This window comes from Trachurus trachurus (assembly GCF_905171665.1).
Source record: "Trachurus trachurus genome assembly, chromosome: 20".
Lineage (NCBI taxonomy): Eukaryota > Metazoa > Chordata > Actinopteri > Carangiformes > Carangidae > Trachurus > Trachurus trachurus.
This window is the reverse complement of record NC_139911.1, coordinates 20,360,454-20,432,542: the sequence shown is the minus strand read 5'-3', so window position 1 is coordinate 20,432,542 and position 72,089 is coordinate 20,360,454. Positions and strand designations below refer to the sequence as shown.

The following is a 72,089-nucleotide window of genomic DNA, read 5'->3' as shown; positions in this document are numbered from 1 at the left end:
GGGGGCTGCTAACTCCATCGGCTGACAAGAAGTTAGCCAAAACGACCGGATTGCTTACTTCTGCTTTAACAGTATACAACTGTGAATAGTCCCACTATCTTTGCTATTTTTTCTTCAGTCCTGATTAATCTGAGTGGAAAATAAGAAAAACATTAGATATTTTGTGATTAGCATATATTTATTTTTTTAAATCAGTTAAAATGAGTCGTTATTGAGGAGCTATATATATTTGTAGGGATTAAAACATGCATATTGGTTGTTTGTTTGAAATTGACAGCACTTGTAACACTTGTGATTATTAAATAGATCAACTTAAAAACTTTTTTTTTCTATCACTAATAACGAGAAGAGATTTATCTAATAAAGTTAAGAGATATAGAAAAGTTCAGCAAATATGTTTCAATTAAGAAAAAGATACATGTTGCATTTACAACTGTTACACAAGTTAGTTCCAGTACTATTGTTACAGCAGTAGCCTATTTCTGCTTTTATCGTTAAGCAGATACCGAACACAATCAGTGAGAGGTCAGAGCTGCTTTTCTCAGTCAAATTAGGAAAAATATCCTGAAGGTTTCCTCATCGCTGGCAGCTAAACACAGCTCTGCGGCCCGGGGACAAGTTTGGACCGTATCAACACATGCGAGACAGTGAGTAAATATTTCCTGTGGATGGCCATTACAAAGTCACTGTACAGTGGTAAAGGCTGTCTAATCCCTGCTGGTGTGTGTTTCAAATTCAGCAGACAGAAGGAAGCTGATCCAATTCCCCGCATCCTGCAGGACACAGATCTGCATTTCCTCTGCACTTTGATGAAACAGCAGCCAAGCTGTCCGCCTCCATTAACAGCCCCTCTGATTTTACACCGAGCTCTGACAACTCTGTGCGTGTGTGTGTGTGTGTACTTGTATGTGTGTGTGTGTGTATGTGTGTGTGTGTGGGTGCATAAAATAAATATGTGTGAGTGCATATGTCTGTGATGTATGTCTTGGGAGGTGTATGTTTATTCTACAAGGAGCTGGAGGTGAAGCTTCATGACTGGTCGGTGTTTATTTTTAGAAAATATGGACAACTTTAAATCTGTTTATGATGATAGAAGACAAAATATATATATACACATAAAACTCCATTTAGAGCTATAATAACTTCAACATGTAAAATGTGTACATACTGCAGTTTTCGAACCTGTCTTACCTCTTAAATCAGAGGCTGCTTTTACTTTCTCACATATTTTACTGGGTAAACTGTGTAGATAGTCGTATAGTCATAAAATGTATCACCTTCAAATATATTATACAACAGTGTATAATAATAGTAGTATTGTTGTTTTCAGATTAGGTGACACATCAATGCATCAGTAGTTCATACAGACAGGTGCCATTTTAAGGGGAAAAAAATAGCAATAAATGTGTGGAGAAGCATAACGAATCCAGATGCTGCCTCACAGCTGCACTTCACTGTTGGAACTAAGCATTAAACCTCCCATCATGCTCTGTGGCAGGTGTTAAAATGCCGAGCAGATCCTGTTGAATTCTGATTCTGGATCAAGACTGTAAGAAGGGAGGATCTGAGTGACTTTGAAAGAGGGTTCATTGTTGGAGACTCGGTCACAAAGGACTGGACAGTGTTTCAACAGGAGCAGCCACTAAAGTGACATCTGCATTTAGATCTATGTTTATCAGTAAAAAGAGAAACTGTGGTCGACGGTGCACATTTGATGCTGGTGAATCACACGCTTTGGCCTACACAGTCATCAGATCTCAACCCAACTGGACATCTAAGGGGAGATTTTGGACCAAAGTGTGAGACAACATCGTCAAAACATCAAATGAGAGAACATCTTTTGGATGGAGGAACGTTGCTCGTCCCACCAGGAGAATCCAGAGAGGTAGTGAGTCGATGCTGAGGAGCACAGCAACTGTCCTGGCAGCACGTGGCAACGCAACACCTTACTGAGACATGTTATGCTGCCGATTGATTGCTGAAGGTTGATAACTCACAATGTTGGAGACCGTTTACTTTGGAACTGAAATCTTTTGCTCATTAAACTCATTGAGTCCTTTTAAATTTAGTTTTACCCCTAATTGTTGCCTCTATCACCAGAGCATTTTGCAAAATGTTTGTTTTGTTAACCCTAGAACACTAACGTTACAAAAAGTAACATCATCACTAACGCCGGGTATTTTTTACCCGATATAATATACCCATAAAAAAATATTTCTCACCAAAGTATATTAAAATACAACAATACATGGCAAATTGAAGCACACTTCCTTAATTTTCCACTATACAATGTTTCACAAAATGAAAAAAAGGTATCATGGTGACCCTATAAAAAAAATGTCCAAAATTTGTGATTTTTTTTGTTTTTTTAACAAAAACTTCCTTAAAAAAAAACTAATGGAGCTGGGACTTTGTCCTTCAGACCACCCATTTGTGGGACATCTGAGCCTTATTTGGTGGAGTAAAAAGAAAAAAGAAACATTTTCAGCATCACCAGAAATGGTCGCCAGATTTAGATACATAAACACTAACGTCGGGTGAAATCCACCCGAACATGTGCCTGCTGAAAAAACTAGGGATGGCAGCAGGGTAACATGCCTACCTTCAATGACGTCACTGAGCAGTATGAAGCTACCCAGGGACCCATGAAACTCAGACAACAGCAACATAATGAAAATTATGAAACAATATTTTCATGGGTGAAAATCACCCGACGTTAGTGTTCTAGGGTTTTAATCATTTCTTTGGTTTTCTCTTTTATCTGCTTTTCCTTTTCTCTGAAGCACTCTAACTTTACTAAGAAAGGTGCTTTGTTTCTTATAAAATATTGCTTTTGGCTTTTATAGGTATATTTAGATAGAGGGCAAGATGGACAAGAAAGTCTGGGAGAGAGAGATGGGATGACTTTAAGCTAAGGATTGTGGGTCAGATTCAAATGGCTGCTGCATTAGGCTAGACCAGGTCCATGTAGTTCACACTTGCCACTGAGGCTCCCCTAGAAAAGTGCTTTATGAATAAAGTAATCATTATTATTATTGTTAGTCCTAATATGTCCTCTGTCTGTATGTCCCAGGATGGCTTTTATATTTTTTTTTTTTGAAAATGTAATTTGTATTCAGACGGCTCCAGGGGTTACATATCATTACCATTCTATTATACCTACCATTTACTGCCTTCAAATGAATTTTATTACACTGTAATTAGTCGATTTTCATGCTTTTATAATTCCTACAGCACATCAGTTTTGATTACTTCCACTTGTTTGACAGAGTTTTTGTTGGTTAATTTTGGGGAAAATCTGTCATTAAACAAGAGCAAACTCACAGCAAGACGACAGCGTTTCAACCTGGGATCCCCGCAGTAGTTAAAGAAAGAAGCTTGACTACCTGCAGCACTGTGACAGCAGGATGCCAGGTGTATTAAAGCAAACACATGCATGCCGGATTTTTTTTTTTTTTTATTGTTTTGTGGCGTCGTCTCCTGATACACGCGTTATTAGACAAAGACAAGGAGGCTGTGGTGTAAAAGCAGAGCTGGTTTTTCTCTGTAGTATTTTCTAGGTCACGTCCTCGTAACACTATCAGACCAAACATGGCTTGAATGCTCTGACTTAAGGCTTCTGCTAAATGCCATGCAGGCTTGTCACAGTTATGCAGAACAGGGATTCACACAGCTTGAAGGGCAGGACAAAAGAAGAAGAAAAAAAAAGAAGAAGAAAAAGAATAAAAAAACATGGCAAATTTTTTTTGTTCCACCTCCATGATGACGCGTATACACAGGATGGTTAACTGCGATAAATTGGCCCGAAATTGGCCAATGACTTCAGACGCGCTTGTAATGTGGCTTAAATTGCATGCCCTTTCAGGCAGGGGAACAAACCTCCTCAATGTCAGCGCTCTCTCCCACATGTTGAGTGCTTAGTTTGCCATGCAGTACAAGATCTCCAGGCCTGTTTAGTATTCACCCACTTGAGTTTCCTAAAGGTTACCAAACCTAATTAGACATTTATGCAGGATCTTCAAAGGTCCCTCCGTTATTAATGATGTGCTACTTCTGAGGACTGCATCGATGGCTTTTTTTCTGTCTCCAAGAGCACACTCCTCACAATATGTGCATACACAATGGAGACACGCAGACATCCAAAATGCAGGGAGAGCCTGATGCCTGATGCCTGGCCAGTAGTGATTACCAAAATTGCTTGTGCTGCTCTAAAATGCAAACACACAAGTGCATACACACAAACGCTTGTACACATTATTTTCCTGTCCTGTGGTTTAATTCAGGGTCAAATGCCCCAAAGAAATATCATCCTGCATGAGCCATATTATAACACAAGCTCTAACAAAACTGAGCTCATGTCAGAATAATGCAATGGAGTCCCATATCAGTGGCAGAAAGAGAAATGCAGCCAATGAAGTGCAATAATTGTGTGAAATGTAGGGTTGCAATTAACATTTGTTTTCATTATAGATTCAGCTGCAGATTAATTATTCAATGAAGCATTTAGCGCCTTGTCAGAAATGTCAGGAAACAGTTCTTCCATTGCTTCCAAATCATGCTTTCTAGTCAAGTCAAAGCCTAAACATATTTACATTGAACGCTTGGCACCATCACCACTTTCAGATCTTTCACTTAACCCTCCTGTTGTCCACCTGGGCCAAGGAAGGAAGGAAGGACGAAGGGAAAGAAGGAAGGAAGGAAGGAAGGAAGGAAGGAAGGAAGGAAGGAAGGAAGGAAGGACAAAGGGAAAGATGGGAGGAAAGAAAGAAGGAAAGATAGATGGAGGGAGGGAACAGATTGGGTCAAAAGGGAAGGAAGAAATAAGGACGAAGGGAACGAAGGAAGGAAGGGAAAAAGGATTGTGGAAAGAAGGAAGGGAAAAGGAAGGAATGAAAGATGTAGGGAGGGAAAAGATCAGGTCAATTGGGTCAAAAAGGAAGGAAGGAAGGAAGGAAGGAAGGAAGGAAGGAAGGAAGGAAGGAAGGAAGGAAGGAAGGAAGGAAGGAAGGAAGGAAGGAAGGAAGGAAGGAAGGAAGGAAGGAAGGAAGGAAGGACAAAGGGAAAGATGGGAGGAAAGAAGGAAGGACAAAGGGAAAGATGGGAGGAAAGAAGGAAGGAAAGATAGATGGAGGGAGGGAACAGACTGGGTCAATTGGGTCAAAAAGGAAAGAAGAAGGAAGGAAGGAAGGAAGGAAGGAAGGAAGGAAGGAAGGAAGGAAGGAAGGAAGGAAGGAAGGAAGGAAGGAAGGAAGGAAGGAAGGAAGGAAGGGAAGAAAGATGGAGGGAGGGAACGGATTAGGTCAAAGAAGGAAGGAAGGGGAAAAGGATTGTGGAAAGAAGGAAGAGAGAAAGGAGGGAAAGAGGGAAGGATGGAGGAAGGGAACAGATTGGGTCAATTTGACCCAGAAGGACAACAGGAGGGTTAAAGTAGAATTATAGTCTAAAAGTCTCCTGCATTCAAATTACTTTTTCATCACAGATTTAGTCAGATTTATCACATGACATGATCAAACTTTACCAGTATATATAGTTCATTAATTCTCAGTCACTTTGATGCTTTTCACACTTCGTAAATGTCATTTTCACAACTATTAATGCAGCTCTCAGGAGAGATTCATGCATTTCTCACAACACTGTTATCACATGTGCTCTGAAACTGTTGAAACCTTGTTCACATGTGTCCAAACAGTCAGCCGACCTCTGCAGTGTCATTCGTGACGTAATCCTTTTCACCAGATACACCAAATGTTGTGATACTTCAATAAAAAAGTTGACTGACTCAAGAAAAACTAAACATCAGAAACGTCCAGACACAACATTTTTCCAACATAACACGTTGAACAAATGTAGTCTGTTTCAACATTGTGTTTGTGTTACACACTTCTATGAACATTTGAAATCCTCTCAGCAGACATCTCTGACACTGTGGAAACATAGAGCTTCTTATCTCAAACAATGTTTACCTACATATTTACTATAATAGAAAAAAGTGCTTGGCATATGATGCAAATACCTGATTGTGGGACATCTTCACAGTTTGATATTTTCAATGCAGTGTTACTACATTCTGCAGCAAGTGTTGCTTGCTGAAGGCACTTTGCATTTTGGGTATGCAATTTTTGGATTTGTGTTAAGGGTTTTAAATTTAGAAAATGTGTTGAAAAAACTGTAACTGCAAATTCACAGTATCTTCTGAGGAAAACATAGAGGAAATCATTCAGTTATAAATATGAGACCATGCATTGATAGTAGACAAAGGAAAAATATGCGATCAAACTTTGAACTCTGCCTCAGCTTTAATACATCAGTTAGGTCTTAGCATGTACCTTGCTACATTGCTCTGTATGTCTTTCATTCAAATGTGAAAAAGCTTAAAGTGATCTGATGGGAAACATGAGGTGAGTGAGAGGTCTCTTATTATTGTAACCTCCACTGTCTCGTCTCTCTCTGCCAACAGACCTCACACTCCACGGAGGGCGGCTGTAGCACGACACGGTGTTTCGCGAGATCTGAAGACCGGCCGACTGACCGATCCTCTGATTGGCTCAAATGTGTTTTGTGAAATGTTATTGTGTTTTCTGATTTTCCCTTCAGGGCCACCGTAGTGAAGTGCCTGAAACCAATTGAGAAAAAAACTAAAAGAAGAACCAAGTGGGGCACCGTAGCTCGATGAGGCTACAGTCCTCGCGGCCCTGGTTCGAATCCTGCATCAGGTGGCCTTTGCTGCGTGTAATTCCCTCTCTCTCTCTATCCTGTCAATTGAAGGCAAAAAGCCCAAAAATGATGTGCATCCAAGCATATGAAGTTGTTCAAGACTTCAACCTGAGCAGGTCAGGTCAGCCACTAATGTAAATCATTGCTCTGAGGATGAAAGAACTTTAATCTATAATAACACATCAAAGTCTATCATTTTAATATTAGATCTATATCAAGCTAATCAAAGCAAAAAAGTAAGTGCAGATGTTAAATAAATGCATTTGAGTTAAAATAAAAAGTAAAAGTGAATTTCCCTATAGAATCTTGTGGAGAATTATAAAGTATAAGATGGAAATACTTGATGGAGTACAAGTTAAAGCAGAAGTAAGCGATCCGGTCGTTTTGGCTAACTTCTTGTCAGCCGATGGAGTTAGCAGCCCCCGCCCTCGTCATGGATCTATTGGTCCTCGTCCCTACGTCACCACATTCACGCGCATCCCTTGGCTGCACACACAGCCCTTCATGCCGTTCTCTTTCCTCATTGGATAAAGCTTGTAGGATACAAGGAATACAAGAAGTTTTCTCCTCGGCTTACAGCAGAGCAGAGTGACTGACAGACCCGTGTTTCAGACCAAACACTCTATGTAAGTGATTGCCGTCGGAAGATAGAACTATTTAAGACTTATATTAAAGGTTTACAGAAAAGAAAATTGAATTTAAGCCCACTCTGGGTCATAAAATTAGTGTAATAACTCATCTATCAGACGATGTAGGCCAAACTTTGTGCAAAATTCTATTTTTGAGTTGATCCAGGATGAAAGTGTGTATTTTTTTTCCCGCATTGGATAATGCAGGCGCACGGATTATACGTCAGCCTGTACACGATTCACCAGCCACTGATATTGGATCCGTAATCCGTCATTCAAACGTCTGAGACACGCACACACACACGGAGTTCGGACTCGCCCCAACCTTGAATATCCCGCCCGCTCGATAACGACCAATCAAATTTGTTTTCTTTACTCGAGTAAACTCGTGTTGCAGTTCGTGACAACTCGGCGCGACAAACGGCCATTTCTGTACACCTTTAACACAAATATTCCGCTTATTTCTGCTTTAATAGTAAATGCACTTCAAAAAAAAAAAGGAAACATACACACACACACTTTGGATTCTGTTTCATAATGCATAAAGCTGAAAGTGAGAGAAAATGAAAAATACCTAAGGTATAATGACTATTTTTGCAGTCTCCTCAGAAAGTAGCAAAAGTTCCTCCAAAAAAGTCAAGTCGAGATCGGCTCAGTGTCAGATTTTAAGTGCTGCCTTCAGCGCAAAACCAAGACCCCGGTCCATCATTTTCTCATGACAAGAATTGGAAGTGCGTCATGAAAAAGTGTAAAGGCTAAAAAAAAAAAAAAGTGACACCTCCAGCATCTCTTTGTCCTTTAACAGGATTAATAACATCTGATTGGTAAATTATTTCACAATAAGGCAGTCATGTTTACATCCAGCCTCAGCCATGCCCTAGGTAAATGTAGTTGACAGGACACTCCAAATAAAATTCGATTTCCATTTATTATTTACATTTGGACTTTAATCAATTATGAATGACAGCTAATTAGTGGTGTGCAGGGGCCATCGCTCTTCGCAGTGTCAGAGTCAACTAAATGTACTGTATGTCATGGAGTGTGGACATTGACAAAAAACCTCTCACCACTTTACAGATTTGGGTGTCTTTTCACTGAGGAGACTTCACTAATCATCTGTGAAAGAGCGTGCAAGTGTGTGTGCATGCATGCGCGCGTCCGTGGGTGTATGTGAGTGTGGGCGTGCACGTGTTTGATAATAATAAGGCAAGTGAAAATGAAGAGGAGCTAAACTGTGTAAGTCATTTCTCATTTCCGTGCTTCAGTGCCTGTCAGAAGAAAGCCCTGCATTTTGAATGATGGCTCAGACAACATAAAGTGAACAACAAACCCTGTGGCTCTGAGGAGAGAAATGGGGAAAGAGAAGACAGAAGGGAGGAAAGACAAAGAGAGAGAGAGGGGGAGAGAGAAAGAGAGAAAGAAAGAAAGAAAGAAAGAAAGAAAGAAAGAAAGAAAGAAAGAAAGAAAGAAAGAAAGAAAGAAAGAAAGAAAGAAAGAAAGAAAGAAAAGAAGATAAGAAAAATACTTGTTTAAAAAATGACCAAACCAACAAACAAAGAAAGCAAAACCCCAATATCAATGCCTTGATAATACCACTGAACATGCCCTGAAAGTGAAACATAATAGAGAAAAAAATACCAATACAGTTGGCACTGGTACAGTTTTGGAAGGACCTTTCAAGGGGCTGATTTAATGTGAGAGCATCAATCCTTTAGCAGCACAGGGCCTTGACAGCAAGTGAAAGTAATCTCTTCTTTATTAATGGGACTTTTCACTTTGGACCCGCGGCCTTTGGTATTCCATAATAGTAGTTTCATACTACAGACCTGAGGAAAGAACAATATGAAATCAGATCAAGTGGATGTGTTATGAATGGTAAGTGAGAAAGTATTTCAGCTGCGCCCTTTGTGAAGAGGAAAGAAAAAAAAAAGAAATGTAAGCAAACTCTGAAAATACATAATAGTGCAATGTGTGTATTGATTTAATGAAAAAGTCTCATGGTGTGTGTGGATAAGGAAAAGCTTGTATTGTGATGAGCTGGAAAAAAGGAAACAGACGATTTAGTGGTTTTAGTTTAAAATCGGCAATTCGTTTAATCTGCTTAATGTCGATTCAACTAATTAATATTGGCTAGAGTGTTGCGTGATATAAATCTATACTGCTCTAAGGTGTGATGTAAAACTATAACAATTTTTAATTCCTGACTTCATGTGACACAGACTGCAGATATAGTTCAGCTGTGCATCCAGCCTGTGGGAAGCTCAGGCAAAACTTTTTTTGACTCATGACTTGTTGCTCCTTTTTCATGTCAGTTGAGCTGCTCGAGTCCATGAGATGTAACACCATATTTTCAGGAGTGGTGGTGAAAGTTCTCATCCTAAATACACTGGTGCAGGAACTATAGATTGACCTTCTACCCAGAAACACTGCAAGAAATTCAATATCATTGTCAACAGTTATATGTCTGCACGCTAGAGATATGAAAATAAAACTGCTAAAGATTTAAAGATTTAAATGTTAAGGTTGCATATTAGAAATTGATTGTGATGAACACCACACTCTACTGTTTGCCTCACTTTCATGTTGTTGTTTTTTTTTGCACATTTTTGTTTTCCAGGCCACAGTTCTACTGCTTTGATTCACTGCTTAATTAGAGTAACCGTGTGCACATCCATTAACCTTGCGTGGGTAGATGCTGGATGCAGGAAAAAAAAAATCTATAAATCTGCCAAAGGAAGTCCACCAACACAATCATGACTTATTAGCACCATTCTCCCCTGCTACAAGCTGTGATTCAGGAGTACCACTAGGTTTTTGTATTGTCACTCTCACAACGTTGGTTTTGGCCTCAACAGGCAGCTGTTCTCAGCTAAAGAGGCTCCAAGGACCCCTGAACCCCACCTGACCAGCAGAGACACACAGTTACAACTGTAAACACAGTGGAGCATTGAGAAGCTTACAGTGAATACCAGATATGTTCCTCAGGAATCAAAGGAAAATAAAACAGAACTAAAATTAGAATAAATATTCTATATCAATGTGGCCATTTAAAACCAGTTGAAAAATCATAGTAAAAACATACTATAGTTGATTATGAGGGGTGCCAGCCAGAGCAGCACACACTGGCAGAGTTAGAGACAGGTCAATCCCCCACAAGGATACACAATTCAGCAACTTCAAACAAACCAGTATGAGTGGAGACAGATGAGACACAGTTGACAATGTGGCACAGTTATCCCCATGTGTATTAAAGTTCAAGCACAAATCTCAAACAAAAAATTTCCTTTTCAGGCCTAACCACTAACCACAATGTTCACAATTTCAAAAAGAATTGTCCTTTTCAGGCATAACCACTAACCAAAATGTTCAAAATTTCAAACAGAAATATCCTTTTATGCTGCTACCACAAAGCAGAAAGTTCAAAATGTGTCACACCAGTCATAACACAGTTCACTTCAACTTAGTCTAAAAGACCTCCACATGACCCCTCTCCCTCAATAAAAAGTCTTCCGGTCTACCCAAGTAACTCCTCTTCCCAAAAGAAACGCATAGAGGATCTCTCTGTTAACAACATCCAGCAGTTGCCATAGTGACCTTGAAGTTGGTCGGCTACATAGACTGTAAAAAGAATGGACGTAGCGTCCGTGACGTCACCCATTGGTTTGGGGGAGTCTGTTTTGTGCCGCTACTACGGGGGTTAGAACCGCGCCATGTTGGATTCTACTTGCCATATTTGGAGCGGTGCGGCCGTTGGCCGGCCGAGAGCCCGCCCACTGGCCTCGTAGCAGCGGTCGCCGGACCTGTCACTCAACGGTTCTGCGCCCTGATTGGCCAGAACTTTAACCCTAATAATAGTAAAACGGTAGAGTTTAAAAAAAATTCACCCCCCTCAGAGTGTGTGCGGGGGTAGAAACTATCGATTGAGACCAAAAAAATAAAATGTACCAGGCTGTAAATATGTTTTTTTAAGCTGTAAAATCGGCTATTTTAACATGGGGCTCGATTGGAGTTGCTCCCTTCTGGAGCCAGCCCCCAGCGACAGCCGAGGGGATTGCAGCTTTTTGAATGCGGAAGTGAGCTTCACTTCTCAGACCGACAACTGCCCCCTTGGTCGGCTAGCTTTCGATTCAAGATTCAAGATTCAAGACAACTTTATTAATCCTTTAAAGGGCAACAATGAGAAAATGAGCTGTGGCAACAACATGAATGCCTGTTCAACGTTTCCTCCTACGTTTCCTCCGTTATAAAATGGACAACCTGTACTGTCCACGTCTGTTGAGCCATCTCCGAGTCCAGAAGTTTCAGCACAAAGTACCGCGGCAATCAACAAAGCAGCCTTCTTCTGCTTGGTTAGCATGTTGCCGGCGTCGGAGCTTTCAAATAAATCTTTATCAACAGCTTTCAATAGACAGGACAGTCAGCAGGGGGCCAACGGGCCGTTTTCACCCACACAGTATGAGCTCTCTGGTCGTGTTTGATGATCAGACCGTACAGTGTGAGTATATATATATCACCAACAAGATTTTCAAAAATCGTACAGCGTATGCCCGGCTTAAAGCCTTAATGAAAACCTCAGGCAGCCATAGTGCAGCTCCAACATCTTTGATGAATTCACTTCACTTTGTAGCCTGTAGGATGGCTAATGTCTTTGTTCATTTAATCAGAGTACAAGGTTAATGATGACTTCCCAAATAAAAGACATCAGCATATTGTCCCAGGTCGTGTGTTCATTAGTTTTCATATTTCCCACTATTACCTGTCTTATTTTTGTTATCCCCTCTCTTCTCATCTCAAATCCCCACTTCCTGCCCGGGGCAATTGTTTCATGCCATGATGGTTGTCTGCCCCACCTTGATTGGTTTCACCTGTGCCTCATTGTCTCCCTTATTTCATCTCTCTTTGTGCCAGTTTGACTCCATCCTAGCCTTTTCTAATATTGGTGTTCCTGGCTCTGTGTTTTGGGTTTTTTTCTCACTACCTTTCTGACTCCTCTGACTTTTTTATACCTGAATCTGCTGCCTTGTCTTGTCTGCATACTGAACCCCGACAGTAAGAACCTTGATTTCTGAAATCTGAAACTGTATGTTTAAGTCTCGCTTTTGAGTCTGCCTTCCTGTGGTTTACCAGTTTCGATGGAAATTATGAAGCACGGCAAGCGGCAAGCACACTTTGCCACTGATAATGACGGCTGCGATGATGCTTGAAGCTGAGTAGTTGAAGGGTGACCTCTCTACGATTCAAAACACGTCTCAATTGCCTCTTGTGCAGCTCGCTGTTCAGTTCTCATGAGCCCGTGTGAATTTCAGTCTGATTTGTCATAGGCAATGGCAGGGCACGTTTTTTATGTTCGTTTTTATGTCTGAGTCAAAATGATGATTGGTGATTAGCAACAGGCTCACTAACTCTCCAATCACATGGCGGTCGGTTCTGCTTTCCTGTAGCTAATTTGAGTAAGGAGTCAGTAATGTGTCGAGTGCTTAGAGATCCCTACTTCCTAAATTTACATCATCATGAAGCTGGGAATGCCTAACATTCAGTGTATGTTGTATTGGTATGTTCAATGAGAGCTATAACAGTAAATCACCAGATTTTCTAAACTTTTTCTATCACATTTAATTTTAATTTCATGTGTTTCTTAGTGATAAATACTTTATAGAATGAATCAACCCTAAATCAGTGGGAAAGTGGGAAATTAGTTCATATATCATTGGTTCACTTGCCGCTTACTGTTTTTCTCACAGGAGGTGTTCAGGTAATCAGGTTACCGTGAGTTGCAGATTTTTCCACCTGAAATTCTTATTTTTACAAAGAATGGTTCATTGATTTTAGACAAAAGCAGACTCTACTGTTATTATTGCCAGCTAACACAGCTGTCCTTGCATCGCCTGCAGCTAGCTCATCAAGCTAACATTACCTACATGGATTATTTGAAAATGGTAATATATTGGTAATTTTTTTTTTTTTAAAGTATGTTTTAAAGAAAATATACTTTTGGTCACAAACAAAATACAAAAGTAGACTTAGGCACAACAATTGATTTTAAAAGCTAAAACAACTGTGCAGCTCATTTTATCACCTCTGCTTGCTCGCTAACTACTTAGACTAACACTGCCCACAGGAACTAGTTGAAATTATGTATGAGTTTTGAACATAGATAGCCTACTGCTAATTTTCAAGAGCCTTATAAAAGTTTACATTTTTTTTGGCAAGAGTAAGGCTAACGCTACAGACAAAATGTTACCACCCTTCCCCAATTGTGGGTTTGCAATCAAATTAATTTGAATAAATGAATATATGTAGGGCCTAAAGGGCTCTAAAATGTTAAGAAATACAACTTTGAAAGCTGCAGTAATAAAAAATAAAAAAAAACATTATACCACCACAATCTTAAACAAGAAGGTAGATAGCCTACTTAAAGCTTAAAGGATGGAAGCCGAGGTAGTCGACTCTTTGCTGACACAACACAGATTATAAAAGTTCTTACACATGTAACTTGTTGGTAAGATGCAATAAATAGTAACGGTTTAAGCCCTGATTAAAAGAGCTGACAGTTAAAAAAGAAAAAAAAAAGCTGCTTTACTTTGCTTGGTCCTGATTCTGGGAATATAATAAGCCTTAACACAATAAGACTTAACAAGCTTGTCCAAGGTGACCTGACTGTTCTGGATGCTTCATATTGTACAGAGCCCAAGACCGTTATTAGTTAGCCAAACATGCTAACAATTTCCATTATATACTGTACATTAAACCACATGTTAATACATTTCTTACAAAAATAAAGACAACACCCTCAAAATTCATACATGCTGCATATCACTTGTCTTTTACACCCTCACCCCATCACTTAAAATGTGGAGAAATCCAAATAAGAACCTGTTGTACTCGATGATCATTAAACACTGGGGGAGGGGGGTTAGAAAATGGTCAAACTGCAATAAAAAACCAAACTAAAGATTCATCTTGATGCAGTAGAAGTTGAAAATAATCCAAAGCCTCTTGGCATTGTATCAAATTGTCAACTGTCTTGTTAACGGGGCACATATTACACCCCAAAACAGTCACCAATTAGCCCTTGATGAGCAACAAAACAAGTTTCCAAAGTTTTTGCACTGTGATATTACTTATTAATTTCTTTTCAAAGTGTGACAATCCCCAAGTCTCATAGCAATGAGGGGAAGCTCATTAATGGACCAGAATAGCAGGGCCTCACATGAGAAACTTGCGGGAAATGTATTCTGTAAATCCTAAAATATTAAATTTTGCATAATCTTTTAACACATTTGCTGTCAGATTTGACTCCAGCACTCACGCTGGGTTGATAACAACCCGATTATGTGTAAGGGCTCACACATGGAAGCAATTTCTACCAGTGTTCCTTTGCTTAAATATCATAGTGTAGTGAGTGTGGTTTGATATTGTTTAAGCTCACTGTCCATATCCTACTGTCATGTGTGTTCCCGCTTAGTGGCAAGAGCTTCATCAATGAAGGGTTTTAATTTATGTTCACAGATCCACTCTCCCACTCAAGCACAGTCATCTGTGGGGTTTATCTTCCCCAAGATCTTGTAGCAGAGATCAGATAAAAATATATGAGGGTCTCACATGGAGATTTTGTATCACATCGTTTAATTTGCATATTACTTTAAACTTCAATCACATATTTATGAAAAATAGAACTGATTATGCATTTTTGTGTTGACTTTACTACAAATCTACCAGAATCTACTCATGTTTCATATCTGCTACAGCATACTTGTTCTTACCAAGGTAGAAGTAGCCTATTCGTTTTGCACAGTGGAAAAGTCACAAGTTAAAACGCTACATTCAAAATGTGTTTCTTAACGTGATTGATTATTTTAGCTCTCTGTGTTCGTTCCTGAGCTGGTTCACCACCTTGGAGACTGAATGTATTTTCTCAGCGTTGTGAGCAGCTCCTTTGTGCATTGTATTGTTGGAGAACACAGCAAACTCAGAAATCAACAGTTTTGTATGCATGCAATCAGAATTTAGTATTATTCACTAATTTACTGCCGAAAAAAAAAAACAGTTTAGAAATAAGTGGGATTTGTATACCACACATGGCACTTGTAGCATTCATCCAATGGTCCATAAACCAGTTTTGTTGCATGGGAATTGCTGAACACATACACTAATACACTCTATAATTACACTGTGTTCATATTAGATTGTACAGGAATGGTTTGATCTCTCTTCAGCCAGACCTAAAACCATACATGCAGCTAATGACTTTTTATACCTAAAAAAAATGGCTTTTAAAATCCTTTTAGGCATCTTTTCAATCAGCCCGCCGTCTGCCAAATGAAGGCCCCCTCTCAAAGACCCTCTAGTGAGCATTGTGGTGCTCTGCGATGAGTTTGGCACGGGGCTTGAAAAGAAGAGCTGAATCTGTAACCTGTGCAGGATAGCAGAGGACAGAGAGAGTTGACTGAGTCAAATCCTTCACATTGCTGTAATGGGTATAATTACACAAAGAAAGGGGCTGTTAGGTTAAATTACCCGTGATATTCACCATGGGTAATGACAGAAATTCAGAAGGTTAAATGACACCAGGAGCTGAATGACGTTTGACATTAAGGTACTATTGAAAAGGGAATTATAACATAGCCTTTATGGGCAAATCCAATACCCTACATGTTGGGCTGCGGAGATTGGTTTGAAAGGACTTTAAAAAGACTATATTTTGCGAACACCTGTGTCTTAAGAAACCATTGTGAGACAATGATTTAGTCTTAAAAGCACTGGCCGGATAGATTGTTTCCAACGGTGGAAGCTATTTGAAGCTCACTTTGAGTTGCAGTCATGTCTGGAAATTGTCCTGCTGAGAGGCGCACCCACTCTCACAAGTAACCACGGCAGGAGAGGGAAAGCTGACTAGATTCAAGCAATTAGTTGTTTCCCTCTCTCTGTCTCTTACCTTGAGGCGTTCTGTCTACTTTCCAAATAGGTTTGTGTGAAATACTTCAGTTTTTTGGTGTGTGTGTTTTTTTTTTGTCAGTGGGAACTATATTCTCTCCGGCCCAAACGTTGACCTTCACAGACAGTAAACAGCCCAATTAGTGGATGAGAAGGTGAAGGGGGCTGGACCTGATCACCATGCAATTACCTCAAGTCAACCCGCGAGCAGCCGCCCACACAACTAACTGTGAGCATGGATTGTTTGCCAATAATACTGTAAATGACCGTGGAGAGAGAAGAAAGCCAGATGCTGTACTGTATATCATGAGCTTTTTTTTTTTTTCCTCCACAGCACTCCAGCTGTTGTGTTTCTCAAGAGTTTCTGTTCCTTTATACATTTCACATCAGGCCTGAGCTAACTTCTTCTCCTCTTACAACCTTACTTTGCTCAAGTTTTGCTGCTACTCACCCCGTGTGCTCCCTCTGATTGGCTGACATGAGCGGCGTGATGGGCTCTCTGGTGACTCAACAGACAGCAGCGAGTCATATCATACAGCATAATACATGTTAAACATTTGATATTTAATAGATACACTTCTGTATGAACTTTCATTTCAGTGAGAATAAGGCTAATCAGGAACCCCTATTTAGCAAAGTAGATAAACAAAACAAGGAAACATTTACATTAATTTATATATAATCTTATGATGTAAAATACAAATAAACATAAAGCACAAACTGTTATAGAATAACAGCATGAAAAATATTATAATAATATATAATATCAGAAAGTAAAAATTCACAGGTCAGTAATGCTGCTCTGTACAAGTTGGTTTTATACAGCGACTAGTATTTTGTCACACTGTCATAACATGAACTTTAAGGCCTTTTCTCACTCTAACGAAAATGACAATAATAGCAGAGCATTCCATAAATAATGTTTTTTATGATGTAATTTAATGGATTGGTTTGTTCCATCAATTTAACCCTCCTACCTCAGTTAGTAATTTTCAAGCATCTGCCAATATGATTTTAACTGTGACCTCAACCAGCGTGCGTCGAATCATTGTTCACATACTGGTGACTAATTCTCAGTGTGGGTGAAACATCCAAACAGCACAAACACAAGTGGCTCGCTGTTAATACAGAGAAGGCACAGGAGTCCATCCAGTCAAGAGGAAGTGAAGTGTTATGTGTGCAGTCATTTGGGTTGATTAAAGCTGCTGTGCATATCAAAAACCTAAACAATATAGTAACTGGTTGTTCATATTTAAAACCAACTCATGTGACCAATTTGAAACTGGTACTGAATAGTGTGGTTAAGTTAAAGGGATAGTTCAACATACAGTAATCCTTAGTCATAGGAGTAGGTTCGGTGCATGTTGTTTTGAGATATGCAAGGCAGAGACGTGAGCTGCTCAGTGAACACAATGGAGGTGAATGGTACAGGTCCCCTGTCCCTCCAAAACCCATCAAATACACAATCCAACAACTCCAAAACACTCTTGTGGACAAGCTGTGACCTGCACATCACCACACTATGAAATAATCATGTATAATTATGTAACATTATGACACATGAAGCAAATACTCTGAACTACTTGCGCTTTTGAAATCACTCCACCCAGCAGCCATATCTGGAATGTAGTCCCGGCTGCATTTGCCTCAAAAACAACTCTGTCTTGTAATGTTACATGATTATTTCATAGTGTGGTGAATGTGCAGGTCATAACCTGTCCATGAGAGCGTTTTGGAGTTGTTGGATTGTGTATTTGAAGAGTTTGATGGGACAGGGGACCTGTACTATTCACCTACATGTGTTCAATGAGCAGCTCACATCTCTGCCCCGCTGATCTCAAAACAACATGCACTGATAATTAAATGAACCTACTCATATAACTATAGGGATTATGGCAATAGGCAAATTTGCCAAAATGTTGAACTTTCCTTTTTAAATGATGGTTCATGTTATTTGCTGGAGGATTGTGTAAGGTGATTATACATCAATGTCAACGTATTGAAGGAGTATTTCTTTCACATTTTCTCAGCCATTGAATTACTGTACCAGCACGGATCAGCCATTAGCTGTGAGTTAAGTGTAGGTGAGGTTGTGCAGCAGCTGAGAAAATATATAGTTCCATAGAATCAGGTTAGAACTGCACACATCAATATAATCTTACAGTAACAGTAACAATCAGGATAAAACGACTTCCGGCCTTAGCTTAAAGACTGAGAAGAGAACTTTGAACTAATTGCACCTTACAGGAGCCTATATTATGCTACCTGGTCAATACAAAAGAACAGCTGGTGAATACAGCAGAGCAGTAAGAAGCTACGTCTTTTTTTCTTTCTTAGAAGTTGGTTGAGGACAAAACAGAGCAAGAAAAAGAGAATCAAGATTGGACCAGATTGATTAGTTAAATATTTCTAATGAACGCAAACGTTGGTCCTCGTCTGATCAGCACATTAGGGTAAAAGTCTTGGGAAATATGTCTTACCTATTTTTACACTCGGCTTGTTTGTTGGTTGGTGTATCAGCATTGTTACAAAGAAAGTACACAACCCATTCGCCCCAACCTTGGTGGAGGGATGTACTGGAGCATCGGCCAGAGAAAAAAACATTTAGTTCAGGTCCGAATTCAATGAAAGGGACAGATTCAGGAAATAAATGCCTCCTTAACATTGTGAGCATTTTTCATGCTTTAGATCTTCTGTTGAAGGTCCAGATAATAGTCTGGACCTCATAGACATGTTTGGCCTCGGTAGCGGTATGCATTCTGCTGTATGCCATTGTACAAGCCACAGTTTCCAGTTTAGGTCCTGTGCTTTGTACTCCCAACCTTGTACTGTACTGTGACCTTTTTTTTTAGCAGTATGACAACTTCCACCTACGCTGGACTCTAAGACGACAGTCATTATTCGCACAACCTCTAAAAGGTCACTTGTCAGGAAAGGGTAAACACTGGTCAGTTTTTACAAATTGTACAAATGACCAATGCTTCTCCATTGCATGTAGAAGTTGTATTTGACTGCTGCAGGTTCAGGATGGGAGGTGCAGAAAGAAACACTCACTCTTTGATTTTAAGGTATACAATCTGACATACATAAACTGTACTGTAGCTCTAAATCATATAATCTGTGTAATATGCAGATTAAAGGAATTACAGCAAATAAAATGGGCCCTGTTATAAAAAGCATGTCAACAAAAGCTGTTTGAGTTCAGTCTGGCATTTTTGGAAATACACTTAAGTCAGTGTACACTTAGCCAGACCTCTACAGACAGAGCTAAGCTATGTCAACCGACTGCTGGCTGTAGCTTTATGTTTACTGCATAGACATTAGAGCACGGTGTGTTACTCTTATACACAATTTGAATAAACATGTTTCACAAAATCTCAAACTCTTCCTGCTGCCTCGCAAAGATCAGAAGGTGGTGTCTTCCTCTCCTCCTCCGTACCAAGGGCTGAGTCTCACTAAGGGGCGGGGATTACAGGCCGGCTGCTCGGCTATGATGATGTCAGAAGTAAAAGACTCCAGTGAGCTCAGGGACCCCGTGGGAGACCCTGACCCCTCATACACGTAGGTCCTGACGCAGTCGAACGGAGGAACGCGAGGATCCCGATCGGCCTCCGTTAGCCTGTCCAGAATAAACTGCCTGAAGACGTCGTCCTCGGGCCCGATGAGGTGCGACTCTCGGAGGGACATCCGTATGCTGGCCCTGACGTCCTCCCGCCGCAGCCTCCTCTCCCTCCTCCTGTGGGGGTGGCGGCGCAGCGGAACGACGACGGCGGCGGCTTGGCAGAAGTCCAGCTCGGCTCCCCCGCCCCCCAGCTCCCCGTAATACAGCACCTTCTGAGACACGGTCTCAGGCAGCTCCAGCTCCTTCACCTCCACCTCCCGCCCCTCCTGCTGTTTCCGCCTGTGCCTTCTCACCATCAGCATTAGAACTGACATCACTGCAGACACAACACGGTGGGAGATCATTATAGTTAAACACCAGGGCATGAGCTTAGTGAGAAAAAAGCATCTGGGGGTGCCTGATGGAGCATGCACGTAGAATGTACAAGTGCTCTGAAAATAATAGCAGCCAGATTTGTTTTTCTGTAACTTGTTGTGGATGCAGAAATGAAAATGAGGCTAAATTAGGCTATAAATTATCTTTTTTTAATCTCAGCTCGCACATAAAAGAAGAATTCTTTTATTTGCTCCATGCGGCACAGAATGCTAAAGGAGTGTTTATTGTTTATGTTGTGTTTTCACGGGGTATTGTTCTCATCTGAAAGAATGTTAGCTTAGCAGGTCTCGTCATTAATCTTTCATGTGATGGGCACAGGGAGGACACAAAGCAGCCGAGGTCATAATAAAGCTCTTCACTATGCAAACCCATCAGCGTCCCAGGATGGCATTGCTACTGATGTATTGCAACCAATACGCTCATTACCTGCCATCATTGCACTGCAAGCTTTCAGCATTTTAAAAGTATGTGTTAAAGGCACGCTGGTGAGTTCTAAAAAGGGGGGGATTCAAATCAAAGCGCAACTTTGTTAATGAAAAATCCTGCTGTTAAGCACATGTTTATACTGTATACTTGCCAAAATGAGGCCAGGTGGAACGGCTCTAGCTCAACAGATCTGCTGAAAAAGAATGACTTTTGTTTTTCTTAGGAGAAAATATAAGTAACATTGTCATTTAATGTGTCAACAGTTCCTGAAGGATAATAATGGGGAGTTTGATCCATTGGTCACTTTATCATTATTCTAAAGCTGACATTGTTTTTGTCCTCAGCAAATCCCAGACAGCCTCATGAAGCCCTCTGCGAATCAAAAGTGCAAAAACAATCATCTTTCGAGTTCACTTGACTCCTTCCGTGTAAACAAAACAGAGATTGCTGTTTTGTCTCACTGAAGTCTGGAGAAACTTTTGCCTAAAGAAATTGGCAGAATAAGGTCTTTGCTCGTTTTTCAATGGCTTTTTAAAATCTAAAAATGCCATATAGTAAGAGCACTTATGGATAATTTTCTCTGAATACTTTGAAAATCCTCTCCTGAGTGTCATTTCACTGGCTTTACCATAAATACGTTCACAGCTCACTGCATCTTCGCCTTTTTACACACTTGAATTGCTACCAGCCTCAGAGGTCTTACAGGTCATGGGGATGCAGGTCTTGGCTACACAAAATTTCTGAAAGAGAGATTTTCTGCTATTGATGAATTCTAAGTGAGCAGCTCTGTAGTTCAACAAGAATCAGTTCATACTGTATATGGAGCCTCAAAACTGAAAAAAAACTGGAGTAAAAAGGTTATTGGGAAACGGAAAAATACACCTGAATGCATCAATAAATAATACTGTGTGGTGTAAAAATACACAGAAATCACCGTGGCAACTAAAGTGACACTAAAACATATCGGACAAGTGTAAATAAGAATAAATTAGGTGATTTGAAGTTACAGAAAAAAACATAAAGCATCTTATCTCTTTATATACTCCAGTTGTATACTCAAGAATAGAAGAATATTGTTAATTGATGTATATTTCTGACATAATTAATTTTTTTTCTTCAGTTTTTGTGCTCCTCCTTTTAATTTCTCTCTTTTAAGACTTTAGATACAAAAAAGTCTGACAAACAGGGATGTAAATACATGGTTTGCTATGTTTGCTTACCTGTGAGTGTGACCATGCAGACCAGAATCCCGAACAATGTCTGCAGGCTGACCCCCATAGACAGCGCGAGGGCTTCCACCCCCCCTGTGGGACAATGGCCGGCAGGCTGGCAGCTGCACACGCTGACGGTCAAAGTGCTGGTGCTGGAGAGTGCCGGAGAGCCGCTGTCAGTCACCACCACCGGCAGCAGATACTGGGTTCGATCCTTGCGGGTGAAAGTACTCCTGCGTGCCACGATGCTGGCTGTATTGTCTAAAAGTGATGTCAAGAGGGAAGGGAGCACTTTTCAGTGGTCTTAAAAAAAACATGAGTACTGCTTGCGGTGTGAGTGCTGAATATCAAGTGAAGTGACACACGTAATGGGATTTAAAATACAATCCAAGCTCTCTGAAAGGCCCGAGCACCTTGTCAAATCCTATTCTCGGTGTGTACAGAAGTAGCTACATGTGGAGACCCAGCTTCAGTTTCAGTTGCACCTGTACCGTTTCATCAAGGTGCCGAACAAAAACTTTTTGGGAGTCAAATATGCTTTGTGGCATATTGAAATGTGTTTTATTCAAAGTGTTTGTTCTTGTTGTTGACTGGACTGCTGTGCTTGCCTGACTAACCACTGCAGCTACATACGTTTCATTCCAACTTACTCATTACACTCAAACATCCTCCCTCTGCACATTTTAACAACACTGTTTGTTCCACTTCTACTGCCCATTTTCATTATAAACTTAGAAAAAGGGTTGGCAGCCTACTGACTACAAGGCAAACGCTCTTTCAATTTACTTACTTGAGAAGCTGTCAGAGACCAAAAAACAAAAAACCCACCAAAGAATTTCATCCCAAACGGCTCCCAAACATTTACGGGTGCACCGTCTTCATTTAAATTCAAACTCCTGCAATCATAAACAATCCCTTCATTCTCTGTTTTTCACACAGTTATATTACAGCCGGTACGCCACGGCTCACCGTCACTACTGTATCTGCCATGGAACTGATGTATGGCTTCATATGATTTCATGTAATTTGGTCTCCCACTGTTTAAAGCCAAAAAAGGAAAATGGCAGTAATTTGAAAATGAAACAAGATGAACATAATCTAAGTGCAGTTATCACTAAGAAAAGAAAAAAAAGTAAATTATCTTGCACTTACGTGCTATTCTGGTCTCTACAACCACTTAAAGCGCTTTACACTACAAGTCACATTCACCCATCCACACACACACATTCATACACATGGCACATCGTTGTATTTAACCGTTCACACAGTGAAGCAAGTCTTAGGTTCAGTATCTTGCCCAAAGATGTGGACTAGAGGAGCTGGGGATTGAACCATCAACTATCTGGTTACTGGGCCACAGCTGCCCACAAAAAAAAAAAAAATACTATCAGAGTCCACTGTCAATTTAAAGGAATAGTTTGACATTTGTGAAACTAGCAGACTGCTAGCATATCAGAGTTTACCCACCAACTGTTGATGTACAGGTATTAATGGTGCAGTGACACACATTTTGTTTTCTGTCTTACTGTAGCTCCACAACAGTTAACAAAACCCTATTTTGAGGGTTCCCTGTCAATTTTAAAGGGATAGTTTGACATTTTGTAAAGCTAGCAGACTGTTAGCATAGCCAAAACAGTGAAAACAGGGGGAAACAGCTACTGTAGCCTGTGTCCGCCCGTAAAGGTGACAAACCGTGCCAGCAGCAACAAACTCTGTAATTCACATGTGTCTTGTTTGTGTTTAGCTCTATGGCGTAGCCATGGTTCCAATGTACCAACATGACGGTGGAATTAATCTTCTCATTTGCATCTTATTTACATCTCATCATTTCATCTCAGCAAGAAAGCAAAGGTGTACATCTCCCAAAGTGTTGAACTACTCCTTTATGCACAGAGTGTTCAAAAGCAAACAGCACATAGTCCAGTTGTAATGTTTGCAGCGTAAACATGCTGAGTCGTGTCTTGTTGTCCAATTAATTGTACAGTTCCCCTGGTGGGAGCTTGACACATCGGTGGCTCAGTTACCTCCACACACTCAGGAAAGTTTGGTTGAAAATGGTCTTGTGATTCTTTAAGACAGAATAAACAAATATTTTTCGGAACACACAGCCTGCGTTGCATGAACGTGGCAGCTGATGTTACTGAATTGTGTGCGCTGCCACCACCAGCTCTACATGGTGTTTGCAGGTTATCGGATTTGGGATTTCTTGTCGTTAGAAATGTATTTCTGGCAGAAAACATGACGTCAATACCTCCACATGTAGCTGCTAAAAATGGTTAAGAATAAATATTTGTTATGTCTGCTTCATTTTCAGATTCAGTGTCACGCCTGCTGTAACGTTAACATGTCGACAGAAATGAAAACCGTGACTCCCGCAGCCTGTGATTAGGAGGAGTTACATAAAGAAATTGAGACATTGTGTGTGTGTTATTATTATCTAAGTGAAAATAACCTTGATTATCTCTGATAGTGAAGTTTGGATTGATATGCTTGTCGGGGACCATAGAGAAGTAGAAGTGGTGTCCTTCCACAGGGTCGTCTGGATCAACAGCACTGAGCAGCTGAATAACCTGAGACACACAAAGACACATTATTGGAGAAATAAAAGCACAAACAAAAAACACAAGCAGTCACACATACACAGCACAGATTTTCTCGGAAGTTTTTCAACCTTTCCCAGAAGTGTGACACAAAGAATTTAATTCTGCAACAAACAATAAGAACATATGCTGTAATTATAGTGCTGAACAATGGTCAAATGTGTGGTATTGTGATAAAATACAATAGAAGAACTTTTAATTTCTAAATTCATGGAAATACTCATTGTCACCTAGTAAATCACAAGCATCAGTGCATCATAATATACATACTTCTCCTGCCTGTGTCCCCTCACAGATATATGGCTGGTAATCTCTTGCAAGCCTTGGCACATTGTCATTTATGTCCAGCACTTTGATGAACACCACCACAGAGGAGGATAAATGGCTCTGCGCTGCAGTAGAGAAGATAGACATTTGCTGGAGTCCACTGGGTGCATGTATCATAAATGCTTTGTAAAAGCTCTGTCAAAATAAGACTTAAAACTGATAAATGTTACTTCTTCTTCCTAAATCACACTATTGCAAACAACACAAAAGGGATGTTGACATTTCACTACTTTCAACAAAACAAAACAAAAGTGTTTAAATGGAGATTCAAGGCTTTGCGTCACTCTAAACCAGTGGGGTAACCTTTTTTTCTGAGGTATACACCCACCGCCCTGTCAGGTGAACTTCATCTAATCTAATCTAATCTAATTTAAAATAAACTAACTCTTCAACTATTTTCCATTACTTTTAGCTAGGCTGACTATTTTAACCACTCGTCTATTACCTTTGACTAGCTTCACCCTACAGGCAACCATAAAACATAAAAACCTTTAGCTTTTTTATATTCCAAATATTTATTCATTAGTTTAAAATAACTTACCACTTATCTAAAACTATTTTACATTTCAGGGATCAGTTTTCTACTTTTAGCTGACACCATTTTGTCTGTGCAACTATTTAAACCAAATTAAACCATATTAAAATTTAAACCTGTTAGATATAGATATTAACTGTCTAAACCATGTATCCATTATTTGTAGGTAACTATTTCAACTGTTTATCCATTAGTTTAACTATTTCAATCATATCTCCATTTGTCACTTTTTGCTAACCATTAAATTCATAATCACAATTTTTAGCTAACTATGTCTATTACTTTTAATTTACCACTACAACTGTTTTATCATTATCCCTTCATGAACACCATTTGCTTTAGCCAAGCATTTTAACAACTCTTTACGGTAATTACTTCTTGCAAACTATTAATACTGTTATTACTTGTTCCTTTTAGCTCACAATTTCAACCATTTACTCAGTATGTTGCACTTTAGTGACCATTATTAACTTTTAAATAACATTTTCACAGTTTAATCTATTACTATTAGCTTACCACTCAAACCTCTGCTTTTTTGCTAACCACTGTGTAACATTAGTGTTCAGGGGTTATAGCTGAGTCAATATATGGATGTATTATTTAAATTGAATCATTATTTTTCAAAGCGAGTCGAGCTCCTGCATCACATCGGTAGCAGGTGTCCTGATGAAACCCATGAGGTCACTGCTCTGGATAATGATGAGTCATCCACCTGCCCTGATTTTATTCTGCAAAGGTTTTTCGACTGAGTGGAGGATAAATGTACAATAAATCTGACAGATGAACAAGACATAATTGTGCAAGACATGAAACTCTCCTTACTGGTCTCCTTGGCTTCAACAGTCACATTATGCCAGTTTGCGGTCTCTCGGTCCAAAGCTCTAGCGACAGTTATGGTCCCATTGTTTGAGTCTATTTTGAAAGCTCTTGTAGTATCGCTCCTTTTGTCAATTGAATAGCTGGGAAAAAGAAAAAAAAAATCACAGGGACACACATTTAGCAGGCAAGGTTGTTTTCTGGGCAAACAAAACATTGCGATGCCACAGGGAGATTAATTAGGCAAACTGCTCAATTTTTTAATCTGTTGACAGATATCCAACAAAGAGAGTACACACACAAGCTAGTGTGACAGCGGCAACAACACTATCAAAACAAAGCGCCTCACACAGATGGCATAGACACAGTTTTATATATAGTTTTTTTCTTATTTTAATTGAACATTATTTTTAATCTGGATACAGACTTTTTGTGGTTTGTCATGACTGAGGAAATATGTTTTAAAAGCACTGAGACAGGGAACCCTGTAAACAAAGGGAATCATCGCTACACCATATTACAGGTGGAGCAGCTGTTATGACAAAATACATATCCGTGTGACTCATTTGGTGATAGCAGCTGACAACAGAGGGCCCCCAATTTTTTAAATGTGAATATAAACTGAAAAATACAACAAAAATATGTCATCCAAGCTTTTGTGCAGGAAATACTTGCTTGTTATTGCATATGTCTTTCACACCACCATACCTTTAACACTTGTTAATGTAAGTGATTATAAATCCATGGTGAATTAGGGAAACCGGGAATAAAAAACACTCCAAATAATGAATCATTTCTCTGAGCCACTACACTGATAACAACATGGAAAATAAGCCAATTTGACCAAAGCAAACTTAATCATATTTACTAGTGTGGAAGTGTGGAAACCCCCTAAAATGTCAGCCCCGAATTTATTAATCAATGAGACACTGTCACCAAAGGGACAGTAATAGACGTTAGGCTGAGGATGATATGCAGCACCTGCCACTCTTAAGCTCTGCTGAGATGGACTACAGGCACCAGTAGTGCTGCTGTCTCCTGTGCAACGTGCCCCACTTGCAAATGACTGCAAATCTCAATTCCATATGCCACCTCGTATGGTGCTTTATTACATTCCCACGTCCTAGCCACGTCGCTTTGTGATAATACCACGGCAATAGATAGAAAAGCCTGTGAGGTATAAAAAAAAAATTGTCATGATTTATTCAGCAGGGCTCATTTCCTACTAAAGTAATATGAGATAAATATGACCATGTACAGGGTATCCAGAGATCAAGGGTAAAAATGGATGCACCGAGCCAGTAACACTATTTGATATGGAATGATTTTTCACCCTGTGGAGGAAGCTGTCTAGGGCAAGCTGTCAAGGATGTCCCCGCCACCCCACACCCACACCCACCCGGGTCTCTACCTCGTCATTATCACACTGGCAGTTGGGTGGCAGATGCCATTCTTCCTGGTTTGGCTGGTTTACATTACCTGATGGGATTGTTGACTGTGTCAGTGTCTCTGGCGCTGACGCTGCCAACCAACGTTCCCACGGCTGCATTCTCAGGAACTTTCCACTCGTACGCGGGTGAGAGGAAGGCAGGCGGCTCATCCACATCTTCCACAATAATCTTGAGGGTCGTCCTGTCCCTGAAGTCCTCCAGAGTCAGAAAGCGTGTGTCCACGTGATCATTAACAGCCTCTGCAGCCATGACAAAACGTCTCTTTGATTCGTAGTCCAAAGGCTGCGAGGGAAAGAAACACCTTGATTAACCAAGATCATTAAGACAACTGGAAGAGTAACAGCTTTTACCATAGCTTACGCTTTGCCAGCTTGTACTTAAAACAGATGATTTCTCCGCTGACAGCTGGACATGTTGAAATTGTTGAGTCAGTGTCAATGAGCCACCAGCTGTGAGCACGTCCTTAATAATGCTGTTTTTGATTAACATGATGGTGCTAATAATTAGAAAACAGCATGAAAGTCATTATCACACTCCCAAAGTGAATAATATATATTTATATATGGGGATAATGAAGTATGAGGCATTAAGTCTTGACGCCTATCTCTATAACACATTATAACCATACATATAATGAGTTATAATGCAGCTATAGCACTGTATAACTACTGTATAAACACTCATAAATGATCATAATGCTTTATAACAATAATCATAACACACTATAAAGTATTTTATCATGACTTATAAGGTCAGGTATTATAATATGTTATAATTGTTAGTAACTCGCTGACTATGCCCACATTGATGATGCATTATAAATATAGTTATAATGTGTTATAACTTGCTTATAAACATGTATAACTATCATCAACACTCATAAATGATCATAAGCATAACGCATTATAGAGCATTATAACTCTATTATAATACTACCATATAAGCCATTATAAAATGCACTATGATGTGTTATGCTTACTGATGATAATTTGATTGTTAATAATGATAGTTATATCTACTGAGACACACACACACACACACACACACACACACACACACACACACACACACACACACACACACACACACACACACACACACACACACACACACACACACACACACACACACACACACAAATACATATTGCTCTTCAATACATATTGCAGTTCATAAGCCAATTAACACATTATAACTATATTTATAATGCATTATCAATGTGGGCATTGTCAGTGAGTTACTTACAATTATAACGTATTATAATACCTGACCTTATAAGTCATGATAAAATGCTTTATAGTGTGTTATGATTATTGTTATAAAGTATTATGATCATTCATGAGTGTTTACTATAGTTATCCAGTGCTATAACAGCTTTATAACTCATTATAAGAATGGTTATAATGAGTTATAGAGATAGGCGTTAAATAAAGTGTTACCACAAAGATAGCTGACACACAGAGGAATGCTCTGTACAGCATTATGTATTCACCTTGGCTAGTAGAACAACTCCCTCCTGTGTCACTGGGTCTGTTTCGATGATAAAAGTGGCGCTTTCCTCCAGGTCATCATCCAGACTGTAGGTCATCTTGGCATTGATGCCGACGTCTCCATCTTTTGCCATGATCCTGCCCACCGTGGTGCCCACAGCTGCATCTTCAGGGACGGCGAAGGCGTACAGGTCTAAAGAAGGGAGGGGTGTTTTTAAAAATCATCCACATTTGACACCATTAGTCTGAGAAGCTGAACGTTGGAATAGGACATCAAAAGGAATAGAAAATATAGATGATTCCAAACTGGTAGTTTTCAAACACATAATGATGACTCAGATTTAGAGAAAAACAACAAATAAAAGAAAAAAAAAAGTTTCATCACCAAAACACTGCCTGCCTGCCTGCGTTGGTTGACAGTAAGTTGTTAATAGCTAGTGTAGAGAGTTTGCTTGTGTGTAAAGTGATAAGAGCAGAGAACATTGTAGTGGAGGGTCAATTTGTGCGAGTCACAGATAAGTTGTGGCAACTCCACATAATCCCAGCCTAACTCTAATAGGAAGATGAGAAAATGTGATTGTGTCTTTGAGCGACTCCATTTGGATGTCCGCCACAACTGGGAGGGACTCAACAGGCGAGCAGCTGCTTCAGGAAAAAAAAAAAAAAAAAAAAAAAAAAAACATCCTGCTGATAATAATTTTGCAATTATGTGACAAAACAGAGGGCACAGTTCAAAGTAAAGAGCAGCCATACAATATTTATAAGGCCTTTTTTGACTGAACACTGACTCCACTAGGATACAGTAAGGGCTTGCAATGAATGTGAATGTGACATTAATAGTTAAAAGTATCATCCCCTGCCTCGTTTCGACAGAATTGATTTCTTCCCAGGGCATTCATTTAGTGAGGTTTATCGCTGAGAGGGCTAGGTTTGTTTCCAAAGGTCATGACAAATGTCCTTTCATGTGTGAATGATTAAATTCATCCAGTGTGTGACGCATGTACACGTGCACACGCAGATGAACAGACCATCACCCATCTCCTTCCCATGTCTCTTTGCCTCCCTCTATCTCTTTCTACCCCCCCTCTCTCTCTCATTCTTCGACTGTCTCCTTTTAATTTTGGCTGCCGGCTGAATAACAAGATGTGTACAGCCGAGTAAAGCGCTGGCAGCACAAACCACCCACCCGAACCGGAGAAGTGTGATCAAATAAATACCTCTTAGGCATAATATTAAATATGTCCTCACAGTCTGCAACGCTTTGTACTCTTTCATTGATTCCCTCTGTGTGTGTGTGGTCTTGTGTGTGTGTTCGCAGCACTGTGAGTCATTTAAAGTGACTCACGGTGCTGGAATGTGGGTCCGTTGTCATTGACATCAGTCAGGCTGACGGTGACCGTGGTGGAGGAGGAGTAGCCGCCGCTGAGGCCCAGCATATCCTTCACCTGCACCACCACCAGGTACTCCTCCCTGGCCTCGCGGTCCATGTTGGGCCAAGACGTTACAATGATGCCTTAAGGTGGAGGAGACAGGGAGAAGCGAGAGAAGTCGGGTTCATTATGACAGCATCAACAGCATCTGTGGGTGGAATTCTCTATTTAGAAAAAACAAAAAAACAACACAAATGTAAGTAAACAAACTTTGCCTGGAGTAATCTTTGAGAGCGCTGTGTATTATGTGTAATAAAACTGCACCACAATAAACCTGAAGTGCAAATTTAATCGATACAAAAAGAAATATCAAGAGGGCTTTGGGATGACTTAACGCTTCCTGTGTCTGGCCAAAGTGAAGGCTGTGGGCAACGGTAAATAGATGAGAAATTTGAATCAAGACAATTAGATTGAGCAGGCAGAGTTATGTTATGTTTTACTTTGTAAGCCATAATTTCAGCCACTGATTCATTTACAGTGGTCTCGTGTTTAGATGATAAGCTTTTCAGCAGCCACTCGATACACGCTGCATCCAGGCAGCTACTATACCCATCACTGCTGGAGTGCTCCACATCTGACCTGTGCCTAATCTACAGCATCTTGTAGAGCTGTGTGTAACACAAATGTTAACCCTCTATGGTACGCATGATGATGCCAGTGGGGAAAAAAATGTTGTTGTTGTGGAATGTTTTTATGTCTCAAAATAGACTAAATAAACATAATCTAAAGACATTTTTAAAAAATTATTTATTTTTTGGAAGTTTTGGGGATTTTTTCTTTACTTTCACCTTCACTGGCCTCATCCTCATCCAAATTCTCATTCTCATCTTCCTCATCATCATCATCATCATCATAATAGCCTGATGCTTACTTTACTGCATCCAAAATCAAATTTATTAAGGATAAAAAACAAAATTATGATGAATTATATGTTTTTGAACATTATATTTAAACATAAACACACACTACCATAGTCTCATAATGCAATATTGATTCCATAATGGTCCACTGTTGCCTCAAGGCAACATTGCAATTTTCTATAATGGTACGTTGTTGCTTTCGGGCAACAGGTGCATTTTAACAATTTTCCATTATTTAATAAGTAAATAAATTGCATGGAACTATTAAAAATTAAACTTTACTAATCTATTAGTGTAAATATTTTTTTTTCCAGATGAAAAAGGGCCAGGAGGTTACTGTATGTTTTCAGACCGTTTTAGTGGAGCAAAATGGCAAACCTGTTTCCTTTGAAAAAGTCTGCAAAAAAGGGTTTCAGTATGGCTTCTTGAAAGTCATGTGATAAATTAAAGCATTATTATTGGTTCTCTAAGGTCTCCTATCTTTTTTTAAAGTATTACAGCATTAAATGGGATGAACTGTGGAGATGTGACAGGCCAAAAAGTGGTATGTTGCTGCCTGAGGGCAACATGGTACCATAGAGGGTTAAAGATGCCATCAGTGTTTTTTAAGGATAAGGTGCCCAAGTGGGGTTTTTTTACTAAGGAAAAGTCTTTCGATATTTTCATACCTGTCAGCCCCCAGCCCACTCACTCTGGAAATAGTAGAGTGCACAACTGTGTAGTTGCATTTAGAAAAAAACACAGGTAAAATAATTTCCTTCAACAATTGGGGACTGTTTTCAGCAAACACACAGGTTACACAAAGAGCAGCCGTTTCTTTGTTTCTTTGTTTGTTGGGGACTATTTGCTGTGAATGAATACACATTTGGTGTGGTGAGTATTTAACATCATAACCAGGACTGGAGTGAAAGTGGAGTTGATTTAAAATGAACTGTGGTGCCCATATCAGTGCAATGGAATGATGTAGCTCTGTTAACTGTATTGTAAATTATGTAACCCCTTAAAATCAGCAAGCAGTACAACCCAAAGGCCAACGGGTGTTAAGGGGTTAAGTAAAATCCCTTAACAGATCATGAATCACTCCTTAATTAACCCCTGAAAACACACTCAACTCCTCACATCTTAATGTGTTTAGTACAGTAGCCAGAGACCACCACAGCTTATCCATTAAAATATTATTCAAATATATTCAGATTAGTGGGAAAAAATGTGCAAAATCAATAAATTCAGTTTTAAAGTATTTATAAGGCATTCCGAGTATTTCACGTGTTTACAACTAAAACTAGAGTTTATAGTGTGTTAGAGTCAACTGCTGCCCACTCCTCAATGAAAACTAACAACTGCCTCCCTAAAAAGTCAGATTTGCCCTTTTACATTACATTAATTTGCATATGAATATTTCTTCGACGTCAATAATTCCCTCCCCCAACTCTTCACAGTTCAGGTCAACAATGTGTGTGGGAGGCGCTGCAGCTGACCTCCGGAAAACACAGGAAATTAGTGTAAATGTACAACACAGTGGCATCAGTTCACTACTTTTCTTGACAGGATGTAAATGTAAACTTATTTTTCCAATAGCCTAAAATAAAAAATAAAAAAGTAGATACACTACCATATCCATAGCTGTTTGAAGAGATAAAGTTGTCAGGGGAATTTATGCAATTTCTAAAGTGAGAAGTATCTCAGACTTGTCAAAAGTAACTTTGACCAGAGGGACAAAGCCAGAAGACAAGATAGTTTCCTGTCTCATCAACCTCAAATTTTTAAACATTTTGCCCGTCTGTCTTTTTCAGGGCAGCTCCATGAGGCAAATCTCCGTGTGTCTTCCTATTCCTAATAATGGTTTGGACTTTCAGGGGGGATTTGTGCAGTTTCTGAGATGATAACCGAAGTACACAGTTGACTTCCAGCTAAAAAAAAAAACACCCACAGAGGCTGTCAGATAGATACCTGTCTTTGGCTCCACAGAGAAGTAGGGCTCCCCCTGCAGGATGGAGTAGATCAGCTTGGCATTGTTTCCAAACATGGGATCATCAGCATCTGTGGCTGTCACCTGGGCCACTGTGGTCCCTGTGGGGGGAATCGGGGAGAGGAGGGGAGGAGAGGGGGAGGGGGTGCAGATCACAGAGTCAGAGTTAGCTCAGGCAGCAGTTCCAGTCGACGGGGAAATAAAGTGATTATGCCACAGTCCCGCAGGGTCTGTCTGTCTGGCTCAGGGGGGGAGCGGTGGGAATGGAAGAGGGTTGAGGTAGGGTTATAGGAGGGATGTCGACAAAGGGGCGGGGGATCAGGGGAGAGGTAGTGGGAGGGCGGCGTTGGCCTTTCACAACTCAGTAAGGCTGCAGGTGTGTGTGACAGCCACTCCAGGCCTATAGCAATATCTCTCTCCCCATCCACCTGACCCCTGTTTTCTCTCCTTCGCGCTCTCATTCAGTTTTCCCTCCATCTTTCACACTTGCAACCTTCTTTTTCTCTCTTCTGACCACATCCTTCTCCTCACCTTGCTCTCTGCAGTATCTTTCTCTCCCTCAGTCATCCTGCCTGTCTCGTTCTTTTTTTTCTCCTCCCATTGAGCTCTGCCTTTCACACAGGCAGGGATTTACTGCACTATTTCTTATTCTCATTCGCCTGCTCTCCATCCATCCCCTCTCACTTTCTCTTTGAGTCGAATGCATTATCATTTATTACAAGAGAGATATTACGCTGCAAAAGCAGATTACATATAAATTGAAATGTTAATGTTTGTGGTATGAAAAGGACAGTGGTTATAATAGCATTATTTAAGGAATTTAGCCATAAAGGCATCCAAGCCATGATATGGAATCCAATACTTTTAACTTCCTGAATGGGGACAGATGACAGACATTCATATAACCTTTTGTTTATTGTCTCCAGTCAAGATTTAACTTATGAGAATTTATTTGAAAAGCTTAGAGCCGATAATGCTAATAAAACATTTTCATTTGTACAAAAAAAGTTTGTTGAATAATCTTTTCACACTTCTCTGGAGGACACACACCAATAGTGAAAGTTGCAGCTAGACGTCTGATAAATAATGGCATTGTTTAGCTGAGCCTAAATCCTGCTCTGCCATTCAGAAACCATGGCAAAAAGGTTATTTTGAAGTTCTCTCAATTCAGCCTGCGTGGAAGTGCAATTTCTGTACAGCATTTCACGGCAACTCATCTGTACATGTACCAAAATACTTCAGTTTGAACAAGTTGTTGACTAAATGACTGACATTGCCTTCCACAGATAGAATTGCTGAAAAACATAAATCAACAGCAAAAAAGAAAAAGAAAAAAAAAAGCTTTCAATGAATCGTTGACCTTATTGTGAGCTGTTATATAAGAACTATTCATCCAATACGATGTGGATCCAGATAAAGCTGTCTATAGTGAGTGAACTCTGTGGATAATTTCACTAACAGGAACACAGATTTTGGAGCGACATGTTACAATTGAGAATTTAAAATTTTCATTTTTTTATCAGTCTGTTCCACAAATTTAATTTCATTGACCTCCATTGTACTGGCAAAAATGTCAGACAGACCTGAAAGCTGGCCACATCATTTTTGTGATAATTATTTTGGGTGAACTGAAGCTTTCACCTTCAATTCTCAGTGATAAAGGGAAACTTCTCCCTTATTTTTCTCAAACATACCCACTGGACACATCTCGGGGATGCTGGACACATACGGTTCGTTCTGGAACTGGGGGACATTGTCATTGATGTCCTGCACCTTGATGATGAACTCTGACTGGGGCTCCTCTGGTTCGTTGGACCTCCTGTTGATAGCCTGGGCCTGGAGGACGTAAGAAGCCTTTTCCTCCCGATCAAGTTTCTTCAGTGTCCGGATCTCACCAGAATACTCATCTATTTCAAACGCATCTCCGGCGCCTTCCCCTGATAATATGTACTTGATGGAAAACTCGCCTCGGTCAGAATCAGATTTGATCTGCGTAAAAAGAGAAGCAGGAGTATGAGAGCGTGCTTTTCCAACATGCTTTTTCAAAGGGAAGCACCATATCAAGGACATGGAGGACATTCAATCTGAAGTGGTACCTGGCCAATAACACGAGGAGTGGGATCTTCCTCGGGGACAAACAGCTGTTTCCAGATCCAGCCTCTCTTCAGGCGACGGTGCAGATGAGTGGACCCCTGGGCCAGTTGTTGGGCTTCCAAACCCTGAGTACCTCTCATATCACTCAGCACCCCGCCAGGAATCATAGAAAAGACCGTCACCACAGCCAAAACACTCGGCGTGCTCATTTTAACTGTCCATCCGTGCGTTTCCTCCCCACTTCCCATGGTTAGTGGGCAGTAGATGGAGGTGTCAGTGGTCTGCTGCTAACAATTCCTCATTCAACAGCACAGTAATTCATGATCCCGGCAGTGCTGTGTCCCATCTTGTTACAACGTGGTTTGTATGCACGGTCATGTCTCTGAAATAAAAGTTAACAATTTAATTAATAGCAGCAGTGAGAAGTTTCCAGCAGTGCACCACAGAGATTGCAAAATGAGGGAATAGAAATTTGTAGCAGTGTAGTAAAATACAAAAATCAAAAGTTGAATTATACAAAGCTGTAAATCAATGGGTTAAGTAGGCTATTTGTTTTTTTGTTGGATTGCATAGCTACAAATAAAGCCTACATTGGAAGTTTATTTTAACCATATAGGCCAAATATAATTTCAGGAAGCAGTAGATGACTAGTCTTTTGTGTCAGCAATTATCGATTAGCTGCAGTTAACTGGTACAGTAGTTAGCTGTAACAATAAACAGAACAACTTAGCAAGATGAGCTGGACGTAAGAAATAAGCATCTTAAATACCTAGCTAAAAGTAACACATGAACAGTTAAAACATAAAGTAACAAATAAGCAGTAAAATAGTGAACTAAGAAAACTAAATAAACAATTGAAATAACTGTTAAGGGGAACTATACTAAGTCCAGTGTCTTTTACGCTGTTTTGCTAACCCTCCTCACGGCCATGTGTATTTGTTTTCAACAAATCCAGCGAGAAAGCAATCCATGGAGCATAGGATAAGACTACACAAATATACACATTTGTGTAGTCTTATCTGTCATAAACAAGAGATTACAGGTTGCGGTGCGCAGAGACGGGAGCTGGGACACCGGGTCGGAGGCTCTGATCTTACAAGGTTGGTTTTCGGCCAAGAGACGCTAGGTGGAAGGCAGAGAGCCTCCATTCTCCCTGTAACAAGTTACAAGTCAGTTATTTATCACAATTACTCTAAAGCTGTTTAATTAAGGTAAAAATGCAGCATAGTTAGTGTAAACATCTTGCATAGTTCCTCTTTAAAATATTGGATCTGTTGTTGAATTAGAAAGTTGCAGGTATTGTGGTTGAAATACTAGCAGTAGAAATGATAAACGTGGACAAAAGCACCAAACCAAACCAAACCAAACCAAACCAAACCATGTAAACATCCACAGTTTGATTGTGTTAAAACATTTATGTTAGATAACATTAGCACTGTCCACTCTATTAGCACTGTATTTAGTGTTTAGAGCAGATTATAATGAATTCAACAAGATAGATGGTATCAGTGAACAGGTACAGCTCTTCTGGGGTGTAGATGTATCTTGCACAAAAGGTTGCACGGGCACCACTGTTCAATATAACCAGACCCTTGTGTGTCTGAGGGATTATGTTAAATGCATTGTAGAACAATAATCTAGATGTTAAACAAATTCAAGCCTAAATGGCAATCAAAACTCAATTTTTCAAGAGAAAGACAAATCCTTGTCCAAGTTCTCATTTTCTTTCTTTCCTTCTTTTTCTTTTCTTTTTTTTTGTGTTGCATCCTGCTGCCTGTGCAGGCGGCTGAAAAATCAGCCCTCTGTTTTGAATTCAAACAAGGCTCTGCATTGTGTTTACGAAGGGAAGCAGGGCCTGAACATCATTCCTTAAGCATGACACTGCACTCTGCAGCTGACTAATGAAGACTTCTAATTAGATCAATGTCTCCCCAGACATGAAAAACAGAGACACACATGCCTCTGACAAACTATGAATCAAATCGATGCACCAATTATAATGAGGGTCAAGAGTGTAAGGACAATGAAAGTCAGACAAGACAGCAAATTAGATGGGGCCACACAAATACAATATGTTCCATTGACAATCCTCTAAAATTAGCAAATTAAACACATTTAATTACAGCACTTTCCATTATACAACAATAACCATCCGCCTGTCAAAGAGAAAACTGACAATTCATACTTTGAAACCGAGATATAACCATATTTTTTTACACTGCAGTGTAGGTGTGTTTGGCTTGAACCTGTGGATGTAATTTAGGTTTGCTATCATTTTAGACATTTTCCTCATAAAACTGCTATACTTTGAAAAGGAAAACAGATTATTTGCTCACACATGAAACCCAGCCAAGCCATACAGGGGGATCAATTGTAACTAAAAGCTAGAAGCCACAACAGCCATACAGTAGGAGCTTTGTTGTATTGTGACACTGTAATATCAGCACATAACATACATAGTCCCTTAATGTGTAAGCTTCCATGAAAGTGCTGCATAAGAATGTGAATGCATGCATTTTTAGCATGGGAGGCCCCAGTGGAAATATAAAATATGGAGTATACTGCAGGAAGTTGTTTCAGCAGTTAGAGTAGTTGCAGTATTAATGATTTAGCAGCTCATAATGTTCATGTTTAATCTTGTGAAAGTAAATTAGCTGTCAAGACAAATTTGTAATGAGCTGGTAAAATCAATTACTGCTGCGGACTTTCATTTCTGAAATTCAATTTCGATACAGAACAAGAACGCGAGTATGTGTTTGTGCTTCTATATGTCTTTACGGGCCGTATTCATATGTCCGAACATGGTGGAGTGACATTCCAATTAGTGGCCAGTGAATCGTGAGCTGTTATAGTCTTTCATAGAAGCTGCCAAGCACACACCCAAACTGAACGCCTTGAGCCAAAACTAGACAACAGCCCTCAATGATGTTAGTCTGAGCAACTGCTCAGCTGCCAACATGCCAAGGAGTCTGCTTAAAAATCTTCCTGGGGGTATCAGGCTTTACTGATGTGGCTGGAATAGCGTGCAGGTCAACAGATGTTTAGGTGCCAATTTAACAAGATGGGCCTCTCTGGAAATAAGTGATGAAATTCTGGGAAAAATAATAGGTACGCCAAAAAAAAAAGTCCCCCAGCTCCGTGTCTGTAAATAGCAGTAGTGTTAGAGAGCAGGTAAAACACATGTTCATGTGTGACAGCTATCTCGATGGCACTTGATTATAATGGTGACCACACCAACGTCTGATTTTAAAAGCATCAGATATAGTTATAGTTATACAGGCAGCTCATGAAAGCCTTTTGTAATGCAGATCCATCACTCATCACTTACAGGTCTATAGATTCTGAGAAAAAACACAGAAACTAGAAATATAATTAAAAAAGAAAGAAAGAAAAGAAGAAAAAAACACCATTGAACTCCATGGTCAATTTTCCCCTTTCAAAAGACATTGTCATTTTGACATGACATGCCGTACATGCAGAGTGCCCTGTGGTTGACAGCCATTCATTACCTCTAATAGGCCTTCCTCCCATTTCCAGCAGACCTCCTGTAGCCTGTATGTACAGTAGCTACTCTGCCACATGACAGAATGACAATGAGCTGCAGTCTCACAATGTTAAGCACTAGATGCGCTGAGACCGTCACATTATTTTCCTATATGGTGATGTGCTCGAGCTAATAAAATGCCGCTCTGTTGTAGTAATGGTTTCAGGATGCCATTAAAATGTGTCTAATGTGCCAACGCAAATGTTGAAACACAGTAATAAAGAAAAAAGCAGCTTCCACTTGACATTGGGGATGACACGTCAATATCAACATGCCCTGCTGACGCTAACTGCTAGGTAATGCTGACTCCATGTGGGCATTAATTATCTTGTTTTTTCGTCCATTAGTCTTCGGACCGGCTTTAATGTATGATAATTGAAATAAAGAGACGGGGACATGAACGCATGCAGAGCTTGGAGGTGAGAGTGGATCTTAATGTGGACTTAGACCTCTCATTTAACGACAAGAATGCACAGGCTTGAACATAGAAAAAACAAACCAAAAAAAAAACCATCTGCTAAGCCTCACTTCTTTAAGACCACCCTTCCAAGACAAAAAGTCCTTAATTGGTCTTTTGGGAGCCCATCATGGGACTTGCTGTTTACTGTTCATGTAGTTTATGGTTCCTAATTCACAGCCTGAAATGAGTCTAGAGACCGAGCTAAAACAACAGGGGAATGTCAAGTCATCATGTACTTGTTAGTAAGTAATTTGTTTGATTTTGTTATGAGCACAAGTGGAAATCATTACTGCTTAGCAAAGTGTCACGAATTTCCACTGACATTTATCAGCGATAGCACTGCATCCTATTATTTGGCTGCTCTCATCTTTTTTTTGTGTGGAAAACAATTAACTGATGCTGCCAAAGTTATTATTAAAGAATAAAAAAAAACAAGAGACCAGTGGATTTAAACTACAGGCTATTATCTATAAAGACTTAATTATGATGATAAAAGGAAGTTAACGCCCAAAGTTTCACAGTGTTTTAAAGAACAAGGAGACAATCATCTTAAAACTGAACTTTAGTGTCCTTGAGGCTGTCATATTCACTCTCCTAGTCTTTTTAGCCCTGTTGTCTATGGGCCTACAGCTGGCAGGAAGCTGTAAAGGCCATGTTTTGTTAGTATTCCCTGCCTGCTTCATTATCTTACCAATATTTTCCTCTCATATAATGACTTATACAAAGTACCGAGGTTCCCTGCTTAAAGAGAGGTCATAGAAGCTCTATAATAATCAATTTCATCGCACTACATTTTGAATAATCACATTTTTTTTTACCACCAAAGGTTGAACATGACAAAGGCAAACATTTTGCTGCTTCATATTTTAGGCATGTATTCAATGACAAAAGAATCAGTGCATGCATTTCAATGACCAGACTATCAGATTGTCAATAGAGAGGCCACAATCATCCAAAAAGTTTTTCACAATATCATAATTTTGTTACAATTAATTGAATCCACTTGAAAATATTTCTTCAGCAATTCAAACAACCACTGACGGCTATTTCAGGAGGCATAACACTGCTAAAATGCCAGCAGCAATTGAAAAAGATTCAAGAAATGTATTTAGTTCTTGCTGTGACAAACACAAAGAACCCCTGGACTCATTTGGAATTGATTGTATTCACTTATTATGAATTTCAGCCTCTCTGCTGCTGCTGCTGCTGCTGCTGCTGCCTTTATGTTGAAAACCTCTTGTATTACTGTTTGTATCCCTTTGTGTATCCTATCCAAGATAATGTGCAAAACTACACCTAATTATCTTCTAACAAAAGATAATCTCTTATAGGATGCATAGCGTCCGCCACCACACCCACCTGTTTGTTTGATTCTCCAAGCCACTTGTCACCAGCCGCCATCAAGAGAGATCATCGTGGGGTGTAAGGAAACACAATCTGCTTAACTAAATACCCTGGTACTGGAAAGCAATTCAGTCACCACAATAGCAGAAGCGAATGCGCGTGGTTCTCACAATGCGTAATCCCCTCCACTGACGACCTCCCCTTTTCTTCTGCTTCTCCCCTTTTCTGTCCTTCTCAAACTTCCAGGGGAAGAACAAACACAGGCTCTATTGTCTGGGACTCGCATCTGAAGACTGCTGAACACTCAGGGCCTTCATCGCCATGCAAATAGTCACAGCCCAGACTTACAAATGAATTTCTATCTGTTCAGTCTCTGTTTTTTTTTTTCCCCCTCCCCATTTTTCGCGAACAATCCGCTGCCTATGAGGGTGAAGCCGGAGCATGGAGAGGATGGTAATTCATCCACTGTAAGGCCACTATTTCTGCTGGTGATACGACAGCAACAGTCTGTTTTCCTGAATGCCTGGTCCTGGTATGGTCACATTTAAAAATTTGACCTGTCATGACACGGAGTGGCAAAATAAGTCCAGTTATTGTTTTTCGTACTTATTTCCCCGGTTGTTTACATGTGCTGGTGATTGGTTGTGAAATAGAGTGTGTCTGTTAAAGGGGCGGGGGGTGGGAGGGTCCATCAGTCAATCCTTAAAGTCTTAAAATTAGATCAATGTTTTGGAATAAAACAACTGAATGTTGGATTGATTTCCACAAAGCAAGGGCCAAGCAGTACTATGGGGACAGGCCTTTCTCTATCATCGCCCCAAAACTCTGGGGCGCCACATCGGATTCTGGTTTTCTTCCTATAATTCTTTTTCTATTCCTTTAATTCCACAACCTCCCTGGTCTTAGCCTCATAATGCGTCTGTAAAACTCATCACATATAGCTTTTATGATCATTCAGTTTGAACTGTGAAGCACTCTGAAACAATTTGTGCTGTGTTTAAAGGTGCTATATAGATAAAGCTGAGTTGAGTTGAGTTGATTTGTTTTTAGTCTTTGGCTACAATCACTATAAACCATGGAAAAAGCAGCATCAAGTTAAACTGGGTGGCTAAATGACACTAATCACTTAATTACTAAAGCAAGTTTAGACTCAATTAAAGACACAGGGAATTAAAAACAAGGCATTGTCACATATATTTGTTCTGTTTCCTTGTGTTAGTTGTTTAAAAACAGCATTTTTACCCAAAACCATTTTCTATTTCTATACTTCTCTACTACAGTATACTTATCTATCACTTCTATAAGCATAAACAATTGTAGGGTGTTTTAGTTAACAGGGCGAAATCATGGTCGTAGGTGTGTTTGGCTGTCAGATAGTGACATATGACTACACTGTGTTCACAAAGCCACGCACAATTTCTTTCATAACTAAACACTATCAGGGGTTCCAGTAGTATGAGTCCTCCCACCACCACCACCACCACCACATGTGGTATACCTCGGCTTAAGGCTGACCTGCCACATCTGTTGGTCTCAATGTGTTGTTGACCCCCCCAGCCTTGAGTCAACAAAGTGGACATATATCTTGATTTACTCTGGAAAGGAGAATACAACTTTTGTTGCAATAAATGTTATAAAATTGGACCTAGAGTCACAGATTATGTCATTAAATAAAAGTATTAGGATTCAGAGGGTTTTGAAAGTTTCCTCTTCTGCTGAATGTGCTTTCTTGTAGGGAGCAGGTGGTGGTTATTGTCACTGGACAAGATCTTGACAAGTCATTGATTAGTTTTCAAGAGGTTATAAAACCATCTCTGAGTAGCGCTACAAGTTTAGGGCAGCCTAAAAGGCTACAATGAGTTGCTATGAGAAAGTGCTAAAATGGGCTGGGATTAGGCCTACCTGTTAGCATGTTAGCTTTAGTAGAAGACAAGACAGGATAGAGACACTAGTTAACATAAGTGGATGCTTTCCATAGCTGGACACAGATGTTGGACAAAGGAAATAAGTTTGATGCTGAACTTTTCTCAACGTTTCTTCTAAACTGGTAAGTAAATTGCTGTCAATGCGAATGTTAGCTATGTAGCGACAGCAAAACTCATAAATAGCCTTAAAGGGGACACATTATGGAAATGAAGGCTCTTTTGGTTTTGGCTTGGCAAAATGACAAAAAAATCTATCATTTGCAGGTTCCCGAGGTTGAAATCCATGTGGTTTGATGAGCTGTTCCATCATTTGTCATTCAATGATTTCATTAGTTTTCGAATTTGCATAATACCACCACCTGTGAGTAACTGTACCAGTAGAGGGGGTGGGATGGGGTGAGCAGGCCATTCTGAACAGGGCTGTTTTGAGGGTATGAAAAGAGAGCTGTGATGTTCGATCCTTGGAGATGTTACAGACATGCCTTTAAGACACCTGTGAACTATTTTGTGGAAAAGGAGCATAATATGTCTCCTTTAAAGGTCCATCGACAGAGCAAAACACAATTTTACAACTTGAGGGGTAGATAAATGTCTGTTTACTGTCCACTACAACCTAGTGGGTAATTACTGTGGTCATTCCAATTACAACAAGTTAAACGTTTCTTACTTGGAGTCATTTTTGATTTGACGACAAAATAACCTTTTGGATGAAAATACCCGAGGAGGATTCATTACATGGCTCTCATAAACATGCTAACCTCCAAGGGCTAATTACAAACCTAAACAATGCTAATAAATTCAATCATTACAGAGCTCTATGAGGGCCAGGCTAGTATTGTTGGGTGTAAATGTCGCCAAAGTGGCCGCACCAGCCTTTGCCCAGAGCTTCGTGACAGGGTGAAATTAGTTATTTCGGAAGTTGAGATTAGTTCTCGCTCTGAACTCCAAGGCTCCCATTCTGATTCCATATCAAACAGAGAAATGTCAGGACCTGCACTGTGACATTTAAAACCCCCATTGTAGACCTTGTCTAATTGAGCCTCCCTCATTATAATGATGGAGTGTGGACCGACCACTGCAAAAGAATATCAGAGATGAAAGCTGTAGTTTAGTGCCAGCAAAAATTATTTACATTCCCGCCGCCCTTCCTCTCTCCGAACGCTGCTTTGAATCCGACTATCTCTCTGTCTCTGGTGACATTTCAGTCCTGTCAAATAATGGGCACAGAGTAATGGTCAGCATATTTGCAACAAGATAAAGGTGAGTCTGGTCAAGTCAGCATTCACCAGCACGTCCTGTTGTATAAATAATGTAAGCTGTAATGGTGATATACTGCTTGCTTACGTCCTGTATTACTCACTATCAGTGAAGACATCATTCTCCTCACAGGAGGCACAAAGAGAAGATAATGGCTCTGACATCAGACTGATGGTTTGTTTTTCACACTTCCCCTTCTGTTCTGTACTTGTGAGGAACACTTTGGAATATTTCAGTGAAAACCAAGTTATTTTCCAATCAAACGCTGCAACAACGTCAACATACAGTTCACAAGTTCAGACTCACAAGAGATGAACTGTTGGGGGTTTGTCATGTTAGAGGCAGATGTGCCCTTCACAGCTTACATTCATATTGTGGCGACGTCTCACTGTAATTGGAGGAAGAATAAAGCGTCCTTGGCATTCTGCTCAGTCCACTGTGGTGAATTTGATGAGGATGTCACATTAAAAATGCATGTTCCTCATACGTTCTTTGGCCTTTGTCTTTAGCCATGGGAAACAGCGGACACTTATGACAAATAAGGACGGAGCTGACGGCGCCTGAGGTGGATCTCTCTATTCGACAGGAAGCGTCAGCTGCTTTTCCCAGTGTCTGCCTCCTCCACACAAGGCAGTGCATTTGTCAAACGCCTGGGCTGATGGAGGGGAAAAGAAATTGGGTCACAATGGAAAAATTGAATAGACTTATAAACATTTTTCAAGAGAAAAAAAACCCCAAGCCACAACAAAATCTTTCACCTGACAAATGATGATTGTGCATATGGCCATTCTCAGGAAACGCTCCACTACAGCAAGCTTCTTAAATCACTGTTTATCTATATTTTTGTAGTGATTAGTTTTGTTTTGTAGTCATCTATGAAGCAACAGCTCGGCCAGCCGACCGGTGGCAGGCAGCCAACTGTTGACCAGCTGCTGGCCGATTACTTGTGAGACATCTCAGGTCTCCCAGATCCTCCATGAATCTGCCACAAATGAGCACTAACTCTGCACTCGTGGGCAGCAAGGGAAATCTCCTGGAAGCAGACAGCAAGATTTTTGTTTACATGAACATTTTAAGTGGCTGTGTTCATAAAATATAAAGCTCAAGGGGAGATGTAACTTAAGTGCATTTGATTCTGAGCTGCTTAACTGGAGGGTTTTCTGCAACTTTACACTTATTTGTAGAAGAGCTAAAGCTCAAGTGGAATGCATCGCAGAAGATTAAGCTCAGACCTAAAGTTATTCAAACGTGTTAGCTCCACAGAGACAAAAATGACATCCAACTATCATTGTGATTTGATTATATATATTTACAAAAAAAAAAAAAACTACATATTGCAGTTGTTGGAAGTAAATGTTCATTTTTTCCACAGGAAATGTTACACTACTCACTCGCACAAGAATATAACTCTACCAAAAGGAGGAATGACTGTATTAGAAATGATGTACTTCTTTGATAAACAGTCTGTGTATGTAAAAACAACAGGTGGAGAGTAAGTGAGTTAACTATCACAGAGCTTTTCACTGAAAATGTTCTGCTAATGCCAGGAGAAAGAGAGAGCTGAGATCAGATGATTCAGTTTTTCAGCTTTTGTGTCAATTGTATAAAGATTAAACTACAACCACACACCACAAAGTGGTGTCTTGCCTTACAGCGGCCACACAGGGTATTGCAACTAAACCACATCCATCAGTTGATCCACTGTGGCCCAAAAAGCGTTTTTCTCATTTTCAATCACTGGAAAACGAATGGCTGTAATATGGTGAATTCATTTTTTGAGTATCTCAAACACCCTCAAAATAGCTCTTTTTTAATCAGAATATGATCCATTCATTCCAACAAAATGTGGAAAGTCTAAAGGAGCTGCATGATTAAATTTTTTTCTATCCCATTTGAGTGTGCAGCGAGCCAACAGGAACTCAAGCTTGGCGCAGTGGATCCTCTATGGGCCCAGAAATGTGAGGAAGCCAATGGAGGCTTTTTTGGCATATGCACCCAGGGACCAGCTTTCATAGGACTGAATGCAGCACCATCTTTGAAATTGGTATCATCCACCATGCTCATCTGACAGACACAGTATTAGGCAAAGGATCATGCCATTGTTAAGGACACTCCCATTTTTCCATGTTGACTAAAAAAGAACTCATTCCACTTTAATTCATGCAGTTACCATGACACTTTGAACAATAATTATGCACTGAAAAGGGTTATGTGTGTGTTTTTCTCTGCTGCTGGTTTCTTGATGGGTGCAGGTGTTGGTAATGATTGCTTGCCAATATTTGCATAATAGATCCTTTGAACAGCAATAGACAGAGAGTGACGAGAAGGCCTGGCTAGGCTAGGGGGAAGGGGTTAACTTTACTACAAGAAAAGAAATGGTAGAAATAGAAGAACAGTGACATCACCATCCCATGCTGGAGAGTAAACTAATGAAGTTGGACCTCTAATAATGATAATAAATGAATTTTGTTTGATACTGAACTCACGTTTCCTCTAGACAGGTTGATAAACATCTATGCTAATGCTAACAGTGGCTATGAAACAATAGCACAATGTACATGGAGCTACTTTAGTTAGCATTTCCATTCTGGTTTGACCCAACCACTCCAAGTTATCCTAAAAAATAACAGGCAGAGAAAATAACACCACAAAATGTTTAAAAAGTCTAAACAACCCATATGTTGTTTGAACTGTTGACTGTGTTTAAAACGGAGGCCTGCAGTTTATTTACTGGCTCACACTGTGCACTTTTCTTGAGGTTTTCGACATGGTGTTAAGTGTTTCAGCTGACTTAAAGCACAGCCACCTACGCTAGCCACTGAGGGGAGAGAGACTCCTATCTTTGTTTTTCTATTTAATGTCAGCAAAGTTTCATCTTCAGAGAGTGATAACTGACAGTATTTCTCAAAGGAGCCGCTCAAGAAATGAGCAGACTCCTCCGTGTTCTCCGGGGAAATATAGTTTTTGAGTCGAACGTGCGGTATCCATCATGCTGATGAAATGCATAATTAATTCCCATCATTCCTATAATCCGTCTCTCAGACTTGACCGAAAAGATGGAAATTACAAGCTGGGGCCCGTGTCAGCGGGCTGGGGGATATCTATTGTACTTTTCTCTCACTCAGTGGCAAAGAAATGCAGATGATAAATCGGCAAGGTTACAAAGTATTTACACAAATAAGTTAAAAACAATCGATCCAGTGCACCACACTGTCATACCCTTAGGGATGTGGTTCCCCTGGTAGAATGCACAATCCCTCTGGCCGGGGTTCATTTGAGACGCAGATTGTGTCTGATTGATCAATGAGAACCACTGCTGAGCCATCAATCTAACAGGAGTGGAATAGGAAAAAGGGAACATTAACATGTATAAGCTGCCGTGTCCCGACAATGTCCTCTACCTTGAGTTGGTGGGAAAGCAAGCCACCTCTGGGGACATGAACAAAAGTGGTAAGTGTGAGACCTGCGACAGGAATGCGTTATATAAGGACAACAGGGACGGTGTCAACATCTCTCTTTTGTGATCTCATCCCTGTGACAGCAGAGGCTTCCTATCTCTGTATCTCACTAAAAACTGCATCTATCATGAAGCAGCTGCTTCCCTGACACTGTTTTTTTTTTTAACATTTAAACACAGGTTATAATGTTAATAATCTCTGAATTGTATAAAACTTGAACATAACCTTCAAATGCCCTCCCGGTAATCATCTCCATAAGTCGCTAATGAAAGCATAAAATTGCTGGCACCTTTTTGGCCACCTCCGTGCTGCAGTATTTAAGACAAACAGGTGATTAATGAGTGATTTGTGCTGGTATTGCTGGTAGACAGCTGTTCCATATTGCAGCAGTCACAGGGCGGAGCAGTTAAGAAGTGTTCGTCAAGGTCTTTTCTGTAAGAGTGCTTCTGAGATCCATTACCAGGGAAAACGGCTTACATGTTGTGCTAGAGGATTTGACAGTTGGTACATTTTTACTGCTCAGCATGCCACGGGAACAAAAGTTCACAATATACAATACCATTGCGAGGCTCCGTGCGGTTGAACTGAAATTTCAAGTCTCCAATATTGAGTCCACATTTCCCAATTTTGCACACATTCAATGTTTCAACATATATTTTCTGGACATTTCCGAAGCTTCAGGCCTCTGGGTGGGTGTTTCTCATGGCAGAGGTTGACATTTTTGAGTGCCAGCATCGCCAGGAGACACAATTCTCAACTTCAGTGTTGTGCTAATGACCGGAACAGGTCATAACCCTGTAAAGCTGATGTTGATACAATCTGTTTTTCCTTCTCTTCCTCAACAAACACACGCGGCATTAGTTCTGTTGCACTGGCAATTTAAAGGTTCCCTAGGGAGTGTTTGACCTCTACTGTTTGGTTGTTTTTGACTCAAGCACTCTCCAACCCTGTCTCCCAGAAATTCCATTTAGATATGACTGTTTTTTGATGAATGAATGAATGAGGTGCCACATTTACAAAGTCATCAAGAGGTGGTTGGGGTATTAACGCCAAAAAGAGAGTGTGTAAACTGATTTTCATTAAAGCTAACTTCAGTTCCACTTCAGGAAAGATGTTTTTCTTTAACTATATAAGCAAAGAAAGTCAGTAAGTCAGAGCTGGGAAACAAGAACTAGAGGGAAAGATGATTGCAAACTAGAAACCACTTATTACAGCCACAAGCAGCTCATCTGAGAACATTGGAAGTTAAAGTGCTTGCCAAAGGGCATCTTGACACAAGTTGACAAGTGGTGAGAACAGCATGTCTTGTTAACTTTTGCCACCCTGATTTTTGCACCTAATCATGGAAGCTGAGTAGCTGGCTTTCCAGCTGCTTCTCGCCACCATCCAGTCATTTTACAAAACGGGCCCCGAAAAGACAACATTTTATTAGTCGCTGCATTAAATCGCGACATTCCCCGCAAACTGTGTAAGCAGTTAATGTGTAGACGTGTTGTTACACGCAGAAGTTTATCTCTCCGGCTCGTGTGTGACAGATAAATAATAGATGAGCTTATAAATTACTACAGATTCTGACATTATTTCTTGCGAGCTGCAAAATATCTGCAGGGTGAGCAAATGTCATTTCTGGGGATATACAGTATGGGCTTAAATGTTGACATTCAGATTGCAGCAGAATCAGTCTTGGTAGTAGACAGTCAGTGTAATAGTCAGCTCATGGCATTATTCATTCTGTCCTGGAGTCGTGCATTGGCGCGGTGGCTAATCTCTGCCCCCAAGGCACTTCAGCAGTAATGCACCTGTTAAAAATCCCCATCCATGTCATTCTGAATTGTAAAAAGATTAGCTAATATTTTATAATAGTTTGGGGGATTTATTGGACACTTGTGTGTTTCTCTCTGGCTGCACTGTCACTCAGCTGGTCCATGCCCAGCTTTTTTTGTTTTTTTCTCAGGGAAACAGCAAGAGTGTTGTTAAAATAATAGTCCTGTTTCATGCTGAAAATTCAACTCTATAATTTTGCAAAGAGTCAAATTGCCTGTGTTTTTATTTACGAGTCACTAATAATGGAGCACTGTGATCACACAGTCAATTTCGTGGCCTAGTGTCACAGGTCTGCATTTTGCAAACTCATTTAGATTTATCTAATCTATTTTAGGCACGCACCTATTTTTGGTATGCTTCTTTAAAGCTTGTGCAGCAGGATTGTTTGAGAGTATCATTTTTTCCCCTGATTTTGCAGCTAAGAACAACAGCACCTGGTCTTAGTAGCTGAACCTTCGTCACGGTTAAGTTGCCATGTACTGATATTGCAGGTAAAACCACCTGAGCGGTGTCAGCACTAAATATTTTGCATATACTTCTTATTTGAATCTTAATTAAGTAGCTAATGCAAGAAGATTTATATTTTTCCCATGAATGTATTTTGTTCTATATTAAAGTTATAGTTGCAAAAGCTGCAGATTTGCACCTGCAGGATGCTGAATGCTGCCAGCGAAACACCTTTATCTGTTTCTCTGTTTGGAGCCTTACTAATCAATTTCCATCACAACCCTGCTCTCCACTCAGATTTCTGCTGCCTTTACATTTTTTTTCACTTGTTATGCTTTGTAAGCACAGAAATTAATCATTTCAGATTGAGCTGATTCAAATTCAATCATGGGCAGAATGTCGGTTTCTCTGTTGAGGAAAAAATGGACAATGAATCAAACCACTGTTAGGCTAAGTCATTTACACCTATGTACCAACATCTGGTTTTCTTTTGATAAAGGTGTCACTTGATTAAGTTTTCATTTATTTAGTTTACTGCTAAACCAGGTAGTCATTCTACTAATCAGAGTTATTATCATATTATCAGATGAACAAGCAAAAAGCAAAATCAACATTTCTTTGTGTAAACGTTACATCCTCAACTAAGGATTCTCTCCACATTGACCATAGAATTTAACCAGGAAACATGAAATGAATGTGTTTAATTTTACTTTAAAACCTGACTTTAAATAGACAACCAAGGTTAAAATAATATTTCTTGATATTACTTGATGGGTGGTGGAATGAATTTTTTTAACAATTTTTTCCAGCGGTAAAGTCTGTGCCCTTGGAATAACTTCACTGAAGTAACTCTAACTCACAATTTTACTATTACAAGGGGATAGATGTGTTTTTTCTTTCTTTTAAATAAAGAAAAACCATGTTGACAAGAATAAGAGAGCACCTACCGATTACAACCACAAGCAGCTCTACTGACGCAGTCAGAGTAGGTCACTTACAAAGGGACACCTTGACACGAGGTAACATGTGGATGGAAGGAAACAGATCTTGTTAATGCTTTTTGATTTCACCCAAGCGGTTAGAACTGTAGATGAAACAGAGTCAAGGTAACTACACGGACGCGGCAGCGGCTCTGTGAAGTGGAGTCATGAGATTTTGTTTTGAGCATGAAGCCATGGAGCATACAGTTGAAAAAACACATCTCAGACTCAGTCTATTTTTTGGTAACACTTGTACATGTACGTAACACAGTGGTAAAACATGGGGATGGTAATGTTGCAAAATTGATTTTCTACCATTTGCTGACAGAAAGGAGAACTCTTGCTTGCTTTTCACAAAATACAGCCAACAGGTCAAAATTCCCCATTAATCCAAAAAAAGTTGAAGTACCAGCATGTTCAGGTATTCAAAAAATAAACCATTTCCCAATAAGGCAACAGAATAACATAAAAACAGGGTAAAAAGTGCTAGCTATTTCACTTTACAGAGCCAGATTTACCATTAACACCTGTTTACTAACCATTTCAAGCTCAACATCAAACTGTGTTGAGAGCTGTTTCATTCGTGGAAAGAAACACAAACACACTTCTTCTGAAGTTAGCATGCTAACCAGTTAGCCCTGGCCTGTCTGTCTCATCACTCTCCAATAGCAACTCCCCATAGCCTCCAATCTGAAGTTGTGCTCACAGGGAGTGATATATTACTTATATAGTGGATATACTGTCTTGTAAATGCAATGAAAGTTGAGGGTCTTGTCAAGTAACAATCACTGCCACGCACTCCCAGCAAGAAACTACAATTGGCAGCAGAAAAAACGTACAAATAGTCTCTTTGAGGAGATATAACGCCTCAAGGTATACGATGAGGTGCCTCACAGCAACCGTTCAAACTTGATTTGTCTGTGTGTTATCACTTTGATTAACTGGCACCTTGTCCATTGTGTCTATTCTCTTGCACAGTGATATAGGCTAGGTACTGTACCAACACCCTGCAACAGATTAGGCCATAATCATTGATTTATGTATTCGTACCTTTGCCAAAATACATTCTCTTAAATGTATAATTAGCTCATATTAAACAACTTTATCCTCATCTATAATCCATCTTATGGGACACATTGACACATTATTGTTTCATCCCATCCAACACGTTGACACTGCATCCCAGTTAAGCGTGCTCTACAACTTTATTTATAGTGGATTTTTTCCTCGGCCATGACAAAGCTGCCAGACCTAACACTGAATGTCACTCTGGACAATTGATACAATAAACCCAATTGAAACTTTCAATCTCCCTCCTGCTGATAAGAACGGAGGGAGTCTGCAAGGGGGGAGTGAGGAGGGGAGGTTTCTTTCCTGGACAGCCGGGTGTCAGTAACAGCAGAATCTCCATTAGGCTGGCGAGGAAAACAACATTTTGGGAGGACTGCATCTCCTGCAGCTCAGCTCAATACATTTTCCACAGCAATATGGTTTCAGTTTTTAGAGGAGGCTGCAGAGAGGAGAGAGACCTCAGTGATTTATTGAGCAAAAGGCACTGACGTGAAATATAATAGGTTGCTTCTTCGGATAAAGGAACTCTCTATACTCATTAGTGTTGTGTGGATAATGAAATCTCAATGATGGAAAAAAAAAGTATTGAAATCTTTTATCTAAAGAAGCACTGCACCAATGATATGTGTGAGAAAATCAATTTGCACATCACAGGGAATACGACAGAACCTGTGAAAACAACTTTGCAAAACATCTCATGTAGCTTCAGAGGAACTTCGTCAAGTAAGAAAAGTATTTGGATCTTAATTTGGAATTGGAGACCACACGTGTATATCACCTCAAAAGCCTGCATAACACACTCCAGGTATATGGATTGTTAAAGGTTACCAGGTTTAATCATACTAAGTCAGAAAATCTTGGCTTCATCCTCAGTTTTTTATTACCAGGTCATTGCAGGGATCCTACTACATAAAACTGACTTTGTACACTTTATTGCATTTAAGTATCTGATTTTTTATTTTCATCTGAGCTTTCCACATCCACTCACCTCTTCTGTCAAGCTGTGACCTCTATCCCATGACAGTCTGGGGCTGTGAGAAATGGTGTTTATCATATAGGCCACTAAAACATTCATAGTGAATGACCAATGATATTAGATTAGAAAAACACACTAATGCATTATTAATCCAAACACTCGAGGTGAGCCACACCTCATACTGTTGAGTTCATCCCAATGGTGCTGTATAGGGCTCTGTGCAAGTCAGTCCAAATTCACAACAAACTATTTTCTACTAGTTGGAAGTTCTATTGTCTAAAATCTAATTATATGTTGATGCATTAAGATTCAAGGCCAAAAAAGAAGACTTCTCCTATGTGAATACATTTATGAAGTACAGGAATGAAATATCAAAGTGATGTTGCCAGCTCTTTCACTTGACACAGTAATCATTAATTTGGGTTGATATGGGAGTTGAAGGAGATACTGTTTACCGGAGATGTTGGTTGCTGAGTCAAGGTCCAACATGACGAACCGATCGTCTGACTGCACAGCACATAAAAAGAACCTGGTGACTGGGAGTACATAACCACCCTGCCTCTGTCACTGTGTCCATCAGAGTATCGATCCAAAGACCTTATCAAGCGGTGTATCTGAAGCTAACAGGGTGGTGGGATTGACTTTGCAAATCTCTACCCCCTCTAACTTTCCTTTTGATCTGAGCCTGGCCTCTTAGGTCTGTGTTTCGTAATCAGCTGAGCTGAACTTGTCTACGCCTCAGCCTCTCTGTAGAAGTTACGACTGAAGCGGAGCCAGTCTCTTTGGGGTTGGCAAGTGCCACCTCAAATTTATTTTACCTAATTCTGTCAGTCTGTGATGTATCTGGCTGGAGAAAGAGCGCATCTTTAGTAAAGATTCAAACTATTTAAAAAATTAAAGTCGACTCATTAGCATATTCATATGTCACACAGCTTGTTGGGCTTTTACATTTGTGTAATGTTTTATTGATGCACCTTGTGTAACTATTGCATCATAGATTACAAAGAATAAAAGTGCAGGAACATCAGTATCATCAGAATAAATTGAATAATTGCAATAGTTGCACTGTCTCTGGTTATTTCATGATGACAAGAGACAGAAGCATACATCATGTCTCATGTCCTCAACGCGATCCAAAGATGACACACAGCCATAACAAATACAGGCAGTTCCCATTGAATCCAGGACTACATCATTCAAGTGGAGGACTTATCTGATGCAATAAACTATGTTGAAGTACTTACCGCTGTCCGCTAATGTGCACCATCAAAGAGACATGACCAAAAGAAAAGAATTGATTTAACTGTGAGTTAATCTGTTGTGGCTAATGTCAGCTGCAATTGTTCGCATGTCTCACTACCGAGGCTCAAATACCTTTTCAGGACTGGAGCATCCACCCTGCGGAGGCCGAGGTGCTTAAAGCTGAGAGTAACGACAAATGATCTGTCCTGCCTTTTAGTTTTTGTTTGTCGAAAATAAACTCCAGCCAAACTTGAATTAGAGCATTATGTCTGCCCAACTAATTCCTCATATTCTTCAATTTTGGAGGCATGTGGTTCCAAAATACCAAATAAAACATTCATTAAACCGGTAGCCTACATCCAAATGTCCCAGTGCTACTGTAGAGGAGATAGCAAAATGTCCAAATAGCAAAATCACTCTGGCAAATACATGGGGCCTAGTAGTTCTGATTCATACACAGAAAATCTTCCTGGCAGCCCGCCATCATTGGATGGTGTGATGTGTTTATGTACCAGACTTGTTTGAGGACCTCGAGTGTTTATTGGGCTAGATGTTTGATTTTCCTGTCACCTACCGTATGAATTAATCTTTTCCATATCACATAGTTAACTTTGTGAACAGTTAAGACTACTTTTCTTAATTTAAAATAAAGCAGCTGCAACTTTTTAGGTAAATTCTGTGGATCATGCTTTCTTTAGACAAAATTAGCCTTTGCATTAGCTTATATGAACTGGTTATAACGGATTCAGTCTGAAATGTGATTTTGATTGTTGAATTAGCCACTGTTATCATTTAACGGGTGTGGATTTAAGTTTGAGGGTGCGAGTTTCGCAAATGGTGAAAAATGTAAAAAAAAGATTGTTGGTAAATTTAATCAAGATGGCGCTGACTCAGTAGAGATTTATCTTTGGCTATAGTTATTTACAGTTGTTTGATGTTGATTAACATGGTAATTTCAAGCATAAGCATCACCATGTGGTTAACAGACTCCAAGGAATCCAAAGTAAACCGTGTCAGCGTCGCGCAGCAGTCTGCTGAACCTGAATTTGGATAAGAATTTGGATAAGAATATGTTTACATACAGAGCTGCCCTTGCTAACACTCGAGGTATTAACCCTCTCAGACTGAGTCATACTGCTGCTTTTAATTGGCAAGAAAGGGAATGATGATTCCAGTGTTAGCTTGTGTAATCCTCTTGGCACTTAGACACACAGACAGCAGCAGCAGGAGGAATTTTTCTCTTTCTCTAAAAACTAAAGGCTGTTAATGGCTGCTCTTAAGAGTTCTGTTGTGCTTCGCTTCTGTGTGTTTAGCTCCGGGAAAAAGGTGAATGTACGGCTGCGTTCTGCCCATGCTCAGTGGAGTTTCTCATTTCCAGAGAAGCTTCTTTTGAGCTGCGTATTGTTAAAATATGCATATTACATTATTGTGGCATTAAGAGCTTTGTAACCAAAGGGAAACATGGATTTAGATTAGATGTTCTCAGACTAACTGCTATTTATTTGTCGCAAATTTGAGAATAAACAAATATTCAATTTGCACAGGATCAGATATCAGAACTAGCGTGGTGGATATGATGAATTTTAATTTATGGTGATAATGTAGCACAAACATGTTGCTGCTCTCTTCTTGCCTGTGATGCTACAGTTGACCTGTGATCAAACTCCACTATCAGGACAGTGCCTTGTATACTGGTCGCTTAATTCGGTCTCAGTTTTCAAGTTCTGTAATTATACATCTGATTAAGAAATAGATGACGTTGTGCATTACAAACAGGAATTTAAAGCAGATTTGTCCAAATAATACAACGTATAATGAGGGAGGAAATGCAGGCATTATGTTTCAGTCCATGAATTTATGCACGGAATGATAATTAGTTGCGCTTTATGTTGTTGTAGTTACACACACAATCACTTTGGTTGCTTGCCTGCTTAACAATGTGTGTGTGGTGAATTATCTGAGGTAATAGTTTGGTCTGATACTGTGAGACACAATAAAACAGGTTAATGCACATAATGCTGTCAAGGTCCTGGTGTTTATTTTGTTTCCTCTTCCTGTGTGACTCTGACCTTAACTGAAAGCAAGCTTATTAAAATCTGTAATAGCTATTTTTCTTACTCTTGTGTAACATAAGGACTTGTATCTAATTTGTTTATTGTATTACAGCATCTTATGAAATTCGGCCATTGTGCTAGCTTCTATTATATATATGTGTTAACTGCACATTTTAGTTTTTCAGCATCTATTTTTTATTCTTATACAAGACAGAGACAGTTGAGAATGACAGGAAATCCAGGGGAAAGATCGGGGATAACATGCAGCAAAGTGCCTGGGCTGTGTTCGAACCCTGGCTGACATTTTAAGGTGTATACACTACAGTAGCTGCTGAAAAAGAAACCTATCAAAATCATAATGCGGCGCTGTGAATGCTCCCGGGAAGAGTTGCCCGTATTAATCCACAAGAGCGAGTCAAGGTCAAGGTCAATGATCTCACAGTTGTGTAGCCGAGCTGGAGAGGTTTCATTACAAATGTATCAAACCTGTCCAGCGCACACAGAATGGAGTCCGCAGAGTGAGCTTTTACGCATGTTTTTCTTTTCATGATGTGAAATGCGATGCTGGAGTTCAGATCTTTAGAGCGTCTCTTGTTGAGTCAAAGCCTGGCACAAAATGGCTGTTAGAACAACGTCACTACTGAGATGAGAGCAAAATAATTTCTATACAACACAAACGTAACATGAATAGGGCAATAATTGTGCACATTACCTTCCCTTTTTTTTTTTTTTCATACTGTGCTTACACAATAGCTGCTCAAACATTGTATGTAAGGCTGTGTTTGTCATGCCTAGTTCCAAACCATATGTGAGTGTAAATAGGCTGCGTTTATATAGTGCTTTTCAAGTCATATCGACCACTCACAGTATCTCACATAGCTCTTTACATTATTTATCACGCAAGTACACTGATGGAACAGCCATCAAGGGCAATTTGGAGGTTCGGTAACTTGCCAAAGGACATTAGATCTCTGACTGTGATCGCGGTCAAAGGCCAAAGAAATCAGCATTGACTTTTTGCGGTGAAAACTGTGCCTCACATCAAAGTCACACGGCGCTGTATGTTAAACCAGCCGTCCAGCCTATAGCCTCCCCTCGGAGAGGTTTGAGCTGCTGTAATGACTGTAGATGCACCTCCATCCTTAGCCTCTGACAGACAGCAGTCACACTGTCACTGTAATGTAAACAGCCTCACGCGTTCAGGTGTAAGTCCCCGGCCTCGCGCCTCGAGCTGCAGCCTCAATAGCTGCATGTTGACCTGCCGAAGTTATAGTCCATATAAACTGAATATAGTCTATACCGGCATATGCTGACATTTGGCTTCTGTAGCTTCAACCTACATTTCTGCTGTGCTGCTCTCTATCTCCCTTCAGCCTCTGCTCTCTTTCAGTCTGTTCTTGAATGCTCTTTTTCCCCTCTCAATCCACCCTGCCTCTCCCTCTCCCTCTTTCCATTCCTCTAAATAGTACAACCTTACGCCGGGGTCAGCATCCCTCCGGCCACGGAGCTGCCTCTGCCGCCTGTGATTGGAGCCATTGAAAACGGTGTGTATTGAAATTACAGCCAGTCTTACGAATCAAATGCATTTTGAAATGCTCTTGTTAATTAAATTATAAACTATGCAACTATGATTATATTTGAACAAAGGCTACTCTGCCTTGGCTGTTGATGATAAGGACGGAAATTATGATGTAGCGAGCGCCGTGTTTAAAGCGCATGAGAAAAAACTTTTTATTTGTTAAGTTTTCAATTACATTTAATACCGTGTTTAACATTTGTATTTCTTTATATTGGTGTTATGTTTCATTCTCGAAATCATGCAATTCAAATAAAAAAGCCACATTTTCTTGAACTGCCTGGGTTTGGAGGGCACATTTAAAACTTCATTATTTCCCCAGTGGATGTCCATTCATGTCATTCTGTGCTTTTTGCTTCATCATGTACTCTCTGATACAAACACCAAGGCAAAACACTGGCACTGAGCTCAAGAGCTTGGCACTTTGCTGGACTCTTTGCTTTTTTTTCTGGTGAAAAAGCAAAAACTACTGTATCCGCAAATCCACTCAGTACCTCAGAACATCCAGCTAATCAATGCACGGGAGCAGACTGATCAAAGCAGGGAGGTATTAGGCTCAGCACATACACCGGTTTATACAGCTGAAATCCCTTGAATTGTTTATGGGGCAGCAGAAAAAATAAACCAACAAAAACACCACTTGTGATTACGTCTTAACAGAGTATCAGAAGAGCAGGAAGTTTGAGCATGGGATAGCCGGTTGTAAACACAACCCCGAGACCATGACAAGTGAAAAGAGAGTCCGAGATCGCAGAAGATCCAACTTGACATTTACAGCTTTGTTTTGAGACTCTCCTCCACGAGTTAATCTTTGGATTGCTGAGCAGTGCTGAGAATGCAGAAGAATTCAAAACACCCCAGTCTCCATGCTTAGCATTAGCATACAGCACGGTGCCACCATATTGCCCCAACTGTGTCAGTGTGTTTGTAGATTATTGGACATTTGCATAAAAATAAGTATGACTGCAAATGCAAAGCCTGCTATTTTCTTCCTCACATAAGGGATCATCCCGGAGCCATGACAAATCCTGAGCTTTGTTCATTGACCCTGTGGGGTCAATTACGTTAGCTGGGAGAAGACACGGAGAGGAGCGCCTCGGGTTCACAAGACCGTCGTGTTGGCACGTTGATCGATGACTGGGATGCTTATCAGCCGCAGTGTGTTACAGACACCTAATTGCAATTGATCTCCTCTGCTGTACCATTAATTGTGAATCCTGCCTCAATCACAAACTCCACACTACATATGTTGTACTCTAAAACTTAAACTTCATTCGTCAATGGGCTCCCCATCGGTTTTCAATATAAGCCTGTTGTGGTGAGGAGTGCCAGAGCCAACAGACACACTGTCTTCCTCAGACTGCTTAGCTTCACTCTGCGGTGTGTGTGTGGTGCCTGGACGGTGTAAAGGTCAAGGTTGATAGAGCTCAGAGCTCTGATCAAGATGTCAGCAAACTGAATAGTGCCGTCAAAACACCAATAAGGAATCAAAATCAAGTTTAAAGGTCTCATACTACTGTATAAAGAGAGATTTTTGGTCTTTGTGGATTATAAAGCAGGTCTAGGTACGGTGAAAGTATCAAAGGCTCAGTCTGCAGAGGAATGCACACAGCTCCAAAATGAGCCTTAAAACGAGCTGTCAAGACTTCTGTAAACTTGTGATGTCAGAACAAGACAGTCATCGCCCTCAGCCATGCCCTGAGCTCAGTCCACCAGCACCCACCATCCAACCTTGCAGGATTTGGTTTCTCTGAGTGTGAAATCTGCCATAGCTATTATTATTCAGACAATAAGAGGAAGAGGGTAAGATCCTCTCTTCTGATTGGCTCATCGACCTGTTGTTGTTACAGCTCAAGAGATCAGGAGATGTAAAACCACACTGAGAAGGGTTTTGGTTGTTAAAAGCACAGTTTTGAAGATATCAACACTTCAAATAAAACATCAGGGAAGTGTGACATAGGTGATCTTTTATATAAAATACTTTTTACAACATCATTTGCTCTGGAGACAGTCAGTCCATCAGTTGGTCCACCACTTTGGTCCACATTGAGCTATCTCAAAATTTGTATTGATGTTGCTCAGATCAAACATCTTAATAACTTTATTGATCTTGTGTGTTTTCATTTGAAGCCATCATTAGGTTATTATCGACCTTACCTGAGAGGCAAACTTCCTGAGCTGATTATATGTTTTATACAGTTCAAAGTAAATGGTGACTATAGTTACCAGATTTTAAGTCAGTCTTCCATAAATTTGATATATTCATGTAAAGCTTATTCACTGGAGTAAATCTTCTTAAAACAAACTACCACTGCCTAAGCTATGGAAAACATGGTAAACATATCTGCTAAAGCGTGCAGATATTTACATTAAACTGCATTAGCACCGAGCTAATTTGACTAAGCCTAACAGAGGCTTGTTTACTTGTCAGTCAGGAAGAAACCTATTCTTAGCCGTCAGGTATAAGACGAATAAATTAGCCCTAATGTATGGAAAGGTAGAGTGGGTAAAATGAGATGAACGCATACAATTTGAATAAATGATTAATCATATGACTAATTTTCTTGCTTTCAAAGACAAATTTTATGCTACATTATGCAAACATGTCTCAAGAAACTGTCTCTTCCTCAGTCCCCTGCTTCCTGTGCTGTATTCAAAGCACCTCCAATGAAACACTTCCCCTGAGCTTTATTGGAATAAACATAATACTAGACAAGGCGACAGGCAGCGAGCAACTATAAGGCTAACAGCGACGAAGCATCTTCTTCCTTCTGGCAACAGAGTATACATAACTAAACAGCAGATTCTCAGCAGCAAAGAGAGGCTCGCCCAAAGGATAAATTCCTCTAGGAAGCTGTGAAAGAAATTGGTTATTAAATAAGGTAGACCGGAGATAAAGATGTCAGCAGTAATAATGCTTTTCATTTTGACTCTGATCTTATTTGTTCAGAGGGGAGGGTGAGCCATGCAGTCTCACTGAGTTGACATAAGGGTTTCTCCCACTGCTGGGAGATTTATCTGTCAGCAGATACATGGCAATGCCGTGATTGTCGCTCTGCCCTGGTGAGGACAAACTAATATAGTGGAACTGCAGAGGTGGCGCTTTCTTCCTAACACACTTAATTCTCCATACATACACAGAGACGTGGGCCTTGGTCACTCACAAACAGTAGCAGTCGGTGCTGCCGTGTGCAGGCTGTGGTGGTAACACTGAGCTCAGGTGCTGTGCTCTAACTTTCACATCCCAGAGGCAAAAAAAACCCACTGACGGCACGGTAACGGCACGCACTGTACAGTAGACTCAGACGCCCATTTGGTCATCCTCCTGTAAACAAACTAGAGCCCAGTCTGCGCTCACTGTATTCTTCTCTGTCAGTGTCAAGTATGTTTCTGCTCCCACAGCGTCAGCATCTGTGTGAGTGAATGGGGGGGGGGGGGGGGGGCAGCAATTCAATATTTACCTCCTAAAAATACAGCAGGTTTTATTTAAAAAGAAATATTAATACTCTACATTAGATAAATACACAACATAAAAGGACACATAATGGAAATCACCTCGAGACACAATTACTTGGGGAAGAAACTAATTAAAGTGATCAAAATAATTAAGGAAATTTACATAAATGTTGCTGAAGTTCTATGGGAAAGTGCACAAAAACAGAAACACAGCAGCAGGGAAAGATTAACAAGAGAACTTTTAATCTAATTATAGTTCATCTTTAATAAACCACACTCCCTCTGCCTTTTTTTTTTTTTTTTTAACCAAGGTAGCAAATAGCAACAATGGGCAGTTTGCTCCATTAGGTTACATAACTAACTGTGATGCTCAAGGCCACATCTGTTCAGTCTGGCCGTGTACAGATGCACTGTGACATTAGGCTAAATGAATGAAACCTGCAGAGATAGTAGCCAGGGTGTTTTTGAATATTAACTAATGAGGTAGAGCCGGCCAAAGATAATGTACTCTGATACAACAGCCCTGTAATAAATCTCTCTTTCATGTAGGTTGTAATAAAGAGTTATTGATTCAGCTGTGTGATGGTTTGGAGGCTGACTGCACATCTCAGGGCTCGGTGCTGCACAGGGTGACAGGGTTTCCTCAAGAGCTGCCTAAAAAAAAAAAATGTGGCGTTTCCTTTCTTCCAGCCTCTCATTTTTGATCCCATTCTTCTGTGTTGTGTAGTTTATTGTGTGCTATGCTCACGGGGTCATAGGAGTGTTTTATCTTGTACTTTTCCCCTCTGTTCTGCTTCTCTGTCTGCACTTTAAAGCGCTTTTGCTCAACTGTGTCATTTGTACAGTCCAGAATGAGTAAATCGGAATTTACTGTGAGTGGTTGTGCAAAAAATATTGCCTTTTGTGTCACTCTTCTCTTTTGAAACCATCCTTTTTGTGTAAATATATATGGTGAATGAAAATGATCAATGTCTTAATATCCTTAATTCAGCATTCCAATTATTAAAACCATAGTGTTGTACCGTATTTCTTTTTTTAATTTGTTATTAATAATACCACTATGCAAAATGGCTCTCTAGTGCTACTAGTGGTCAAAAATGCCACAGACTGTACCTTTAACCTGTGAGAGCTAGAGTTATTGTTACAATAACAGATAAAAACACCAGACATAAAACTAACTTTAATATTTAATTGATTTTCTTTGAGGCTGTTTGAACCGTCCCTGGTTTCAAAGCGAGACGAGACTCTTGCTTAACACTTTTCCACAAAGGGAACTGACTGTAACTGTTGTGGTGTGGAAAAAAAAGTGTTCCCAAAGCTTTTTTTTCACGCTTTTTTTTTCTTAATTTCACATCCCTTTTTGTTGTTTCACATTTATGCAAATGTTTTCACACAGACACCTCGATCTACATTATGTGGCCTGTCATTTGTTCAGAGACCGTATATTAATTAAATTGATATAAGGCAAACAAAGTGTAATGAAGCCAGGACACATAAATACAGGCCTGGCGTTATCGCTGGGAGCTCTGATTGGACAATTGACAGTAAACCACCTACAGGGTGCGCTCCTTAATCGTCAGTCAATGACAAGAGGGCTGGCTGAAGTTCAATATGAAATGGACTGGTTCGCTGGCAGACCCTCAGCCTTCCCACTCTGAAATTTCCAGCAATACCCCGAATCACATGGCTGCAGAAACAACTGCGAGGTTAAATACAATTCACTGCAGAACAAGCCAATACTATTAAATATTTATATGGACTCTTTCTTTTCTGAAATTTATTTTGGCTGCAGCCTGTTTTATCATACAATACCAGCACAAACATAAACCATGAATAATCAGGACTAAATTCACTTTACAGCCCCCAATCTCCTTTAAGAGGCTTTGTTGTGACTTTATGACCTGCTCTCATTCTCCCAACAATAGGCATCCAGTGTTAGTAAAAAACTACTGCTCCTTTTACCATCCTGTCTCAAATGTTCTAGGGGGCTGGCTGCATTTGCTTAAATACACACTGTCATTAAAAAGAAAGCTTTGTCCTGACTGTTTCCTGGTTGTCATGTGACCACAAAGTTGGCACCCGTGGAAAACGTGCAGCCTCCAAATTCTTCATTCTAGATAGATGCATCTCAAATGGGATCAACGGTTACACAGAGGAACGCAAACCTCAGGGGCTGCAGCTACTGAGCCGACTTTTCGGAGATTTTAAGGCAACCGAGAGAGTTTTTAAATTCTACTGTACAACCAAAAATATATGCCCAGTTCTAATTATTTCATATGCTAATTGCTGTATAATATCCTGAAATTCCCCCACTTTCTGGCCAATAAAATATATAAGAGAGTAAAGGATTAGAGCTGTGAATCAATGGTGCTACTTTTTTGATACCTTACTTAACATTCATGCTTCAAACTCTTCAGTGCATCAGTGTTTCGTTAAAGAAAAAGATAGAAAAGTTTCCTGATTTGATCACTGACCAAGCATTCTTTGCCACCCAGTGCGAGTACAAATTTGGGTTTGTCCTCAGAGTTTCAATATTTCTGCATGTATGAGCAGCAGTCAAATTATAACTTTTACTGATGCTACCCAGTGTCCTTAACTTATTGTCTAAAAATAAATTATTTCCCGTGAATGGTGCACAGCCTTAGAAGAAAAAGTCTCTTTCGAGGGGACTTGGTCTAAACTGGGGCAGAGACAAACTTTGGTCATTTAGCTCTGCCAGGTTTAACTTAACTAATAAGATTACTTCTGCCTCTGGAGCAGCTCTGCCTCTGAGAAATGTTTATATAACTAAAACTCCAATTTGCTTAATGCAAATAAAGCGCCACTCATTGTCTCTTCAGGCCTCCCCACAGCTCTGTCCTCCATCCAACTAAACTTGATTTCTCTCCCCCAGTTCCCCGGCAACTTGATCATGCAAATCAATACAGGTTAAAAATGCTCTAAGGAGGAGAAAGTGAACAACCATGCCGTGAAAAATCAATCTCTTAATGATCCGAGATCTTTTATGTTTCGCATTTTCACTTTTTATGCTTAACAATGCAAAGGTAGTGAGGATTATGAGCCCAAATTTTGCATGCGTGTTGCAGAAAACTGGAGCATACAAATATTATGCCTTTTAAAAAATATTCAGAAGCCGCTGTTGAATATATTGTTCCATATTGCAGTCGTAAACAACATCCTTGTTTGCACTATATGTTCACAACCTACACATCCGTAATTGGTGCTACCTAGTCTCAGGCATAACATGTAAAGCCTTTGTTTACAAGATACTGGACAGTGATAGCCAAAAACATAAAGCTGCAGCTTAATGGGACTTAACTTCCAGTTGCTATAATCAATATATCTATTTTGGCAAAGGATTAAATGACGGCATGTTTGTGAAAGGAGTTCCTCACATAACACACACCCTGTCTCGTAACGTTCTGTTATTATCTCATAGCGTGGTGAATGTGCAGGTCACAACTTGTCCACCAGAGCGTTTTGGAGTTGTTGGATTGTGTATTTGATGCGTTTAATGAGGGAAACCAAAAAATACCATTAGCCTCTGTAGCGTAGCTCTGAGCAGCTCGCGGCTCTGCTCCGCCGTTCTAAAAATAGCTTGCACCGACAATTAAAGGTAACGAACCTACTCCTAAAACTAGAGGGATTATGGCAATGGGCCAATTTGCCAAAATGTTGAACTATCCCTTGAACAGTCATATCAACTTTATCAGTGTACGGTTTCTTTCCACTGTTCCAGAATTGCCAAATAAAATTAGTTGCTACAAGTTTAAGGATTTAGAAAATGATAATGGCACGACACTGGAAAAAAACAATTAAACATACAAACAAACATACAAACAACAGTGAAGCAAAACTGTTTAATTATAATTACATTTACTATCTCTGAAAAACAAGACCATCCATCATCACGCCGACACACAATCTCAAGGGAGAATGGAAATCATATTAACTTGTTGGGGGTATGTAGAAAGTGATTAGTACTCAGACTAGCAATGGGAATCACAATTCTCTCACATTAGACACACTTGTCTATATTTTCAGGCAAAGCTAATGTGGGTATGAATACAATTACACTGGTAAAGTGTATCGGTAATTGATGCTATCTAGTTTGCAGCTTATAGCACAACATGCTAAAGTGGCTTGTGCTGGTAAACTGTCAGAATAAAAAAGTAAAGCCTTTGTTTACCAAATGGTAGAAAATACATATTGCATAATGTTGCTAGTTGCTGCTTTAGTCCATTTTTGTTTGTTAGTTGTACAGTAATCCTAAGACAAACGTATCTCTTATGTGTTAATATAATCACCCTAACCTTACCTCACAGCCTATTATCAAGGTAGGACAGACTATATACTTCTCCTCTTCGGGCTGAAAATCTCTCAGCAAAAGGTCTAAGGACATCACAAGCTATTTTCAGTGCTTTCCATTGGCTACAGCTCTATTTACAGGTTGTCAGAGACAATAGAGCTTAATTAAAAAGAACACAGTTATCAACCTCATTAAGGCCATGAATTTAGGCAAGTCGACTTAGGCATCTTATTTAATTAACTACTCTTTACAAAGCCGCTTAGCACCCCCGAAAAGCGAATCTGTGTTCCTTTTCTTCCTGCTCTCCTTCACCCCCCCATGTTCAAAACACACAAACACACACAGAGACACTGAAGCAGCACTGTGTCTGGTTCTTTGCTCACTCACAGGGTTACACACCTGTGCTGCATGTGGATCCTCTCATTTTTGAATAATTGGTGTAGTTGTTGTAGACTTGGTATTATTATTAAATCCATTCTTAAAATTGAATAGGAGAGGGTTTGTTTGTATAGGATCTACATGTCAGTGCATTATTTTCAAGATGATACCAGCCATGCTGAAACTTCATTTAAATTGGCTGTGGTAGTAAAACCAGATACAAACAAAGTGTATAGCTGCTTTTAAATTAGCTGGATCATTTGTATTTGAGTTAATATTGATTTTACTCTCATGTAACTGACAGCAATAGCAGCTCTGCAGACTTCTGTGTATCAGTATAGGAGATATCAGCTCTTGGACTTGGAGTTACGACTCAAGTTTTTCCATGATATCTGTCTGTCTGAATGATATGATATAATAGCATTAGGCACAGAAGTAAATGTAAATGTCATCATGCTAACATGCTCACAATGATAATGTTACCATGCAGATATAATATTCATTGCCACGTTATGATGAATTGACATTTTGAGCCCAGGGCAGATGTTAAGATTGGGAGCACCAAAGATATTGGAATTCGTCCCAAGGAGGACGTCAGCAGCAGGTTTCGTGATAATCCATCCGGTAGCTCACATGACACCACACTGGAGGTGCCGGGGGAAAGGTCACGGGAGAGTCAAGATTAATCTGAGAATCATGAAATTTAATGGCAATCAGTCTACCAGTTGTTGATAATATTCAGTCTGGGTGAAGGTAAAGGACCAATAAACAGAGAGACTATACAGCTACCCTCCCCCCCACACCAATAAAAACAATGTATTAAAGGTCTCATATTTTTCTATTTTTGGTTTATTTGAAATGTTGAACCACAAGAAGACATATTTATGGTTTCAATAACCAAGAACCATCTCAGTGTAATTTTACATCTCCTCTCTCAGACTTCTCTCTGGAGCCCCAATAACAACAGGTCAGTGTCAGCCAATCACAAGAGAGGAGGCTCTGAATGAGCATCTCTTCTGATTGGCTGGCTGACTGTTTTCCAAGTGATCAAACAAAAAGCATATTTCAAGTAGACCAAATCTGGGTCGGGGGTGGGGGTGGGGGGGCTTTGGGCATGGCTGGGGGCAATGATTACATAGTTGTGACATCACAAAGTGAGGAAATCTCCTTTTAAGGCTTCGTTTCTGAATGAAGGATGTGGGCATTTCTCTGTGCTCTGAGGTCGGGTGCTTTCTGATCAATCCGCTTTTTGATCAAAAAAGACTTATAGATATCATCTTATACAACATGGGATAATAAATTATACATCTATAGAGAGAGCAGAGGAGGTCACGTGTGGCAGAGACGGTGGTTCCGGTGCTGAAAAGACAGCGGGTCAGCTTGTTAACCTTGACTTGGCCTGTCAATAAAACCCTAAAAACACCTTCACCGCTGATGCACATGACATTTCAAAGGCCTGTAGTTGTGCGTGACATTTCATTTAGCATCTACTCACTGTATTAGTGTTGGTCTGTGCCCACATCATATGCCAGCATAGCTAATTCGCCTCTCACATTAAGCACACTGGATAAACTGGCCCTATTGATTAAAGGGTGTTTTCAAACCTGGTTGCTTTCAGCTCTTCCCTCTGGAATAAATCAATGTTCTCACCTCAGTAGGACACTGAGGTGACATCGGTAACACAACCCAGTCAATGCCTGCACCCCAGCCCCCCCACCCTCGTTGACCAACGCTCACCTCATTGAACCCGTCACAAGCTCTTAGGTGTAATAAAGTTGTGAAGATTGTAACCAAAGACGCAAGAGTGGGAGTATATTACACTCAGGCCTTTTTAATTACACATCCCCAAATAATAATCTGCAGATCACAGAACTCATTGAGCTTTGTTCTCAGCTATCAGTTTTGTCTGTGTCTAACCTTGAGTCGCTGTAATTATACATTACGCTCCTGAAGTGGCCCAGCGGCGCAGTCTGGCTGCTGAAATGTGGGTCGTGAGTGTTTTGTGTTCTTTTCTTTAATCTGAAATATATTTAAGGGAGACAGGGGCCAGTCAGGACACAGCTCTACATCACCCAGTGGGGTGCCTGTCTGCTGTAGCCACAGGGTCCGGTTGGGTGATTTATACCACTACACCAATGGCTGTGATGGTAATATACTACAGGTAATTGAAAAGAAAATTGAATTAGGTCAACAGAAGCAGTGACAGTCATTGGATGTCTCACAAAGCCTTTACTGCTACAACATCATTCAGCCATGCTGGCCCCATTAACTATCTTGCTGCCAATTCTAATATCAGGCGACCAGATAATTGTAGCCATATTTCACTTGGACTTAACACACCCCAGAACTGTAGCTCAACCTATTGTGATACACACATACTGAAGCACTGATAAGGTTTTGTACAAGTTGTCTGGTTGTATAATGCAAGATAAGACCTTATCTCTGGAGTCTCCATCTCTTGCTGTGTGGTGGGATCCTCGGGGGAAGTGGCATGGATACTCCTGAACTATCATCATGTACTGTACTGACACCATGACAGAGGCCTGAGGGCTGTCCAGGGGTGGCACAGCCCCACCCCACCCCGCCCCACCCCCTACCCCCTGGAATCTGATTATCTAGCCCCCTACCAGAGTCAGGAGGTGATAGGTAGTTGGCGAATTAGTATCATGGATGGATTACATGTGGAGGCCAACTGGGCACAGGCCCAGGGACCCTGGACCAGTGCCTCAGAGTGATACCACATAAGTCACGTTAAGTCATACTGAGTGACTGTTAACATCTGACTACAAGATGCCAAAAAAACAACATCTAAGGCCCTGTTTACACGACAACGCTCGTGGATGAAAACGGCAAAATATTTTATCGGATGTGCCTTTCATTTAGACGGCGGCTGCGTTTTGGGGGGGATCATCCCTATGTTCCCCGGGTCCTATGTTCCCCACTTTGTATGGGACCGGGGAACATAGAACCCTTTTTCTAAAAAAGGGTCCTATGTTCCCTGCTTTTCCCCAACAACTCAAAATCGCAAAAATATGCCGAGTCACTCACAACTCCACTTCCAGGTATGGGTACAAAAATTGCATGTTCCCCTATGTACCCCTCTGTGTCCAGGCCGGGGAACATAGAACCCTTTTTTAGAAAAAGGGTTCTTTGTTCCCCGCTTTTCCCCAAAAGGACCCGGGGAACATGCAATTTTTGTACCCATACCTGGAAATGGAGTTGCGAGTGACTCGGCATATTTTTGCGACTTTGAGTTGTGACTTTGAGTGAGAAGTATAGGCTAATTGTCCCATGGGTTGGGTTCAGGCAATGAAGAAAGGAGTTGGTTAAGTTTAGTAAAAAGACCAGGTAGAGGTTAGACAGGCCAGATAGATAGAGTCCAGATAAGTAGAGAGAGTCCATCGACCAGCAACAGCGGGGAACATAGGACCCTTTTTCAGAAAAAGGGTCCTATGTTCCCCAGTATGTACTGTGACCGGGGAACATAGGACCCTTTTTGGTAAAAACGGGGAACATAGGACCCATTTTCAAAAAGAGGGCCCTATGTATAGGACCCGGGGCTCCCGTTTTGGGGGCTTGAAAACGCAAAAAAGTGAAACCACCCTCCAGAGTGGAAATCTTAAAAACGCTTCACCGTTGTGTCCCCATATAAAGGGTGAAAACGCAAAAGTTTGCTCTGATTGCTATGACCTGTGGAGGGCACAGAGGACAGCATTACGATGGTTGGCATACTGCATACCTGCCAGAAATCAAGAAGAAGAAGAAATTCTGGATTGTACACAGTTGTGCGGACTTGGTGGTGTTTTGTGTTGTGTGGCACACTGCCACCTAGGCGCCTGGCGTGCATGGATTCCACAGACTTTTGCGTCACCGTACAGTATGCACGCAGATTTCCACCCCAAAAACACTCGTCTAAATGTGAAATAAAAAGTGAGAACGCAACGCCACTTTCGCGTTTTCTGTTCAGACACAAAAAGACTAAGAAACATAAAATGATCATGAAGACAAAACAATGACCAAGAGACACAAAATAACAAAGGCAGACAAGACAAACACAAAGACACACAAAAAACAACAAAGAGACACTAAAAACAACTACAGAGAGACAAAGAGATGCAAAACAACTAAAGAGAAACTACAGACAAGCAAAGTCACTACAAAGAGACTTGAAGTGATCTGGTCACAGAACCAAAAAAAAAAAAAAACTCCCCCACAAGATGAAAGGTAGATGAATAGACACAGTAACATAAGACATCACAAAAAGGAAGAAAAAAAATTACCAAAATGAGACACAAGGCAGCACTGCAAACAGCTGCAGCTGTGTCAACTGTAGTCTGTGTGTCTTGAATATTTACATATATCTATTGGTATGTAAGACTATTTATATTTGTGTTTTTGGCTTTCATTGATTGACTCGTACTTAATGAATAGTGAACGACTGTAAACTATTGATAATCTGCAGCGTTTTATTACCGAGAACAAGGACTCTATACTTCATTCTTTTACTAAATTATTTAATGTTTACATCAGTAGCGTACATAATAAGCAATATGTCTTCTATAAGAGGGCGCACACACCTGCTGGAGTGCTGCTGCTAAATGAGCTCCTCTTCCATATCAAAACCTTAAACGGCAATAATTTCATTTGCATGAAGACAATGCCACCTAGCATGTTGGCGGGCGAACGGAGGAACGAGCCATAATTCACTCTAACCATCGCTAATGACACACAATGCAATTAACAGATAACAAAATTAATTAATTTGGATTTAGCGCGACACCTTTGCGCCTCTGAAGTCACTTGTTTACTCAAATTAAGCCGTTCTGTTGATGCACAGCCACAGGACCTTTTAAGTGCAATGGAGACGCCTGTGAGCAGAGTATAAAATGAAGAGGGCTGGGTGTGTGTGTGTGTGTGTGTGTGTGAGGAGGGGGGGAAGGTTGTATGTAGTTGCTGTCCAGACCGTGATGCACTTAAGGAAGACATGAGGCGGTTTGGCACGGCTCCAGGTTTTTTTTTTTTTTTACCTTTGTGTTGTCATGACTTGTTTACAACACTGTACACACTTTACTGTAATCATCTTGTGAGGGAGACGTATGAAAATTTGCACTTTCATGCTTTTATGCAGCTTGAATTACGGAGTGGCTACACACGGCTTTGTAAAAGGGTGTGTGGCATGAATACAAGAAAGTTTTTTTTTTTTTTTTGCTTAGTGAATATTCCCTCTGCAGTCGTATCCTAGTAGATGATTCAGACAAACTACTTTAACATAACCCTGGGACTGCCTGCTAAACATTAATACAGTTTCCAAGACTTTTTTTTTTTCCTTTTCAGAGATGGCTTCACTGAGCATCCCTGTTCTGTGTGGTGTGGTGGAATAAAAAGGAAAATTCGACTTTATTGTAGCACACACCTGCTACTCGGTTATTGTGCATTATTATAACAACAGTTGTGAGAGAATATTGACAGAGCTCGGGCCAGAATGAGAACATTACCTTTGTGCGGGGAAAAACGTTGGATTATTAGAGCGGTTTCAAGCTCAGTCAAATAAAAGTTCCCAGCTGCCGGGGTGTAGGAGAGAAAAAAAAGAATGGGGAAGGGAAATTAAAATATAATATGCATTGCTTTCATTCACACAATTATTGCTTCACATGTGGAAGACGGTAATATGAAATGTTCCTGTAACAGCTGGGTCGCCGTTCTTTTCGCTTTGTGTTGAATATATTCATGATCCGGCCACAAGATGCTAATCTCCCCCGCCCCCCCTCCACTTCTCTGATGCCTTATATCTCCTCTGTCTTGTGTTGAGCAGTGGTGAAGCTGATCAGCATGGACAGTTTTGTCTGAGGGGAAACAGGAGAGGAGACAGGAGTGACACAACCGTGGCCTCCTGCTGAGAAAAGAGAGGAGGTGAAGCAGGAGGAGAGGGCAGCTAGTAGATAAATAGACTAATCTAATTTGTTACCTCAGCCAAATGTATTCCAACTCTTCCTCTGCGCTCCTCTTGTCCCAGCCCGCGGTGGATGATGCTAAAATGTTTGGGCAGGAAGGGACACAACAGGGAGAGAGCTCGCCCAGAGGAAGTTCAACGATACCCCGCGGTCCTCTCTGACACATTGCACACTTTGGTATTCTGCATTTAAAACCTTCACTCAGCTCGGTGCCATAATGAAATGCATATACTTATGCAAATCCGAGCCTACAGAATAACCTCTGAAATGACTCTAATAATGTATTGATAGTAATATATCGCCAATGGAAATTGAAATTGAGAGATGTTGTCTCCTCGGACCAGAAACCAAAAG

The 72,089-nt window shown here is 40.3% G+C and overlaps 1 protein-coding gene across 1 annotated transcript; it reads right to left on the bottom strand.

Moving 5' to 3' along the window:
- Positions 1-18,157: 18,157 nt before the first annotated feature.
- Positions 18,158-41,013, bottom strand: cdh19 (cadherin 19, type 2). Its single transcript, XM_083995465.1, has 12 exons — positions 40,847-41,013; positions 35,486-35,865; positions 35,084-35,378; positions 33,371-33,490; positions 30,476-30,643; positions 29,133-29,323; positions 27,669-27,922; positions 26,196-26,332; positions 24,782-24,903; positions 24,364-24,481; positions 21,921-22,172; positions 18,158-20,215 (listed from the first exon to the last, which is right to left on the bottom strand). Exons 2-12 carry the CDS (start codon positions 35,729-35,731, stop codon positions 19,683-19,685), a joined length of 2,436 nt encoding a protein of 811 aa, XP_083851591.1. The 5' UTR covers positions 35,732-35,865; positions 40,847-41,013; the 3' UTR covers positions 18,158-19,682.
- Positions 41,014-72,089: the final 31,076 nt, after the last annotated feature.

What these genes read in the sequence shown, in the direction of transcription:
- cdh19 (XM_083995465.1), bottom strand. Translation starts at nt 35,731, where the DNA reads ATGGGAAGTGGGGAGGAAACGCACGGATGGACAGTTAAAATGAGCACG. An exon ending in CGGACCCACATTCCAGCACC is followed by an intron (nt 29,324 to 30,475) that starts GTGAGTCACTTT and finishes TCCCTTCTTTAG; the next exon opens with ACCTGTACGCCTTCGCCGTC. An exon ending in GAGTTGTTCTACTAGCCAAG is followed by an intron (nt 27,923 to 29,132) that starts GTGAATACATAA and finishes TTTCCCTCGCAG; the next exon opens with CCTTTGGACTACGAATCAAA.